The 54,611-nt window shown below is 35.0% G+C and overlaps 3 protein-coding genes across 3 annotated transcripts; 1 reads left to right on the top strand and 2 right to left on the bottom strand.

The window, feature by feature from the left end:
- Nucleotides 1-19,629: 19,629 nt before the first annotated feature.
- On the top strand, nt 19,630-21,931 carry LOC141697388 (transcription factor bHLH115-like). Its single transcript, XM_074501741.1, has 5 exons — nt 19,630-19,930; nt 20,663-20,725; nt 20,991-21,071; nt 21,149-21,311; nt 21,448-21,931. Exons 1-5 carry the CDS (start codon nt 19,776-19,778, stop codon nt 21,712-21,714), a joined length of 729 nt encoding a protein of 242 aa, XP_074357842.1. The 5' UTR covers nt 19,630-19,775; the 3' UTR covers nt 21,715-21,931.
- A 654-nt stretch (nt 21,932-22,585) lies between these two features.
- LOC141697389 (uclacyanin 1-like) lies at nt 22,586-23,563 on the bottom strand. The gene is made up of 2 exons (XM_074501742.1): nt 23,303-23,563; nt 22,586-23,195 (listed from the first exon to the last, which is right to left on the bottom strand). Exons 1-2 carry the CDS (start codon nt 23,469-23,471, stop codon nt 22,705-22,707), a joined length of 660 nt encoding a protein of 219 aa, XP_074357843.1. The 5' UTR covers nt 23,472-23,563; the 3' UTR covers nt 22,586-22,704.
- A 43-nt stretch (nt 23,564-23,606) lies between these two features.
- LOC141697387 (uncharacterized) lies at nt 23,607-27,116 on the bottom strand. Its single transcript, XM_074501740.1, has 3 exons — nt 26,174-27,116; nt 25,399-25,956; nt 23,607-24,773 (listed from the first exon to the last, which is right to left on the bottom strand). Exons 1-3 carry the CDS (start codon nt 26,951-26,953, stop codon nt 24,660-24,662), a joined length of 1,452 nt encoding a protein of 483 aa, XP_074357841.1. The 5' UTR covers nt 26,954-27,116; the 3' UTR covers nt 23,607-24,659.
- Between the last annotated feature and the right edge of the window lie 27,495 nt (nt 27,117-54,611).

The raw sequence follows: 54,611 nt of genomic DNA, 5'->3' as shown, positions 1-54,611 counted from the left end.
GCAGCCCAGCTCCAAGCGCTATCAATGAAGGTTGATTCTCTGGCTACGTATGGAGTTAATCAAATAGCTATGGTTTGTGAGCTTTGTGCAGGTTCTCATGCTACGGATCAGTGTTCTCTTGTCAACGAATCTGTTCAGTATGTGAATAATTATCAGCGACAACAGCAGCCTGTACCAGCGACCTATCATCCTAACAACAGAAATCATCCAAATTTTAGCTGGGAGAATAATTAGAATGCTATTCAGCCACCATATCAGCAAGGAGTGAGTAAACAGTTTAACCCACCTGGATTCCAGCAACCACGGCAGTATGCTACAAGGCAATCATATCCTCAACAGGGAAGTGCAGCTGCACCTACTAGTGCTGATTTTGAGGAACTTAAGCTGTTGTGCAAGAGTCAGACGGTTTCTATCAAGACCTTGGAAAATCAAATCGGTCAATTAGCCAATGCAGTGCTCAATCGTCAACCTGGCACTCTTCCCAGTGACACGGAAGTACCAGGCAGGAAGGAAGCTAAAGAGCAAGTCAAGGCTATTACCTTAAGGTCTGGAAAAGTAGCTGATGCTGAAAAGGCAAAAGAAGTAGAAGCTGAAATTAGAGGTGAAGAATCTAAGCAAAAGGAGAAAGCGGCGGAACCAAGGAAGACTACTGTTGAACACACTCTGCCTGAGGCTAATACAGGGGAGAAACAGCTCTATCCTCCACCACCTTTTCCTAAGAGATTGCAGCAACAAAAGCTGGATAGACAGTTCGGGAAGTTTTTGGAGGTGTTCAAGAAACTTCACATCAATATACCTTTCGCTGAGGCTCTGGAACAAATGCCCAGTTATGCGAAGTTTATGAAGACTATTCTTTTAAGGAAGGTGAAACTGGATGACCTTGAAACTGTTGCTCTCACGGAAGAATGCAGCGCTGTTCTGTAGCAAAAGTTACCACCAAAACTGAAAGATCCAGGAAGCTTCACCATTCCTTGCACCATTGGCAATCTGACTTTTGACAAGTGCCTTTGTGATTTGGGAGCAAGCATTAATCTGATGCCGTTGTCGATCTTTAAAAAGCTGGATCTGCCTGATCCAAAACCCACATACATGTCGCTATAATTGGCTGACCGTTCCATTACTTACCCAAGGGGCATAGTTGAGGATGTGCTCGTCAAGGTGGATAAGCTCTTCTTTCCAGCAGATTTTGTTATTCTGGATTTTGAGGAAGATAAGAAGATCCCCATAATCTTGGGAAGGCCTTTCTTGGCTACTGGCCGTACCTTGATAGACGTGCAAAAAGGGGAACTTACTATGCGGGTCCAAGATCAGGATGTGACATTCAACGTATTCAAGGCAATGAAATTCCCTACAGAAGATGAGGAGTGCTTAAAATTGGATGTGATTGATTCTGCGGTTACTTCGGAACTCGATCACATGCTAATGTCTGATGCATTGGAAAAGGCCTTAGTGGGGGATTTTGACAGCGATGATGAAGATAGCAACGAGCAATTACAATATCTGAACGCTTCTCCCTGGAAGCGAAAGCTGGACATACCATTTGAATCTCTTGGTACTTTTGACCTCAAGAACGCTGAAGGGAAGCTCAAACCATCAATAGAGGAAGCACCTACCTTGGAGCTCAAGCCATTACCTGAGCACTTGAGGTATGCTTTTTTAGGTGATTCATCTACGTTACCTGTTATTATTTCATCTGACCTTTCAGGTAGTGAGGAAGACAAGCTCTTAAGGATTTTGAGAGAATTCAAATCGGCTATAGGATGGACCATAGCAGACATCAAGGGGATAAGTCCTTCATATTGTATGCATAAAATTCTGCTAGAGGAAGGTAGTAAGCCAACTGTGGAACCGCAGCGAAGACTGAATCCCATCATGAAGGAGATGGTGAAGAAAGAAATTCTGAAATGGCTAGATGCAGGCATCATTTATCCTATTTCTGACAGCTCGTGGGTGAGCCCCGTACAATGTGTACCTAAGAAGGGAGGTATCACTGTGGTCGCAAATGAAAAGAATGAGCTCATCCCTACTTGAACAGTTACAGGATGGAGAGTATGCATGGATTATAGAAAATTGAACAAAGCCACAAGGAAGGATCATTTCCCTCTTCCATTTATTGATCAGATGCTTGACAGATTGGCGGGTCATGAGTATTTTTGTCTTCTGGATGGTTATTCCGGGTATAATCAGATTTGTATTGCACCAGAGGATCAGGAAAAGACTACCTTCACTTGTCCTTTTGGCACGTTTGCTTTTCGCAGAGTTTCGTTTGGGTTATGTGGCGCCCCGGCCACCTTTCAGAGATGTATGATGGCTATATTCTCTGACATGATTGGAAATAACGTCGAAATGTTCATGGATGACTTCTCCGTATTTGGACACTCATATGATGAATGTTTGAATAATCTGCGCGCGGTACTCAAAAGATGCGTGGAAACCAATTTGGTGCTCAATTGGGAGAAATGTCATTTTATGGTGCGTGAAGGCATTATCCTTGGGCATAAGGTCTCTAGCAAGGGTCTGGAGGTGGACAAGGCCAAGGTGGGAGTCATTGAAAATCTTCCCCCACCTAATTCTATGAAAGGAATCCGTAGTTTTCTTGGTCATGCGGGTTTTTATCGGCGATTCATCAAGGACTTTTCAAAGATATCTAAGCCGTTGTGCAATTTGCTTGAGAAAGATGTGCCTTTCAAATTTGATGATGAATGTTTGGCAGCATTCGAGACTCTCAAGAAGAGTTTGATCACTGCACCAGTTATTACAGCACCAGATTGGACAGAACCATTTGAGATGATGTGTGATGCAAGTGATTATGCGGTAGGTGCAGTTCTGGGACAGCGCAAGAAAAATCTCTTCCATGTGGTCTACTATACGAGTAAGACTTTAAATGATGCCCAATTGAACTACACCACTACTGAGAAGGAGCTTTTGGCTATAGTCTTTGGTTTTGAGAAATTTCGATCTTATCTGCTTGGTACGAAAGTAAAAGTATTCACTGATCATGCAGCTATTCGCTATCTGGTTTCCAAGAAGGATTCGAAGCCGAGACTCATTCGTTGGGTGCTTTTACTTCAGGAATTTGAGTTAGAGATCAAAGATAGAAAAGGTACTGAGAATCAAGTAGCTGACCATCTCTCTAGGTTGGAGAATCCCGATTCTACTTCACAAGATAGGACGTTAATTAATGAATCTTTTCCGGATGAGCAGTTGTTTGCAATTCAGGAGGAAGAACCATGGTTTGCAGATATTGTAAACTATCTCGTCAGCAATATAATGCCTCCTAATTTGACATCCGCTCAAAAGAAGAAGTTTCTGCATGAGGTGAAGTGGTATATGTGGGATGAACCATATTTGTTTAGACAGGGAGCTGACCAGATCATCAGGAGATGTATCCCGTTCTGTGAGACGGAGGGGATATTACGAGACTGCCATTCCACGGTTTATGGTGGACACTATGGCGGTGATAAGATGGCAGCTCGTATTCTGCAAGCAGGTTTTTTCTGGCCTACTTTGTTCAAGGATGCTCATCAGTTTGTCTTAAGGTGTGATCATTGCCAAAGAGTGGGAAATTTGTCAAGAAAGGATGAGATGCCATTAAATGTGATGCTTGAAGTCGAGGTCTTTGATGTGTGGGGAATCGATTTCATGGGGCCTTTTATCTCGTCTTGCAATAATCAGTACATCTTGCTGGCAGTCGATTATGTCTCAAAATGGGTCGAAGTTAAAGCTTTACCGACAAATGATGCAAAGGCAGTGCTAAATTTTCTTCATAAGAAAATTTTCACAAGGTTTGGCACACCTCGGGTAATCATAAGTGATGAAAGATCGCATTTTTGCAACCGTAAGTTCACTTCTATGATGTAGCGTTATAATGTGAATCATCGAGTAGCTACTGCCTATCATCCGCAAACAAATGGTCAAGCGGAAGTATCTAACAGAGAGATAAAGCGCATTCTAGAGAAGGTTGTTTGTCCGTCAAGGAAGGATTGGTCTTTAAAGCTCGATGAAGCTGTTTGGGCTTACAGAACAGCATACAAAACTCCACTTGGGATGTCACCGTTTCAGTTGGTGTACGGTAAGGGATGTCATCTACCTGCGGAGCTTGAGCATAAGGCCTACTGGGCATTGAAGAAGTTGAACCTGGATTTAGATGCAGCTGGTAAGAAAAGAATGCTTCAGCTTAATGAACTGGATGAATTTCGACTTCAAGCGTACGAAAATAACAAAATGTATAAGGAAAAGGTGAAGAGGTGGCACGATAGGAAGCTACATCCAAAGTTATTTGTGCCAGGACAACAAGTTCTCTTATTCAACTCTCGGCTCCGACTTTTTCCTGGAAAGTTGAAATCAAGGTGGTCTGGACCTTTTATTGTCAAAACTGTGTTTCCACATGGAGCGGGAGAAATTTTTGAGAATGATCCGGACCAAGCATTCAAGGTTAACGGTCAGCGGTTGAAGCACTACTATGGGGACATGGCAAACCGAGAAGTGGTTAGTGCCATTTTGTTGACTACTTGAGAAGGGTACGAAACGTCAAGCTAATGACGAAAAAGAAGCGCTGCGTGGGAGGCAACCCATGAATTGTTGTTACAGGAACCCTTAGAAGTCAATAACCTATCCAAAAACACAAAAAAATCAGAAAACAGGGGCTGAAATTTTTTTTTTCCAGTGACCCCCTGAGCGCCCGCTCAACTTTGCTGAGCGACCGCGCAGCAAGCTGAGCGCCCGCTCAGCTTTGCTGAGCGACCGCTCAGGGGTCGAGTACCAGAATTTTTTTTACAGTTCAGAAAAAAAAACACATAAAAACAGTTTTAGCCCATAAACCCACGATTTGTTCCCACTACCCCATCATTTTACTCCTTAATTCCCAAACCCTAATCTAATCCACACCCTATAAATACATACACCTATCCTACATATCTCCCACAAAACTTCCTACACTTCAACCCTCTCACAAACATCAAAAAAATCAGTTCTTACACACTTTTATTCACGAATCAATGGCACCCAAGAGAGCACGCACTATTGACAGCAGCAGCACAGTTCCTACTGCTGATTCATCGAGGGGTGCTGCTGCAAGGCCTCGGTTAACTGACAGAGCCGCGAAGGAGGAGTACACTAGGCTGTTGGGGAAGCCGATTCTGAAGGAGAGGGGGTTTTTACCATCAGGGAGGGATGGTGAGTTGCTGCCCATGATTGCAGAGAAGGGGTGGATAGCTTTTTGTGAGTCACCCGAAGCGGTACCGATGAGCGTTGTTCGCGAGTTCTACGCGAACGCGAAGGCCGAAAAGAATGGGTTTTCTGTGGTCCGAGGGCTGACGGTTGATTATCATCCTGCGGCGATTCTCCGTGTGATTGGACAGCGAGAGAGGAAGCCCGAGGAGGAGAACTGGAATGAAAAGACTGCTGAGGATTTTGACTTGGATTTGATTTGTGCGACTCTCTGTCGACCGGGCACAGTTTGGACCTGCAGGACCGGCACTAATGAGTATCGTCACTTTCCGGCGATCGCCATGAACAGGTATGCCCGTGCATGGAATGTATTTATTTGTGCTAATATTTTGCCTTCTTCGCATGCACATGAGGTCACAGTTGAGAGAGCACAGTTGTTGTGGGGAATTCTGAATGAGGAATACTATGTGAACCTTGGTGAGTTTATCTACCAAGGAATTCTGAAGTTTTTGAGGGGAGCGAAGCATATGAACATCCCTTATGTATCTACGGTTACGAAGCTATGCCGAGCAGTGGGAGTGAACTGGCCGGCTCATGAGCAGTTGCAGTTGCCAGCAGCTCCGATTGATTCTGGCACTCTGAATGGGATGCAGGAGTGGACCGGTGGTGAGCCTGAGGAGCATGGGTTGGGTTATCGTCTTCCAGGAGGGCATCCAGCACGAGGTGCTACTATGGCTAGGCCAGGGCGTGATGAGGCTGGTTCTTCGAGAGCTCAGGAGGGTGCTAGGATGGTTGATGCCCAGTATAGGAGGCTTTCACGGCGGATGGATGCCAAGTATGAGACGCAGAGCACGTTTGCTCAGGAGCTCACCCTTGCGTTAGGGACTGCTTTTCGAGGCCTTGGAACTGATATCCAATGGCCAGTTTTTGGTGAGGACTCTGCATACCCGCCGCCTGATACTCCACCCACTGAGGGTGATGATGATGATGACTCCGAGTAGGTATACCCTGTGTTCCTTTCTACTACTTTCACTGAGGACAGTGAAGATTTTTAGTTTGGGGGTGGTAGTTAAGGAATATTATGTGTGTGTCATTTAGTTGCATATTCATGATAGTTTAGTTCATATAGTTGCATAATTTATGCCATATAGTTTTTTAGTTTTTTTTTATGAATGTCATGTAGCTCATGCATTTACCATGATCCCTTTTGCAATGATTTATCGACTAAATTGTGATATTGATGCGAGTGTAGTGATAGCATTAAAGTGATATTAAGTTGTGTAGGTTGATATGCATGCTAGAAATAATTGTAAGTCCACTAAGTCTTAGAGAATGCGTAAGGGCTAGATTGTTGTTATGATTTGGTTGTTTTCAAGGTCAATCTACTTATTATGCTTAGAATTCGATTATAGGTTCTTAGTGATAAAGGCATGAAAAAGAAAAAATTTTGGAGAAAAAAATATGGAAGTTGTTGCTAGTTGTGGCTAGGCGTCAAATGGCTAGTAGCCGGCTCGCATATGGTGCGAGTAGTCTAGGGTTGAGCAAGATGGAGCGAAACGCACTTGCTCAGAAGTTAAAAAGAAAAAAAAAATTTGCATAATTGATCAAGAGTGGGCTCTTTGGTATTCGAGTTATTAAGTTCTTAGGGGACTTTGTGCCTAGTGACCTAAGGTTTTTAGAGTCTGGGATCCGCTAACCTAACGCTCGTTACATGGATATCATTGTATAAGTCTTTTGTGGACCTCACTCATTGCACGGTCAAATAAGCATTTGAGTTGTAAATAAAAAGCACGATTCCGTAGTAAGCTCCAGAGTTCTTGTAGTGTTGTATATCACTTTGTGCCTAGATTTTTTTTTTATTCTTTGTATAATCGTAGGATTTCCTTGAGGATAGTCTAGTCATAGTAATTGGTCTAGTTCCGAAGCATATCTGTTAAGCATTTGCACACACCACATTTCTGGCTGTATGTCCGTTTGCATGAGTTTATTGATTTTTAGTTGTCTAACTGCATTCGTTGGGATGTGGCAATTTGGTTGATTAATCGTAGTAAGGGGGATCGCTGCATTTTCATATAGATTGCATTCATGCATGTTTTTATTTGTTTTTGAGTCTGTGACGCTTGAGGACAAGCATCGATTTAAGTTTGGGGGTGTGATAAGTGGCATTTTATACCACTTAGAGCGTCTTAAAATGGCTTAAATTGGTGTCTTGAAATCAAGTATTTTGTGTATTTGATGCGTTTTTCTAGTGTTTATGCATTTCAGGGTTTTAGTTGTATTTCGGGGGAGGAATCATCAAGAATAAGCCTTGGCATGTGTTCACCATTGCTAGAGGAAAGAAACGGGCAGATTACGGCGAAGAAACGGAGCGAAATCAGAATTTTTCCAGTAGAGGTCTGAGCGCCCGCTCAGCATTGCTGAGCGGCCGCGCAGCAAGCTGAGCGCCCGCTCAGCTATGCTGAGCGGCCGCGCAGGGTCGGGAAAAAAAGATAAATTATTTTAGGACTTCTACTTCTGTTTGGTTTTCACTTCTATGTAATCTGAGTTTTATGGGACTATTATATAAGTAGATTTGAGACGTTTTCACAAGTGGTGGAAAAAAGAAGATTGTGTTTTTACGCAAGGAGCGAAGGAGATAAGGAAGAAGACCGATTTAACACACTGCAACGAAGAGGAAGCATATCTTCTTGTGATTCTTGTTTCGTTGTAACATTGGATGCTAGTTTTCTTGCTTTGAACTTATTTACTCTTGTGACGTACTCTGTTTTAATATAATTAGTTTAGTTATTATTTTCTTGTGTTTGTTTATCATGATTTCAGATGAACCCATGACGACGATAAGTGCTATTATGGGCTAATCGTGATCATGGGGTTGCAACGGATTTATTATGGAATTCTTTAGTTAATTGTTTAATACTTTAGTGTGTGATGATTGCATGATATCTAGTATTGGTTGTGCGTATTCGTCTTATGTGCGTCGCGAACATATAAGATAGAGTGTTAATCTCTTGTGAAGCGACGGTGGATCTTGAGATTTAGAACTTGCCATGCTAGCATAGGTTCATGTACATTGTGCATGATTAGTGGGTAACTCTAACAGTTTTATTTGCCCTATGTAATCAAAAGGAATAACTTGTGCTTAAATCGTTGTGTTGTCAATTTTTGTAGACATATGGGAACTCAACATAATTGATGACTATTCAACTTCTATCTTAATTGTGGATGCTTGGTAGAATGGTATTAGTACAATGAAAGTTGGCTTTTATCAGTTTCGTGTTATTCGATTAATATCAACACTGTCACATGCTAAAGGTAATAACAATGGCTATAGAAGGAAGTAATAATGAAGTTGTGATCTCATGAGTGTTTTATTATTGATAAATTGAAGTGTTAGTTAAGTGATTAATTAAGTAGTTAATTATAGTTAATATTTAATCAACAATTTTAAGTGTTATTATCTTAACATTGAGAAGTAATCATACATTGGTGAGTGAGTTTAATTAGACACTAATTTAGTCTGAGTCTCTGAGGGAACGAACTAGAAAGTATTCTATATTACTTGCGAACGTGTATACTTGCGTGAATATTAGTGCGTGTTTTCGCCCTAACATAGACATTGGTGTAGATGCTGGTGAGCTATCCACCATACCAAATTTCTTCAATAAGTCATTCACATATTTGGTTTGGCTGATGAAAATACCATCACTTCTTTGACTAACTTGAAGGCCAAGGAAGTAACTCAATTCTCCCATCATGCTCATTTCATACTCACTCTGCATTAGCCTAGAGAATTTTTGACAAAGCTTTTCATTTGTAGATCCAAAGATGATATCATCCACATAGATTTGAACTAGGATCGTATCTTTACCATGCTTCTTGTAGAAGAGAGTCTTATCAATAGTACCTCTGGTAAAACCATGTTTGAATAGAAATTCTGACAGTGTATCATACCAGGCTCTTGGTGCCTGTTTCAATCCATATAGAGCCTTAAGTAATTTGTAAACAAAATTAGGAAATTCTGGATCTTTAAAGCCAGGTGGATATTGCACATAAACTTCTTCTTCTAGTTCACCATTGAGAAAAGCACTCTTGACATCCATTTGATACACCATAAAATTTGAGTGTGCAGCAAATGCCAGAAAAATTCTTATTGCTTCTAGTCTTGCAACAGGAGAAAAAGTCTCATCATAGTCAATTCCCTTTTCTTGTGAGTAGCCTTTAGCAACCAGCCTTGCTTTGTTTCTAGTAACAATTCCATTTTCATACATTTTGTTCCTATACACCCACTTAGTTCCAATTATGCTTCTGTTCTTTGGTGCAGGGACTAATTTCCAAACTTTATTTCTCTCAAACTGATCCAGCTCCTCCTGCATGGCACATATCCAGTCAGGATCCATTAGGGCTTCTTCAGTTTTCTTAGGCTCTACTTGAGATAGAAAACATGCATGTAGGCATTCATTAGCAGTTGCACTTCTAGTTCTCACACGAGCTGAGGGATCACCAATAATAGCTTCTACTGTATGACTCCTATCCCACTTTCTAGTGTGTGTCTGTTGACTAGTGCCTTCATCATTTTCTTCAGTATTACCATGACTGTCATTTCCATTTTCTCCTTCTCCCCCTGAGTTTGTACCATCAAATTCAGGTGTCTGAAGAGAGCTTTCATTTCCATGATTTTGTTCAGAGGTTTCTTCATTTGTCACTTGTTGTGTCACAACTTCATCTTCCTCATCTGAATCACTATCAATGGTTAGATTTCTAAATGCAAGGGCTTCAGCATCATTTACATCAAGACATTCCAAGCATGGACACTTGTCATCATCAAAAGTCACATATGTGCTTTCCATAATTTTCTTTTGATCAATCACATAAACTTTATAGGTTATTCTTTCCAATGAATATCCCAGGAAAATTGCTTCAAAAACTTTAGAGTCAAATTTTCCCACATATTCAGAGTTATCTTTTAGAATATAACACTTGCTTCCAAACACATGTAGATGCTTCACTGTAGGCTTCCTGTTAGACATGATTGAGTAGGGTGATTTTCCATGAACTTTGTTGATGAGATATCTATTTTGAGTGTAGCATGCAGTATTAACAGTCTCTTCCCAAAAACTAGTTGGAAACTGAGCATCTTGTAGCAAAGTTCTAGCAGCTTCAACCAATGTTCTATTTTTCCTCTCAACTACTCCATTCTGTTGAGGTGTTCTAGCTGCTGAAAATTCTTGAACAATGCCTTTGCTTTTGCAGAATTCACTTAATGTTGAGTTTCTGAATTATGTTCCATTATCACTTCTCAATCATTTCACACTAACCTTTCCTTCAGCTTGCTTCTCAATTTTCTTGATGTGCTCAATTATAATGTTTGGAGTTTCATCTTTAGAGTACATGAACTCAACCCAAGTGTATCTTGAAAAATCATCAACCATGACAAGGGCATATTTGTTCCTTGAAATGGACAAGACATTTACTGGCCCAAACAAGTCCATGTGAATAAGTTGCAGAGGTGTACTTATAGAATTCACAGATTTTGACTTGTGACTTGATCTTTTCATCTTTCCTTTCTGACAAGTTTCATAAACTTCCAGTTGAGTAAATTCCAGACTAGGCATGTCTCTCACAAGCTCCTTCTTGACTAAGGTGTTGATTGCTTTGAAATTCAAGTGAGATAGCTTTTTATGCCACAGTTTGCTTTGCTCTTCTGATGCCTTGGTGTAGAAACAACACACTCCTTCCTTATTTGTTGTGTTTAAATCTGCAATAAACAAGCTTCCCTTTCTTACTCCCTTAAGAGCAATTTCACCAGTCTTTTTGCTAATAAAAGCACAATCTTCTGTGTTGAAAACAACTTGAAAACCTTTGTCTGCAAATTGACTAACACTTAGAAGATTTACTTCTAATCTAGAAACTAGTGCTACATCTTCAATAACAACATTTCCAGAAACAATCTTGCCATATCCCATTGTGAATCCTTTGTTGTTGTCTCCAAAGGTCACCAAAGGGCCAGCCATCTCCTCAAATTGTGATAGCAGGGCCTTATCACCCGTCATATGCCTGGAACATCCACTATCAATGATCCATATGACCTTCTTCCCTTTGCCCTGCACACAATGAGGATCAAGTGTGTTTAGCTACCCAAGCTGTGTTGGGCACTTTCTTCTTATCAACTGATTTTGCAGAAGTAGAATGAGAATTTTGAGATAAAATGGAATTCATAGACCGTTGAGAATTTTCCCTTTCAGATATAGAACCAACTTTTGATTCTATGAGATCAATTCTCAATTTGTAGCAACTCTTCATCACTTTCATGTGGCAGGGAATGCAGTCAAACTTGTCACATAATGAATATGGATCATTTGCCTTAGCTTCATTGTACTTGCAGACTCCTTCAGGTGGATTGCTAACAATCTTTTTACAAAGATGAGTTAGGTGATTCATTGATCCACAGTTCTCACATCTTTTTCTAGGAGCATCTGCAACGTAAGCAAAATTATTGCTTTTTTTATCCCAATTTTTCTATTTCTATTCTTCTTTTTCTTTTTGACCTGTTCAGCTTTAATCTCATTCACAGGCTCCTTAGTTTTTTGATTGGCTTTTGGTGTTTCAACAGAGATGGAAGACTGAGTTGTCTCATCATTTTTCTTTTCCTTGTCCTCATCAGCTATCTCATGTTTGATGATCAACTCTTCTTCACTGAAGTTCACTTCACATGCCTTAAACAAAAGGTGATTCAACTTTCTTCAAAATAATTGGAACATCTTCAGTTTCGGTTGATTTCCCTTTGTCACTGACAGACTTCCTCTTGTTGTTCAAATCCTCATAATCAAGACCAATGGAAATGTTTGCACATGGCTTGTTCTTTTCATGATATTGGCCAATCAAATCAGAAGCATTTCTGAAGGATTTCAGCTTCACTTCATTCTTCTCCAGCTTTTCTCTCAATACTGCTTCAATTTCACTTGCACACTTTAATTTGTTCTTTAAGTATGCATTTTCTTGCTTAGCAGTATCAAGCTCAACCAGCAATAATTCAGTCTCTTATGTTTCACTCTCAAGTTTTTCATTGATCTTTTTCAATCTGCTAACTTCCTCATTTGCAGCAACCATGCTTGTATGAATGTGGAACATTTCTGTGCTCATCTTTTCAACAGTTTCCTTATATTGACTCACATTTAAATCAATTGTGGTAAGAGTTGGTACCAGTGATTTAGATGATGAAGAATCTCCTTGCTCCAAGGCCATGAATGCATAGTTTCCAACTTCTTCATCTTCATCATTATCTGAATCATCCCAGCTCTTGCCCTCAGCAATATAAGCTTTCCCTTGTTGCTTCTTTAGAAGAGCATCATACTTTGCTTCCAATTCAAGATAGACTTTATCTTTCTTTGCCTTCTTGGGTTTCCTACATTCTGTAGCAAAAAGGCCCAACTCATCACAATTAAAGCACCTTATTTTTGATCTATCAACAGATCCAGTTTTGTAGCCAGTTTTGCTATCACGAGTGTACTTCCCTTTTCCTTTCCAGCTGCTGTCTTTGTTGAAGGACTGTCCTTTGCTCTTGAAAAATCTTGGTTTCTTTACTCTAATATTAGAGAATTTTCTAGCCAAGTAAGCCATTAATTCGTCTAGCTCATCAAGCTCATCAAGAGTGTAGAACTCATATTCTTCATCCAATTCCAGTATGACTTGCTCTTCAGTGTCATTGACTCTTTTCTCACTTGTAGAAATTGCTGGAGTTGGGGATCTTTGCTCATCATTAGAAGTCTGGCAATCATTCACAACCAGTGCACTTGAGCCATCCATTACATATCCTTGACCAGCCCTTAATGACTTCTTTTGAATTATTTCAAGTTCATAAGTTTTCAGAACCCCATAGAGCACTTCCAGTGTGATTCTACTCAGGTCCCTTCCTTCTCTAATTGTAGAGATTTTCTGCTCCAAGTGATCAGGGAGAGTAAGCAAGAACTTCAAATTCACTTCTTCGACATCATAAAATTTATCATAAAGCTGCAAGTCATTTATCAGCTTATTAAACCTTTCAAACACATCAGTAATACCCTCCTTTGGTTTAGCCATAAAACCCTCATACTGAGAAATCAATATCCTTCTTTGATTTGACCTAACCTCCTCAGTTCCTTCACAAAGTATTTCAATCTTTTCCCAGATCTGTTTAGCAGTGTCACAGTTGACAATGTTATTAAACATTACATTGTCAAATGACTCAATTAGTATCAGTTGCAAAGCACTGTCTAGGGAAACGTTCTCTCTTTCAGGTTCGGTATACTCAGAAGGATCCTTGGGAGCATAATGAGCTGGAATAACCATATCTCCATTTGTGGTTTCCTCAACTCTAACTACAGGAGTGAAGGGCCCATTCTTGAGGATACCAATGTAAAGATGATTGGCCATTCTTATAAACAACAACATTTTCTTTTTCCATAAAGTGTAATTGGCCTTATCAAAGGGAGGAATCTTGATACTACTGATTTTTTGTGTATTCATTTTTCCAAGATCTAATCTGTTTACTTTCAGATTTTGCTCTGATACCACTTGTTAGGTATGAATACAACACAGAAGGGGGGGGGAGTGAATGTGTTTTGGCTTAAATGTTTGATTTTCGATCGACTTAGGCTTTAGCAGTTGGTAGTTGTTAATGATTTAGTAGAATGGATGTTAAACATAAATAGCTGTGCAAATATGTAAAACAAAGATCTTCAAAACTCACTTAATTTTATATTAAAAATCAAGCAGTGTTTTGCTACAAAATCTCTAAGTTCTTGTTTTAGAACTTAGCTTCTTTCTTGAGAGAGAACACACAATTTTCTATTCTGATTGTTCTACTTAACTAGAGGACCAGTGTTAACTTTATAACTCAGTTAACTGCTGGTTTACACAGTGGATAATAAACATGCTATTAGCTTTTCTAAACTGTTACTTGTCATTTCTATTTATAGAAAAGCAAATCTTCCATTTCTGGCTTAGCATATCTTTAACATCCCGTGATTACTTTAATCTCCTCTGTCAGTTAATCTTTGTCATTGATCTTGCACATCTCTCAAGCTGCTTTTTGTAGACTTGTCAATCCAGCTGTGTGAATTGTTTGTTGATTTGCAACCTTGGATAGTGAACTGTTCTGCAATTCTGTACTTAGAGAAATTTCTTCACTTCGAGATCTCCAATTAAGCTGTAGAGAACTCGATATCTCGATAGGCATGTTGGCTTGTCGATATCTCTGAAACTTCATTGTTAACTTGACTTATCGACAACTCTGAGTTCTCTAGTGAATTTTGGTTTATCGATAACTCAGAGTTCTCTAATGGACTTTGGCTTATCGATAACTCAGAGTTCTCTAATGAATGTATACTTGTCGATATCTATGAGTTCTCGAATGGGTATCTGACTTATCGATATCTCCAATAGCAATTCATGAGTTCTCTACACCCGGTGGATGTTGCTTATCCGTCGGGTAGACATTGCTCATCCGTCGAGTAGATATTGCTCATCCGTCGGGTAGACATTGCTCATCCGTCAGTACTCTCTGGAGTTTAAATGACTTCTCGATAAGTCATTTTGGAGTTCTCGAATGATTTTTCTATAACACTAATTCTGTGACTTGTAGAGATCTTGACTTAGAATGTTTTACACCAAACAGATTTATTCAACTCCAAGCTTCTTCATAATTCTTCTGAGGCATGATCTTCTTGATCTTCTTCCAAATAGAATTCTTAGGCTTGACACTGTTTAGAGAAAAATGCTCCAGTCTGCTCCATTTACATTTTACAGACATTAAGTGTTACAAGTATGAATTACAGATTAAGGTTACAATATAACTAATCTTAGGGTTGTCAGTATGACTTAGTCTTGTTATAATACAGGCATGTCTTGTACAACAATTTTTTATCAGGAACGTTGTGGCCACTTCCATCTCCTGTAATGAGCATTTTTGAAATCACTGAGTTGGTCGAGTATTCGATCCGAATACTGGATCGAGTACTCGTTTTTAACCACTCATCTTATCCGGTTTTCGAGTAATCAAGTTCAAAATTGATTTTATTAAGAATCGCTCAAGAAAGACTCTATACAACATATCGGTACTTGATAATTGATTATGACGCTTGCATAAAGATAAATTTACTTAGAATAGAAGTCTGGTAGGGTTGCTAGAGAGCGCGACTACTAACTACTTGCAGGAAGCATCCATTTCTTTGACAACTGAGCCATTAGGTTCCTTTTTAGACTATGTCGTTGTCAAATAGACGAAATTTTCGTAAATTTTGCTTTTGTTTTGTCATTACACCGCGTCCACTCATAGAATGCCTCTATTCATCGTGTTTGGCCATAATCCCTAAGAGTTGGGTTTTCCAACGAACCTAAGCACCCTTTTACTTGATCAAAACTTGATTTTGACTCCGAATACTCGAGGTCAAACCCGAATTTGACTTTATCAATTTATTCAAGAAAATTATCCCACAACAGACCAAACGTGAAATTATATATTATTATTTTTTATAAAATTATTGACATTTATATGAATGATAAATGACCTCTTATTAAAACTTAAGTTTGATTATTTTGTCAAAAATTATCAAATAAGTAACCTCAACTTAAACTCTATTATTTATATTGTGATATTAAATTATTCATATAGTTACATAATTTTATTTTTTATTAGTACTTTGTATCACTATATATTATCTAACAAATAATATATATAAGTTTTATACACGTAAACAAAAATAAAATAAAATAAATATAAATGATACCCGATTAATAACCCGAGTCCTTATTCCGAGTACTTTCCGAGTTCTGAGTACTCATTTTTCTGGAACAAAATCGAGTTGAACCGATTTTCGATTTTTCAAAACCTTGCCTCCAATTAAGGGTTTAATTTCTCTCTCCAACAATTTCGATATCTCTTCCACAATAAAATTGTTGGGAGACGATTATAGTGTCACCCTTTGGTGATTTTATGAATAGATTATGAATGTTCGTATTCGGTCGTACTAGTTTATACTGTTCTTGTTAATTTAATAATTGACCTGTGACATTTATGCAGCAAAGCGGAAGAAAGGGAAACACCCTCTCATATAAAAGAAAATTAAATTATGACAATTTTATTGGACTAGATTGTATTCATACATAAATTTGGTATGTGGCCCTTGTACGATGACGCGAGAGTTATATTGTTTAAGTTTATTTTTGTAAAATCAATACGGTGGTTACACCGTCTTATGTAAAAATATTTAAATTTATGATAATTTATCGGCATATTTAGCCATGAATTACAACTAATTTTCTCCTGACCAGTTGGGTAAGAGGTTTGCGCCGCTAATTTTAATCTGGCGGATTAAATTTAATCCCGTTAATTATTGTACTCCTTTAAAAATAATAACAAAGGCACACAGATACATCATTTTTTTAGCTAATTAAAACATCATTGTATTTTTCCTGTAGAACATAATAATAAAACTAACATAATAACCCGTGCGAGGCACGGACCATCTCTGGTAGCCATTAAAATACTCTTCGTCTGTCATTTGAATGTGAGATGTTAAATCAAAAAAATTTCGTTTTGTAATGAGATTTCTATATTTTTAATCATGCAATCTGAACGTGGAAGAAGTAGGATAAAACCGGAAACTCAAAGTTGCAATTATCCATGACATATAATTACATTTATATATATTTTACGAAAAGAAAAACAACTTATAAAAATTCAAAGTTCTAAAGTATGAATGTAGAATACATAATATTTTTTATGTTAAAAGGAAAAAAACATCTTTGTGGGCGATTCAGGATCCTTTTGTTTTTTCAACTTCGTACCGGAATCATTATTGTCGTCAACTTTTGAAAGTGATAAACGGTACAAAACACATGTGACAGTGTATGTCTCAAAGTGTTGGATAACGAAATATATTTATATTTTTAACTTGCAATGCACAGAGATTCTGAATGATATTCTTGATAAAATATCAAGTATTTTACGATATTTTCAGTATGTTAAATATTAAACCAATCACTGAAATGGAGCCCATATATCATTTTGTTTAAGGATCTCAACAAGTTATCATTTGTAGTCACTTAAAGTGGTTTAATTATCAATTTTTTAGCTTTCAATTTTAAAAATAGGTGTATATATATTTAAAATTTAAAAAATAAGAAAAAAAATATGGCCATTAAAACTATATACAAAGTTTTGTTCTTATATTTTATTATGAAAAAGGACAAAAAAGTGACTTATTTTTTTAAAAACTTTAGTACGAGTTTTGTTAGAAAATAAAATGACTTATTTTTTTAAAAACTTTAGTACTATAGTACCTCATAATTTATTTTAATTGTAGTAAAAATATCACTCGAAATAACTTCTACCCAATGATTGTTTAGACTTTTTAGTGATGAAATATTTTGTAGGTTTCAGTCTTTAATGATTCTGGTTATGATTGATATTTTGGGTAAATGTAATCTTTGAGTTAAAAATTTGTCGATACTAATTGTAGTTTTTATGAGTCCAATATTTATGGGTGTACGGTAATTGAAACTTGTTGTATTTGGAATCGAAAATAACTCCGTCCAACTTCATTGATATCGTATTAAAGTGTCCATACAAGATTGTTATATTCACGTCGACGACGTGAAATTAACAATATATGTATGTCATATGATATATGTATTTGAGAATATATTTTAGTGATGATAGTGTTGATATAGCATACATGTATTGTTTTCTAGTATATGGATTAATATAGCGTTATTTTAATCATTGCCGACTTTTTTCGTGAATGATTTCAACCTTTCTCCATTACTAATTCAATAATATTAATTTATTTTTAAAAATTATTTTTATAAATTCGACTCAATTGTCTTAACTATTTGTTTAAATTTTTAAATCCTTTTAAAACTTTATGAAGTAATTCTATGTCATTTTTGGGATAATATAACTATATTTCTATAAATATTATAGAATAGATCCTATCAAATAATAAAATTTAGTGTATTTATATTAATTAATTAATTTAAATTAAATATATGTTGTCAGTAATGAATTAGGATAAAACACATCTATTGAACTATTGTATATATTCCATCGTAAATGTATAATACTTGATTTCAATTTGATTAACTCTTGTATTTAAAAAAATATTACATATATGTTAATTAAATAATATTATATAAAAATATGATACAAAATAGCAAATATAAAAAACATGATTATAAGTTATTAGTAAATTTAAATAATTAAAATAACAAATATTTATTTGTTTAAAGATACACAAACATATTTAATATATGTATGATTAAGAAATACATATGATTTAAGTAGTAGAGTAGTTAGACTCTTGCAAATTTTATCACCATTTTCTCATATTATTATATATAGAAGAGATAATGAAAATGGACTATATTCAACAATTAAATTTAAAATCACACAAAATATATTGTAAATAAAATTAATATGTGCGCAGATGTTAAATATTATAATAGTATTTAATATAATAATATAATGATATTTTCCATGATATAATGGTATCATTAATGTAGTAATTTTTTAAAATATTAAAGTTGTGAAAACGGGAAACCAAGATGAGTTGTCATTTCTGATCGGGAACGCTATGACCACTTCATCTCCAGTAATGAAGGGTTTAATTCCTCACTCCAATATCTTCGATATCTCGTCAACAATAAAATTATTGCTCTTTGGTCATTTTATAAATTGATTATAATTGTCTGTGTTCACTCGTACTAGTTCATGTTGTTCTTATTAATTTAGTAATTAACAGTGATGTTTGTGCGATGCAGCGGGAGATATAACAACACCCTCTCATGTAAAATTATTAGACTAGATCATATTCATAAATAAACCTGGTTTGTGAAGCTTGTAAGATGATGCGGGAGTTAAATTATTTAAGTTTATTGTTGTAAAATCAATATCGCGATTACACCATTTTATATAAAAATAAGTATATTTATGATAATTTATCGGCTTAGTTAGCCATTAAAAATTTGTACAACTAATTTTTTCATTATCAATTGGGCAAGAGACTTGTGCTGCTGATTTTAACCTTGCCGATTAAATTTGATACCGTTAATTATTATATTTGTTAAAAAATTATAACAAAGGCACATAGATACATCATTTTTTAACCAAGTAATACATCATTGTATTCTGCCCGTAGAACATAATAACAAAATAATGGAAACAAACTATATTCAACAACTAAATTTAAATCACACAAAATATATTGTAAATAAAATTAACGTGTGGGCAGATCTTAAATATTCAGACAATATTAAAAAAAATATAGTAGAAGATTCCCGGTAGTTAGAGCCAAAACAGAAGAAAATGAAAAGAAAAGAAAGAGTTTAGAGTATGCCAATCCCAAAAAAGGAGATTGTGTTATCCAAACGGATCTTTTAATTTTTTTTTAAAAAAATAAGTAAAATAAATAAATAAACGGAGGAGGTCGTTTACTTTGATGACAAAATGCATCACTGTTGGATTCTCAACGCTGCAATGTCATCATTATTACACACATAATACAAAGTGTTGTGTTGGTTATTATTTGTTATTGTTCAGACATTTGTTCTAGAGCAGCAACTATAACTTTATGAACACTGCATCTACTATGGATATTGACCCCACAGATACTTGCTCTAACTGGCTCTTCGATTATGGAATAGTTGAAGATATCTCCACCGTTCATTTTTCGCCATCCCCGACGATTGCTTTTAGCTGGCCGATCAATTCTTCCTCTAATGCAAGGTCTGTTTGTTACTATACTCCTTTTTTACATTAACCTAGCTTCATATGCATGTAATTCTGGTTCTCTGTGCATTGCGACCAGATTTGTAATTTCGAGCATTTTTAAGGAAAATTGTAACTGTGTATCATAGTTGTTTTGGTTTTGGACATATGTTGAGTTTTCAGTACTTGATCATTAAGTCATTCCTCCACTCCACTGAGACTTGAACTATCGACCTCTTGTTTGATGATGGGTATCCGTTATGCTAAACCTTGCATACGATAAATTGTAACTATGAGCTCGCAGTTTGTAAAATAGTTTTCATTAATTCATTAGGATGAACATTTGGTGGTTTAGGAAGGCTTAATTTATTTATGTAATTGTGTTGAGTTTGACATTTACAGATAAGATCTGTTAGGTTAATGGCTACACCTTGAATCCTCCACGAGCCTGAAATTGAAGAATTTTTAACAGGTCCACGGCTTTCTGCAGAAACTATTGTCATCTGGAAGTAAATTTATTATGTAAAATTTATTAATTTATGTTTGTTGGATTAACACCGGTAGTTCTGTTTAAATAGCTGTTGAAATTAGGAAAAAGGCATCTAAATTATAGATATAGCAACGGTATAGAAGCAGTAAATTGTGATTTTTTTCATTATAAACGCATATAAAGATATTAATTTATGCATACTAGATTACTAGGAAGGGCAGTTTATTAAGCAACTAACTCCTGGTACCATCTTTTGTCAGTGCTGAGATTGACTGCTTGCCTGTGGACTTTGAAGAAGTCAAGGAAACAGCTTCACGAAAGCGGTACTAATCTTGTTTCTTCTGTTCTTCTGTTATAGCATAAAATAATTATGATTATCGAAATTTTATTTTTGTGAATAAATAAACAATTTTGTAAGATAATTAGTTAGGTATCTGTTTCTGTTGTCACAGGAGAAATATCTTTATTTTCAATCATGTACTTGCTCGCAATCTGCTCTTGTCTCTGTTATACTTGATACTTCCAAAAATAAATTTCTCTCTGTTATTAAACAACTAAAGCATAACACTTTTAGCTGTCTATATTCAGGGTGAGGCCAGATTGTCCCAGTGCTGCATCTGGCTCCAAAGCATGTCGAGAGAAATTGCGAAGAGATAGACTGAACGAGAGGCATGAAATTTATCCTTTTTTCCATTTATTGTATCTCCCTTTTATTAGTTTTACTGATATTTCAGCTTTATTTAAAGGTTCATGGAATTGGGTTCCATCCTGGAGCCTGGAAGGGCACCTAAAACTGACAAGACTGCTATCCTAAGCGATGCTGTTCGGATGGTGAGACAGCTACAAAATGAAGCCAGGAAGCTCAAAGAATCAAATGAAGAATTGCAAGAGAAGATCAAAGAATTAAAGGCACGTCTCTTATAATACTATAACTTTCAAAATATTCTAATCTTGTTTAGAGAAGTGATTTTTGTAGGTTCTGCATCTCACATTTTACTTCTTTTTTTTAATCAAGATTTGTTTTTGCACTTTTTAATGATTACAGGCTGAAAAGAATGAGCTCCGTGATGAGAAGCAGAGGATAAAGATGGAAAAGGAGAAGCTGGAGCAGCACGTCAAATCCTTCAGTACACAACCAGGCTTTTTGCCCCATCCCTCGACATTGGGGGCTGCATTCTCTGCTCAAGGACAAGCTGCTGAGAACAAGTTGATGCCTTTTGTTGGATACCCTGGTCTTTCTATGTGGCAATTTATGCCTCCTGCAGTAGTTGACACATCACAGGATCATGTACTCCGTCCACCAGTTGCCTAAGTGGAATGCTTTTTGATGGTTTGTTGTTCCTCACTCGATGGATTGTTGTCTTCTATTTTATGTTTCTGAACCTTATATGTTGGATCTGAAGTTAAACTTTACTGTTTGAATAATTTAATAATTAGTGGCTTCATCAGTGATTGCTTGTGCTATATAAATAAGACCTGACTTCGTTTTCTGTGTGACGAAGTTTTTGAATAGGAAATGTGTTTCTGTATTTTGTCATGTGTGATCTCCTAATTTTTAGTTGTCCATTAGGCTTTCTGTGGAAACATACATAGTACAGATGTTCCAGGAAGTATTATGTGTGCATAGCCTTGTATCCTTTCCCATTAGTTTTGTATTGTGGTCAATTTTCGGGTTTTAATTAGTTTCAAACTGGCAACTTTTTCAGGGAATATTCACTCAGAAATAGATATCAACCCCTAAAGATTACGATAGATAATCGGAACTGGATAAGATAGTTTGCATTGCTCTATGTCAGGTTCTCTGAAGCCTGTCAGATTTTTCTGAAGTTCAACTTATATGATCAAGATAGGACTGTGTATTAGTTACTTTATCTCCCCTCCAGAGTACAGAACTGATCTAACCACTACATTCATGCAATGCTAGTTTTAAATATTGTGTAGAACTAAATTTATAAGAAAGATAACATTAACTAAAAGTCCGGTTTTGTACTAGTGTTTGTCGAATTTCAATTATGTAAGGAGAAGGAAGGTTTCCTTGAAACCTAGAACATAATAACCGTCTTCAAATCATTAAACTCTAGTTATGAGTTTAAAGGTTGTGCATTTAGGTTCCAATTGAAAGTTTGACACGGATATAGTTAGACAAATTAAAAAATATATTAACGCGCCACACACAGTAAATTTAATTATGTATTAAATGTAGCTGCCTGCAAATGGAAATTAATCATAGCACATCGACAGAGAATGTGGTAAAAAATACAAGTGATATTACAATCTGAAGAAGGAATGTAGTGGTAAATTCTTAAACAAACAACGGCACCAACATGAGCATAGAAAACACAATAGATGAGGTAGCCCTCTCATTAGCAGCTGAAAAAGTGGTAGGCTCGGTAGACAGTGTGTTGGCTGAATCAAAGCTCTGTGGAGACCCACTTAGAGGAAAACTAGGCACTGATCTAGGACTCATGCTAGCTGATTGTTGAGATGTTGGCGTTGTCTCTGTAGGCGAAGGGAAGAAAGCAGCAGGGGAGGTTGAGGGATCAGAAGGTTGAGTGGTGATGTCGGGTGATAAAGCAGGTAATGGGGCTGAAGCTGCAAGTGTCACAACCTCAATTTTCATGCCCAAGCTGCAGTGTGCAGGTGCTCCACATATGAAGTATCGGCTCCCATGAGAAGTAAGAGAGATTGGTGTGGCGCCACTTGGATACACCTTTATTGGGTTACTATTCTGGCAGGCATCATAGTCCTCCTTTGAAACTTCAAGAACGTTGTGATTTGGTGTGTACTGAAAAACTGAAGTGAATATAGCTTGTTAATGGATTATATCAGTTCACTAGATCACATTCGTGACAGTGTTGTCTGCTTAATAAATTGGAAATGGATACAGTAAATATACTTACTTAGATTGTCTCCAACTGAAAATGCCTGGGATGATGACCACGCTTGTAAATCGGTGGCTGTATCCCATCCTCCAGTCGGACCTCCTACTGTGAAAGTAGTAGTTGCTATGACTGAGTTGACGATCATTGCTGCTGCAGCCAGGCACAATAGAATTCTCGCCATTGACATTGCTGATCAAAAGGCAGCTCTAACGATGAAAATATGATTTTGTTTTAGACGAGAGAAAGAGAGGAAGAGATAATATGGTATGGGTGAGTTTTAGTTTGAACAAAGCTCAACTATTTATATACAGCCATAAAATAGAATAATACATTTTAGTTAGTACAAATGACTGGTTTAGGTATGTATTACTTTAGATTGCTGGCATTATATGTTGTTAAGTTGAAAAGCTAAAGGACTCAATATTGTGATATAGATATTGAAGCCGGGTTGGACTGCTGGAGTGGTTAGTTACTTAATTATGTGATGGTTATGAGACTGGAAAAATACTGACCTTTCCATAGAGGGTGAGTTGACCTAAAGCTAAAGATCATTATTAGATTGGTTCCTCACCTTGCAGGTAGCTTAAATTTAGTTAAACTCAACTAATATCAAGCTAATACCTCTTCTCCTTTGTACTTTACAGCAAAAAAAAAAAAAAAAAACTTCTAGTGCATTCCAAATGACTGTGCCCTTAGATATATTATTGAACATTTTCGCTTTTAAGTACTGCAGAATCGGAGATTTTAAGGAGTTTTCAGGCTAAATCGATTCTCTACTCAATCCGACTCCTTTGATTTACATACCTCTGTTGAAAAATAATAGCAACCCTTAAACTAGAACCAAAAGAAATTCTGTGTTTCGCGAAAACCACCTCCTTCATATATGCTAAATTTTGTTTGCGCTATCAATTCTCTTTAGACCGTACTTAAAAATCTGAACATAGAGCTGTAACATTTGTACTTATACATATGATTACCCATGTATACTGAAATTTAAACCTTCCGCCCTTAACATTAGGCAGAGGAGAGAAGAATGGAGTTCATGATACAGTAAAGGCAACGTATTAGACCAAAATCACATATTAGGCTTCTCTGTTTAACTGCAGTATTTAGTTCATGACTCTCTGTCAGATTCCTCTCCCTTGTTCTCAGTTTATACCTAATATATTCTTGCGTATTTAATTGCTAAGTAATGTATATTTCTACTATAGTTTGGAACTGGACAACTGGTCTATGCCTGTGGTGACTTCAATACTAAACTCACATTGTCCTTGTATACTCTGAGACCCATTTAACATAACCGTCAACCAATCAATCCAGCAATCACCAAGCCTTCTGATAATATAGCTAATAGCTCTAGTCCAGGGAAAAATTGTTAAGGATGCAAGTAAGTCAGTTCTTCTTCTCCGCATTCTCTAATGCCAATTTCCATCAGTTTACTGCCTGTGGAAGGCAATACGTCACAGCATTGCCGTCTTGGTGCTACCAGCTGGATAAGCCAAACATCAATAAACAGTAGTTGTTACCACAACATAACAGTGCTCGAATAAAACTAAAGTTTCGGAGTAATACCCTTAATTGAGAACCACAAAGATCTAGTTTCAGTAGATTATCATGCAGTGGCTTAGAAAATTAGGCTTTTGAGTTGAATATACATATTGAGCAAATATGTCAATAACAATAAGAGATAGCATGTTAGATATAGTACAAGTTACCATATAAGTTCTAACACAACACAAGGACATCATAAAAGCTTGTAACACAGTTTTATTGGTTCAATAGCCTTCATCAAAGATCAGACCTACCGCCTTAAACTCAACTTTTTCAATTACTAGAACAAAGCCATTAATTATAAGCAAAGGGATATAGTAATGTATTAAGAGTTACTAGAACTCAAGACATCTTGATAGTTACCCTTGTTAAGAGTTACCTTGTTGTTATCCTGGCTATTTGAAAAATTGCAATATTTTAAAAAATTAAGGTTCATGCATTCGCCATATATTGAATACTCGATAAGTTGATTATGAGGAACCCTGCTTGTATCCGTTCTTTATCATTATGCTCCTAAAGGTATAATCATAAGTTGATACATGTAAAAATAACTTAACAGTTACCTGTTTAAGGCCGGGATTATACTTTTCGGAGTAAACTCTAATCTCTTCCAGTTTGTGGGGTGAACCAAGGTCTCGAGTGCAATTATCAGGTCTCAGTTTCCTGTAAATACTCTGTATTCCAGTACTGTTTTCACTCTGCATTTTACCCCCTTCAGAAAACACCTGATCCATGAAGAAAACAGCTGGTCTTCGACATCGATTTTCCTCATAATCTCTTACATCAAGATTAAAATAATAGTTCAAATGATTTCCCTTCTTAAATGGCTTGAACGTCTTCTCTGCACGAAGCATGTAAGGTAAAGGTACATGCTTTCCGTAGACTTGAACTGCATAACCCCAAGACACCGAAACTGTCCATGAAAACCATCTGTCATAACACACTGTTTGCTGCACGATCCTCTGGGGATCATGATTTGCAGCTTCATATAGATGTTTTAGTGCCCTTTTTGATGTCATGTTTGGAAATATTGGATCCAAGATATCCAAATGATGGAGCGATAACAAGGGTGCTAATGGATGTGCAGCTAACAAGCCAAATATATCTCCCCTCATGTCCAACTAATCCAAATTTCATATAACACAATAACGAAAAACTTTATGAGATTGACGAAAAGTGATCACATTTGCAATTTATTAGCTCGAAAAAGAGATTAATTAGGAGAATGCTAGAGGTCCCAAAACATTTACCACTAAATGATGATGGGGCGGTAGACTATGTTATGGTACACTGCTCCCTTAAATGTTTTGGGATCGCTAGCATTACTCGATTATTTACCTGATGAAAACCTGGCTCCTTTGTCAAGGAGACTCCAAGCTCCGCTAGACACGAAGAGATCCTCCCGTCGCTACCATAAAGATAAGGATATCTGTCAATACATGAATCAAATGTTTTTGCCAATACTTTTGCTAGGGGATAGCTGATAGCGAATCCACCTCCTCCATAAGCCATTTCGAAAGAGAAGAACTTGTTCTGTGTATAGCTCTCAGAATTACTCCCAATATAGTACCATAAATTATGATCATACTTAGACAGAACTTTCACCAAATTCTCAGGAAAAAACACAGTGTCATCGTCTCCAAACACAAACCACCTAACATTTGTATAATTGAGAGCAACTGTCTCTGACACAACACGTGCCACGCGTATTGCTGATCGGAGTCCACCTCTGTACGTGTACCTAAATTTACTAGTGTCACCGGAAGTGCACATAGGAGGGAGAGAATTATCACCATCTTCTTGATCTGATGAAGTTGTGTTGGAATTGAGGAAGACACAGCCTCGCATTCTCTTTGGTTTCCACCAAAGTCTAACGTAATCTTTTCTCTGCGACCATGACATGTTATTGGATGCAATTCCGAAAACGACATGATCAAGAGTGGTTGGTGAAGAAATGTCCTGCAAAGAAACAGAGAAATGTAGGAGCTTGGAATTTGAGTTCGGGACTAATACTGATGAAACTATAAAATATATTATCGATATTGAGGCTGAGGTTAAGATTAAACTCTTAAGGCCTTTAGATTTATAGGACTTGGGTGAATCCAGAAGAAACTGCATTTTTGTATTAGGAGAAACTTGAGCTAGAGAGAACAAGAAAACTAGACTTAAAAGAACTGTTACAAATATTTAGTACTAAGAAGATTGGTGTAGGACTCCGCAACACACGGCGTGGTCGATGTTTGAAAACCAAGTTGATATTTTTCAACTTGGTTAGATACGTTTCATGATAGATTGGAAAATTAACATTGTTATTTACAGTTTCTTATGGAAATTTATTTAAGAGCTGACAAGTGTTAGTGTTTGGACTTTGAACTCTCAAAACATTTGATACCAACGATGTGAAAAGCTTTTCATGTTTTCTGTTTTGGGCTTGGGCTGACTCTTAAGTCTTTTGAAAACCATGTGATTTGTTTGGTAAATGGTTTATTGTTCACCTCCAATCATACACATAATTGTTGTTATATTTTGAAACTAAAATAGAAATTGATATTAAAGTTAGAATCTAATTTGTGCTATATTAATTTTTAAATAAATGTCAAACATATTCAACTATGTCTTAACTACATAATATTTGAATACACATTTATCACATTAAGTTGATAATAACATACATTCATTTTGGATCATGTTTAGCAATTTATTTGATGTTACATTATAAGGACATTGGTAACATTTCTACGTCTCTTTCAAATATCCCAACTACTTGAGTATTTAACAGTACTACTCCTTTTGTTTCATTTTAACTGTCTCTCGACTTTTGTGCACGTATTTCAAGATGCTTTGACCGCATAGTAAAAAATATTATTTTTAAAATTTTCTTTTTGTATATAAAAATTTAAGTTATATTTTTTTATTCAAAAAATAAAATTTTAAAAAATATTATTTTAACTACACGGTCAAAACACTTCGAAATGAGTGCAAAAAGTCAAACGAATATTAAAATGAAACAGAGGGAGTAATAAACATAATTGGCACATTTAGCATTGTAAATGAAGTTTCAGTAACATAAAAGTTGGCATTTATTAATTATTAATGTCACTCTCTCTTTGTTTTAAATTTTTGGCTCATGTTTTTTTATAATGAGTTTTCATCAAATAATTAAGTTATTAATTCAAATTTTTATTCACAAATAATTAAAATATAATAATTTATAATTATATAGTCAAACATATATTTGTCAAAAATTTATAAGTAGGAGAAATATAATAATTCTCATCTATATTTTGTTTTGAGAAACTCATAAAATACCATTCTTTTAGAGTTGCTACGTCATAGTTATCGTTTTACCCGAAATATTAGTGAAACAGAGTTTACATTTTGTTAAATTTTGTTATTTTATTTCATTATATTTTCAAAATAATGTTTTTAACTTCTCGAACAGAGATTACGATTTTACAAAGAATTGGAACTAGGTGCAACCAAATTCATCTTGATTATAAGATAACTTCAATTATTACTAAGAAAAACGTAAAAATAAGTTTAATTTGGTTCATCTAGATTGCAAAGTCTATTTTTTGTAAATATTTTTAATACAATTAGAAAATTATTAAGTATTTAAAAAGTAAGGAGATCTCTCGAAATATATTTAATGCGATAATAACAAGAAAGAATTGGTAGTAACTTTCCCATATACCTTTAGATACTCACGCAATTGAGTCTATCCCCGTAAATCTTACGAGATACTGGAACTGCTACTTAGCAAAGAGTTTAATAAACTCTAATGGTAACAATTTTAGATCAAAGTTTGCCAAACTTTGAGGGAATAAATATCGTGTCATAATTTATTAACTCTGATGAACTAAATATTGTGCCAGAATTTACTAACTCTGAATGAGGTTAAGTCGTAAGACGAGATGTAGGCGGTACATATTTGAGGATACCCAGCTAAACGAATGTAATTGTGAGGTCGCAATTAAAGGAAATGGTTATTTCTTGAAGCATTCGACAAACAGGATCGAGGCACGACCATAACGTCTCAAAACCGTAGATCTGCACCATTGCCTTGTGACTTGTCATCGTATATGAAATGTGCTTACATTAAACAATTAAGATTCAAGGTGAAACACGAAAGCTTCAAACCCATACGGGTGTCAATTTGATAAAATATGATATGCGTTTTTATATGAATTTGTGGGGAATTGTTAAAAAATGGTAAATTCAAGTCATATTTTAGATATGTTCTTGATAGAATTACCGGAAACTAATTGTTGGAAGTTATTCCTTATAATGAGCACTTAAACTTTCATGTTTGAATCTAAGTCATTTTTTTAGTATAATGCATATACAAATTGAGGTAAAGTTAGTAGTTTGAAATGAGTTGTGTAGGTTTGTCTCACATTGATAAGGTAAATAGAAGTCGTATACTTTTATATTGTACCAGGTGCAAGACTAGTATACAACTATCATGACATGTGGGTGTGCACGATATGAGTGTGGGTCTCGCGCGCCGCCGACGCCTCGCCATGCACGCCACGCCACATCACGACTCGGGTCAGATTGAAGGACAATTTAGGTGAATGTTGTTAGGTATGAAGTACAACACAGAGGAGGGGGGTGAATGTGTTTTCTTATTTTCTTGATTAACTTTGATTGTTTGTGACTCTTTGAACTTAACAGTTAGATGAATTTGAAGTGATAAAAGACTAAATGTAAAGACACAAGTAATTTATCAAAAACTCGCTTGATTTTGTATTAAAACAAATTTGTTTGTGCTACAAATCCGTGTTCTTGAAAATAAGAACTCCGCTACTTCTCTTGAGAGAATATAAGATTTTCTAGATATGTTTGTTACTTCTAAACAAAGAACCCGTGACATGTTTTATAGATCAACATGCACGGTTTTACAAAACTTACACTAAAATAGACTAACATATTTTCTAAAACTCATTTGTCTGTTTCTATTTCTAGTACAACATATCTGTGTAGAATCTACTAGGTCTGTGACCCTTCTTTGTCCAGTTCATATTGGCCCTTGATCTTGCATTATTCAAGCTGCATTTGTAGGTTTTTCTATTCAATGATAGAATTGTTTGTTGATTGATAATCTTGGATCTTCAGGTTGTATATTTTGAATTATGAACCTGTTTGTTGAGATCTCTTTTATTGTGTAGAGATGTCATATATCGATAAGTAAAATTACTTATCGATATCTCCACTTCTTGATAAATATTATGACTTGTCGAGTTCTCCAGTTCTCTACAAGTAGAATGACTTGTCGATATCTTCAATTCTCTACATAAGCTTTTGACTTTTCGATATCTCCAGTTCTCTACAAGTAGAATGACTTGTCGATATCTCTAGTTTTCTACAAATAGACTTTGACTTATCGATATCTTCAGTTCTCTATATGAACTTTTTGACTTGTCGATATATTTAGTTCTCTACATGGAGATTGACTTGTCGATATCTCTTGAGATTTCTCTACAAGCCATGTTTGACTTCTTGACATAGATCTCTATATTTCTTGATCTGTGACTTGTCGATATCTAAGTTGGAACATTTTTCCGAGAACAACATTATTCAACTCCAAACTTCTACAATTCTCTCTGAGTCATGATCACGATTGATCTTTTTCTAGAGTTTATACCTTAACTTGATGGTTGTTCATAAAAAATCAGTATTTGTTGTTAAATACTGATATGCCTGGTATCAATTTTTGCTGATAAAACTGTGATGGCTTTTACAATTCTGGTTCTGATATTATTTTATTAAATGTAATTTAAGTCAAAAAAAATTATTTTAATTAATGTAATATCTTCGGTTACGTTTTAGTTTTGTATTATATACAGAACTTAACGTTTGAGAAAGATACACGCAATTCACAGATTTTGTGAAAATCCTAGATGCTTCTTCGCTCTATTTTCTTCTCCATACAGACAGATTATTGCATGAGTTTTCTGGGCGAACTGAAGAATATGTCGCTCCTGAGTACTACGTATCTGTGGATGAAGTGCTCCGTATTTTTTATCGTATAAGTGATATTGTTGTAACCCAATACAACGCAAGTGGGAAAATAATATTTTTAAGAACAGTCTAGTTTTCTCGAATATTAGGCGACTCAGTTGTGATTTCTTCTTTCAGAGTTTGATAAAATCATCTGTTAAAACTAAATGTCCTCTCATTTCTTCTGTTGGTTTTGATTATATCTTATTTGTATTTTTGTGTTTGTTTCATTTATTGGTTGCTTGCATGTTCCATATTCTATTCCAAATTATAAAATTGTCACATTGTTGTGCTTATAGTTAAATATTCTCCAACAAATAGATAACTATATGTTTATACTCAGGAAAAAAATTAAACTGATTAATAATAATATCATATTTTTTAACTCTCCAAAACGGTCCTCGATCTATCGAAATTGTGCCATATTAATTGTCAAAGGGAGAAAAAATGAAGAAAAATATGTCCCATACATAACGCCACTCAGTCTTTTTGCACCAATGGTAAACGGCATTTCACATGGTGTTCGTGGGTGGAAGAAAAAAACTTAGCTAATCCAATTTTGTTAGCTCCAACATTCCTAGCCCATTTTTGTTATTTATGTTCAATTCTATATCAAAACAAAAACGGAGCCGACGTAAGTGGATGCGTTTAAATTTTAATTAATAAATTTTTTAATATTTTTGGAATGTTATATAATAAAAAGCGACGTCGCGAAAAAGAAAATAAATTGTAAAGAATTGAATGAAAGATAAGAAGTAGTAATTAGCTACTTGTTTGTTTTGGGAATTTTTAAAATAAGTAACTTAATATTTAAAATAAATAAGTGACTTATAAATATCCGTTTAAGAAATTTTAAAATAAACAACTTATTACTTAAAATGAATAAATGACTTAAAAATCATAAGTAGATTAATACTTATAAGTTATATAAGTGTTTGGATAATTTTTTTTATAAGTCAGAACATATTTTACTTAAATAAAATAAAATAAATAAATTTTAAATATAAATTTTAAATTAAATTAACATTTAAAAACACGTGTTTTAAAATTAAAGTTAAAGAAAGAAGAAGAAATATCAAAATAAATTGCAAAAAAGCACGTCGTTACTAATATTCAACTTATCAGCTTATAAGTTAAAATTTTAATTTATAAGTTGGGTCGACAAATACTAATCGATAAGTTATTACGGTTTTATAAATGATAAGCATGTAATAAGTAAGATGTCAAACATCTAAGTGATAAATAGATGAATGTTTAAAACTTATATAAATGTCTGAATAATCTTATTTGTAAGTCAGAATTTTTTTTACTTAAATGAACTAGAATAAATCATTTTTAATAGTTATCTTAATTTGTAAATTTTAAAATATATTAATATTTAAAAACATATATATAAAAAAATTAATTAAAATACGAAAAATCAAAATAAGTTTGAAAAATGTACGTCATCCCCAACATAATTATCATCTTATAAATTGGGTTAAAAAATAATGATGATAAACTATTACGAGCTTATAAATGATAAGTAACTTATAAGCAGTTAAATAAGAGAGTCTTTGAGAGCAGGCTCTTAACAACCATAACAAAAATCTAGACAAGCCGTGCCACTTGCCAGGTGCTGCGTGCACAAGGAGTTGGTGGCCTATCATGTCGGTTCAGTCTAAAGTCCGCGCACTTGGCAACTTAAGGCACGCACAACACAATTTTGGCTAGCTTGGCCTTGGAGGCGGGAGCAGTTTACATTGACTTTACTATAAGGCTTATTGTCACTCGCTCACACTCACACCCAGCTCTAGTGAATCGACAGCTGGATTTTTGGTCGGCATGACTCTTCCAAATTATAATGCTCAGATTGTGCGACTATCTTCTTATTCATTCATAATTTCATATCACGGTAAAAGATTATGTAATATTTTTTTTGGTCGGAGGTAAAAGATTATAATTGGAAACGTGATGGGCCTAGTTTGAGATTATCTTTTGGGCCTTTGTACAGTTATTTTGTTACGGTTATGTATTTGATTGAAATTTTTAATATAAATATTTTAGAGAATTTATTAAAAATTATTTTTTTTAGTTTTTTTACAATTTTACTCTCTTTTGAAAATATTTGCAAAAATAATCAATCAAGTATTTAACTAGTTGTATCGAGTTTTTTTATTGCATGAGATTATATAAAGTTTCAGAAACTTGTCGAGCCTGCATTTAGTTGCTAAAAATCGAATTTTTGTAAAATAAAAATTAAAAATAGTTTTTTTTTGTAAATGAAAAATACTTTTGCAATTTTTTTTAAAAAATTGACAGTACATTTGCAATAATATTTTTGAATTTGGGTATTTTTCAAATAGCACTATAATTTAGTCAAACAATTTTTATCATGAAAATTAGATATAAACCCATGGAATAAAAGTAAAACAATGAAGGGATAAAACTTGAACTCAGAAAAAAATTATGAACTATGTATAGTTCTTAGAAAAAAAAAGATAGAAAATATTACACGCATAATAGTAGCATTTATCAGTAAAGTATCATAACAAAGTTTTATAATGCTAGAATCTAGCATTGAAATGCAGATGATAGAAATATTATACGCATAAAATAATAGTTCAATGGAAATATATTTGTTCTCTTTAACATTTGTTTTTTTACTATTTTGATGAAGTCTCAGAATTTTATGCTTGTATTAGAAGTTGTGTACAATTTTGTAAATTATTAAATATTTTGAGTAAGTTTTATTATAAAATATTCAAAAAATGGGGGATTAAACATTAAAATTTGTAAATATGCAGTAGAAAACTATTTTGGGGGCGGCAAGCCGGCAAGCCGTGCCCCTCTAATTCCGTCCATATTGACACCGGCGATAGCTGATTTTTATGTTACATAAATTGTTAGAATTTGACGTTATTTTTATTTTTAGCAAGCTTTTTATAACTCGGGATTGGTGATCAAAGTTTAACGGGAGACCTATTCGTTGTACAATTTCAAAGATTAATTATTATTGTAATGTTTTTGTGTAAAATGTGGTAGCTTCACATTGTCAGTCAATTTAAGTCATAATTTGAGTGGACGAATATTGCGTGCGCCTAACAAGTGATACTTGCAATGCGTTATCCTACGAAAGCGTTTTCCGAAATATTTTAAATCACTCAAAATGACTAAAAATGGATAAAATATGATCATCCAAAATTAGTCTCTTGGAGCATCTCCAAGGTAAGTAGTTATATCTGTTAGCTATATAAGTAGAAGATATATATTATGTAAAATTTGTTGAACCTGTAATGAATTGTGCTTCAGTGGTATCAAATATAATGATTAGCTATCTTTAACAAATAGTTTTTATTGTTAATTTTAAATTTCAACAATTATACAGTCATTTTTTAGCAAAAAGGGTTGATAAGAAGTTATTAATAAAAATAAATTATCTTTACTTGATATAAGTGGAATATATATATATATATATAACATATTTAATGATGTTGTTAAAATATTTAAATCATGATAAACATTAATTAACAAATATTACTTTTATATATTATAAAACATTTAACTAATTCTTTTTTTCCAAATAATTTGTTAATAGTTTTTTATATAAAAATGTACAGTAAAATTATTATATATGTAATTAATAAATTTGGTTAACAGTGAGTTTTTTTTACAGCTTTTTGATAATAAATTTTTACAGTTAATATTACTTAAAATTAAAATATAAAATTAAATTATTAATTATATATATTCAAATTTAAAGATACAAAGGATCTCTCCATTTTTTGTAAAACTCCATTCAATTCTAAAAATCCAAACCTTAATTATATATATTTGATGAATCCAAATGTTGTGGGGGAAGGTGTACAATAGTTGGAAAATAAGTAGCTGGAGAATTAATTTAGAGGGAAATGACGTGGCCTTTATATAGATGATGGCCACTCATTCAACATATCTAGCGTGCTTCTTTCTCGGCATCTAAAATTTTACCTAACAAGTGTCTCCCTTGTAATACTATTTTTTTTACATATCATGTATATCTTTAAAATTAGGGTTGCCACATAGACATTATTGCTAACAGGTGCTTGCCCTTGGAGATACTCTTAGTAGTGAAAATTTGTGAAAGAAATGAAAGTCTCACATTGATTTTGCAAATGAGCATACATAACTTATATAGAAAATACTTATGTAGTGTTCAAATGTGTTACTTATGTATTGCTCCAACACCTATGCGCACGCAGGGGTGCAAATTTTAGGCTTTCGAGGGACAATTCGAGATTTGCAAAACCATCGAGCTTGCCCGTGTGTGCGACGTGCGGACACGAATTTAGCAGAAAAATGGCCCGAATAATCACGGATTAGTTTTACTAAATTTAATTTCCACTTGGCTTGGGCTTTTAAAATTTTAATTCATTTTGAATGCGAATTATTATAATTGATTTGACGTAATAATAATCCGATTCAATTACGGATTTGATTTATTAATCGATTTTAATTAAAGTGTTTTAATTAATTACGCGTAGAGTAGCACACACGTTTCCTCGAGCCTATATAATATTGTATCAAGCTTAGGGTTCTTAATTTATTCGATATACAAAACACAACCGCCTCTTGAACACAAACCCTACCCCCTCTCTGTTCTGGTGATAGTTTCTTGTTCCGTTCTAGTTCGCCGAAGGTGTTGTTCGCGTAACATCGTCGTCTTCTCATTTTATCCTGGGAGGCTAATAACTCACACATACGGTGAGGCTGTAATAGCTTTAAGGAGACAGTTATAGGACTAGACTCGAGAACTTCTCCTTCATATCCTTTTGTTGGTTTTTGTTATTCGCAGTTTATTACACATCTTTTATTCGCATGCACACACTTATATTACATGTATTAATCGGAGATTGTGATTACAATCTTAAAACTATTATTATTTATTATCTGGGACTAATTTTGTCTCTGCCTGTTTCTTGAGTAACAGATCTATGAATAATAACACTGTGAAAATGCGATGAACACGACGGTTGATCCCAACGCGCAGATCGTTAAATTTGATGGGGTTCACTAGCAGACGTTTAACCCTGACACACAGATCGCAGTATCTGACGGGGTCAGACACATATTGGACATGTGCCTTCGGGACATGTGCTTGTGGTTCACACTGTCATTTAACAATTTAGTGTGCCTTTTGGACATACATTGGCATGATTCGTTCCTCTGATTGTACCTGCGATGCCTACTAGTGGACATATACCCGTAGTACTGAAATTTATGCTAAGGGAATGGTCATTAGTAAATCTTTCCAAGTTAATACTGTGATTGAAAAGCTGACACCTACATAGAAAATGTTGAAGAATTACCTTAAGCACAAGCGAAATGAGATGACCATAGAGAATATGATTCTCAAACTTCGTTTTGAAGAAGACAATTGTGGCACCCCAAAATCCGGGGTCAGGGATCTAGAAGGCCACGCCATCTAGAATCTTGTATAACAATTATCTCGCACCACAATATATAAATACTCACACCTTTACGACCCCACACTTATCAACACATACACACACACTTACAGGTTATTATCTTGGAAACGAACCATTCATTACTAGAGTATATCAATTCACAAGGTGATGATTATTACAATCCCCAAAAGTGATTCAGTCTTACTGTGGAAATAACCTTTAAGTAAGATTATTCAGTCGGCCAAATATACATTTCTTATTTATTATCTTACATAAGTCATACTTGTAAATAAGCCGGACTAAAAATAACTGAAAACCAATCCAGCTTATTCGGTCTACCTGAGGTACAACACCGAACATCTTATGGAACAGCTGACCATTTCCTACCCATTTTCTGGCTGTGAATTTCATGATAGGCATCTTGATTCACTGTTGTGTTGTGTCAATTTAAGAAAACAAGTGTGAGCTATAATGCCCAGCATAATAATGTACAGTATGGAAAGACTGTATGATAAATTCATGTATAATTCCATATACGATAAATATGTTTATTCAAAAATAGTTTTCCTCGGTGATATACACCTTCTTTCAAAAAATAATTCTTTTGTGGACTTATTATCCTGCGAATACCTTAATCGTAAACCTAACACCTAGGCTTGGGTTACGATATTGCATCACAATTCCAATTGGAAGAATTTAGGACATTCACTGGAGCCACCGCATACGATGATCAGTCGTACTACGGAAATAGTAACATTTTCTACTAGTAGAATGACAATTCCCTTTTGTTATCGGTTATCACCCTGGCCGCATTCGGGCCTTTTTTGTGCCCATCCCTCTCAAGTACACACTTCGTGTCTATCCCTCTCAAGACACAGTTTTATGTCCATCCTTCTCAGGTACGCATACTCCACATGTTCATCGGTATATAAGATACCTTCTCATGTGGTAGTAAATTGGTAGTCTCCCCAGTCCATGAAGTACTGGAGTCTACCCCTCCTTGTCCTTGTAAGAATCTCATCATATATCTGGAACTTATATTGTTCCCCAAACATATTTCTTGTTGATAGGTACACTTTGATTTGTATGCATATATATGTAGTTCCGAGAATTTTCGGAGGAAGTACCAAGATAATGTGAGTTGACCGTTGTCAACAGATAAATATATAAGGGGGTTTCTTTTAAAACTATAGTCAAAATATTTAAAGTAAGTCGATATAATATTTTTTGACGATTTGAAAGTATTCGAATGACTTTCTGAAATTCAAAAAGTATTTTAAAAGTAGGTCTTATGATTTTTAAATCATTTTCAATTACTAAATAAATATTTAATGATTAGATAATAATTATTAAATAATTAAACCTCAAATAATTATATATTTTAAAAGAATATTTGAAATAATATTCCTCAACTAATTTATGTTGAAATAATTAAAGTAATCCTTAATAATATACTTAATCAGGTTTGAAATAAATAATCGTTGGAAAATACTTATCCTATATTGAATGAATAACTTGAAATAATATTTGTTGCTCAAGTAATTAAATGTAGTTGAGGGAATACAATTTTGGAAATCGTTTTAAACATATTCGAGGTATTTAAAACTTCACAAGTGGACACCGAGTCCCTTGGGATAAAACACGTACGGACTTTTGATCGTCAAAAACATCCCCAGAATGATTCCCAGGTTTTCATTTTAAAACTCTGACCAACTCTCGGTCTTATAATCATACATCACGCTCATGGTGGCGTTAAATATTCTACGACATATATACATCGTAACACAATCGATATTTATGCGAAAACTCAAATACTTAGTATCATGGAAAGCATGGCATTTATGCAAAAGATAGTAAAACAATCCTTTCATAACATAACAGTATCTGGAGTTGGGTTCGTAAACTTGCCTGGGTACTTTGAGGTGGAGGATGCTCTAGGGTCCGCTCGGAAATCTATAATCATAAACATATATCGTTTCGTTAGATCCCGTTCTTATTTATGACGACTCGTACATACGCGCTACTTATTAATCGTTATCGCAACTCATTTTACTCTTATTATTCCTTTAAGTACTCATTCATGTCATGGTCGCTTTCTTTTCGAAATCCTTTATGTCCGTTTACATTTCCATCGTCGGCTCCGCTTATGATTTCTAATGGTTTTCTAATCGCGCGGTCTTGGTTCCGATATATTTATAAAATTGAAAAACCCTTATTTTCATTTGAAATTTTCATATCAGTTAATGAACTCTATTAATTACTCTCTGTAAAAATTTCATGATCTTTGAATATTTTTAAGTCGATCATTTCTATTCCCAAAGTTCATAATTCGTAACAGTTTTTGTCGCGTAAATTACTTTTACTAAAACGGTCATAACTTTTGATCCGTAAGTTGGAATCGAGCGATTCAAGCGCCCAAAAGATTCTTATAACATTGTATATCATAATCAAGTGCTACTTTTCAAGAAACTATAGTTAATATGTAACACCCCCAAATCCGGGGTCGGGGATCCGGGTTGTCACGAGTTCCATTTCTCTTAATAACACCCAATCTTAATACACAATCAACTACTATGTACTGTGACCCCACAATAAACACACACACCACAAGTTATAGTCTCAGACATGAATATCCAAAAATAATCACAAGTCGTTTTATTCCACAATTATATGTCAATACACCTTAAAAAGGTTTCTGAATAAATTTACATTTCTTTGCCATTATTACAATTCATAATTATACATAAGTCTGGTACATCAAAAGTTGAAGCCTAGTCTATTGGTAGTTCCCACCTCAGCTACAGCGACTTCAATGCCTATAGGAAGCTGCGGAACGTTTCCTAATCGCTTGCGAATCGGGAGCTTGGTCCTGTTCATCTTTTCTATCTGTTGTTGTGTGATGAAAGAAGAAAGCAAGGGTGAGCAGCAAGCCCACCAAAATAATATGTATAATGATTAACAATATATGAGCCTTCTCATAGTACTCATGAAAGTCTTGGTCAAAAGAAATGAACCAAGTTTGATATCTTAATGCGATGAAGTCACAAAATATTCAGTATATATACATATATACTTTTCAAAATATGGGAAGTCCTCTTCCATGCATAATACATACAGAGTTCCAGTGTATAACTGTATAAAAAATATCGTTGCAAGGTGATCTCATATATCTAACCTTGTCTCAACATTTTTCTGAAAATCTTTGTCATGCATAAGATAATCATTAACCAGATATAAGTTTAAAAGATGAAGTTACAAGATACTCCAATATACTTATATCGTTTCCAAATACTACTTGAACTACCACCGTTCAAGTTATAATTAGTTTCAAAAGTTCATCACACTGATGAGACTACAAGATAAGACTTGAATAGATTCAATCTTTGAAATACTTTGAAGGAAATGAAGTTATGATATACTTCATTAAGTCCCGATATATATATACACCTATATATATACATACGTTTCCTGAAAACCTCTGTCATGTAAAGTATGAACAGAATGACAATATCCAATAAATTTGGAAAGGAAAGAATTTTGGCATAAACCTGATATCTTGCTGATCAGGCAAAGATACCAATAAGTAACCTTTTCTACTAGTAGATGGACGAATTCCCCACTGGTCATCACCCTGGTCGCAATAGGAACTTATGCTGGACTGCCACTCAGCCACTTATGCATTTGATGGACTCCCACTGAGCCACTTACACTATCATGGACGCCCACTGAGCCCATGTTGCTTATGCCGACTCGATAGATGGACTTACTTCCCGAACGTTGGGTAAGTAATCAATTTATTTACCAAAACTGCAACCTTGTTGCGAATATAAAATACACCATAGAGCCGGACCCCTCAGGTTTTGAGCGAGTATTTAAATCCCCTTTTTAAAAGGAAGATCTTAAATATAAAAATGAGTTTTGGGATCCGCTCTAACTTTTAAAAATAATGTTGAAGACTCGAAAACACTTTAAAGAGTGTTTGGAGTAATGCTGATTTAATGAAGTAAATCAGTCCCAATATATTTAGAAAATGTCTGAATATTATTATTTAAATAATATTCCCATAAAGAATAATCTTTATACAAATAATTGAAGTAGAAGTTGTAAGACTTATACTTGAAATGAGTATTAAATAACCAAATATATACTTATACGAAAGTACTATCTTTATTTGAATAATCGAAAATAAGTTTGATTATCGAAGCATTATTCTTTAATAAAATAAAGAATATTATTAAATAATAAGCGGAGTCATAATACCTCGAATGAATATTATAAATAATATTCATTAAATAAAATAACGGAGTCATACATCCTCAAATGAATATTCAATTAATAATCATTAATAATATAACTGAGTCATAAGCCCTCGAATGAATATTCGAAATAATATTCAATAATAAAATAAAGGAGTCATAAGTCCTCGGATGAATATTCGAAATAATATTCAATAATAAAATAAAGGAGTCATAAGTCCTCGGATGAATATTCGAAATAATATTAAATAATAAAATAAAGGAGTCATAAGTCCTCAGATGAATATTCGAAATAATATTCAATAATAAAATAAAGGAGTCATAAGTCCTCGGATGAATATTCGAAATAATATTCAATAATAAAATAAAGTTAAAGTTATCGAATAAACCTTATTCGATTAATAGTTTTGAAACTATAACCATATATATATATAAATATATATATTATACTCGGGAACATCGACTCCCGGTTTAGAAATATGTTCACCTTTTGATCCCCTATACTAAGGGTAAACTCAATACCGTTTATCTCTAGCATAGGTATTATGCAACTGTAAGTATTTTAACCAACAAATATATAATCCAAGAATATGAAACAGGCATGCATATATACCGTATCACATGCTACAATATATCGCAAGAACTTGCTAATAACAAATATGCATTTATCGCAAGATCATGCATCTACACATATACATCACAACAATAGTATAACGGGTAGAAAACTTGCCTGAGCGACTGGGGGTTACGAATGGCTCGGGACGAGTCTGGTAACCTATAAACAACAAGTAAGTTGGAATTAAACCAAAGTCACTTGTAAATCTATACATTAACCAACTTAGACTCTAACGCTCGCTTTGCGCTTACTAATTCTCTTAAGTCACTCGAGTACCCTCGGCTCCACCATTTTTAATAACTTAACCATTACGAGTTTTAAGGCGATTCCTTCGCGGGTGTCTTACCAACTGCCTATTACACCTTACATAAATGTTTCATACTTCAATTAGTCAATTAAGGTCTTCAACCTATGTTTCAAAGTAAGGTGAGGGGTAATGTTTCGTTCGCAAAACGTCGTTACTTAAAACGGCCGTTTCTCCTAAACCGTTCATCGGAATCAAACGAACCACATATCAAAACGAAGCTCGTAACATGAACTATCTAAACATGGCAATGGTCAAAACCTAGCAGGGAGTTCTCGGGTCCTAATGTTATGAACAAAAGCAGTCTAAAGTAAATCGGACATTACGACGACTATGTTTACGCGATTTCCCAATTTTATACCATTCCAATTCAACACCAAACCATCACCAATCAACCCACAATCACAACCCAATCAAAAATCCATCCATACTTTATCATAACAGCCCCAACAACTCAACATTAACAATTTATACTATTCTTTATCATGAATTTAAACTACACTGAAGTTCATTAATCAACAACCAAGATTTACAACTCCAAAAACATCCCAAAACCAACTAATCTCTACATACACAACCATCAAGCCTCTCATGAACTATAACACTCATATTATGCTCTTAACATTCAATAACAAATCTTGGTTAAGAGATTATACCTTCCTTGAAGCTTCTTAACACAACACAAGAGCTTTGAATGCCTAAAGAACCTTGATCCTTGCTTGTATAACCTTAAACTTTCATAAAAATTCAAGAAAACTAAAGTTATTTTTTTGAAAGTTACTATTCACCATCTTCTTTCTTGAATTAATGGAAGAGATTGTGAAGGAATTAGAAGCTTAAACTTATAGGACATCCATATCTATGTACAAGGAACCTTAGATAATTATCTTGTGATTTAACAATGCTTGGAACTTGATTTTTGATTTTTCTTCCTTTGAAAAGAAGAAAAAGCTGAGAGCAATGTTGAAGAAATGAAAAATTTTGTGTTTGCTTTGATTTGTTTTGGCTAGCTAGGTTGTTTTGGTTTTGTTTTTGGTTAATTACCTTTCTAACCTTGAACTTTGTGTGGTTTACAATCATCCAACAATTCCTTCCCTTTTGTCATGCTTATGTCACCTTGCACATGTCATAATGCTTCCACTTGTCCACACCTTGTGATTTGATGATGTCACAATCCTTGGCTTCTTGTACAAGCTTGTCTCTTGGTCACTTATTTATTTTACGGTTCGCTTATCTTTCGTTCTCGTTTATCGTTTGAGAGATCATATCCGGGATCTTATTACTTGGGTTCCCTTAACCTTTCTCAATACATTATATTCCTTTTATGATCCTCTCTTATAATCCTTTAATTTAAATCCTTTTTATCCTGTTACCTTATATTCAATTCTTTCCGTATCTAGTGGATTTCCGGGAAAAATCAAAGTGTTTGGAATTGGATTCTGACCATCTTTACATACACTTATATACCATATAGAGTACTAATAAAATCCCAGAAGATCAATAACAGAACCCCTACATAGTGTGGCATGAAAAGTTTTCTCATTCAGCATAATCTGCAAAATCACTATTCATAAGGGTTTCAAAAATTTCCAAAAAAATTGGGGTTATTACAGTCTCCCCTCCTTAAAAGGATTCCGTCCCGGAATCAGATAGAAAATGAATAGGGATACTCTCTTAGCATTGCACTTTCTAACTCTCGAGTAAATTTTCCCACATTGTGGTTCTTCCATCAAACTCTGAATAGTTTGATAACCCTTCTCCTAAGCACTTGTTCCTTTTCACTCTAGAACCCTTCCTGGTTGCTCCATATAGGTTACGTCGGGTTGCATGTCTATGCACTCATATGCCCCTATTTATCTGGCATCCGAATTACTCTTCCTTAACATTGATACGTGGAACACGTTATGAACTTGCTACAGGTTCGGGGGTAGGGCTAGCTCGTATGCTAGCTTCCCAATACATCTTACTATATCCAAGGGTCCAACAATTCATGGGCCTAGCTTTCCTTTCTTTCCGAACCTCATCCATCTTTTCCAAGGGAATACCTATAACAGCACTAGGTTCCCTACTTCCTATTCCTTGTCCTTTCGTGTCAAATCAACATACTTTTTATGTCCATCTTGGGCTACTACCAGCCGTCCTCTGATTAGATCTATTATATCCTTGGTCCTTTGGACCACTACTGGTCTGAGCATCTTGCGCTCTACAACTTCATCCTAACATAAGGGACATCGACATTATCTTCCCTCAAGGATCTCATAAGGCGACATCTCAATACTGACATATGATCTATTGTCATAAGAAAACTCAATCCGTGTTAAGTGATCATTCCAAATTCTTTCAAGTCTATTGCACAGACTCTTATTATAGCTTTTAGCATTAGAGCTTTTGCTTCTCAATACCCATTCTTTTCCAGTTCGTAATCGCTACTACCTTCCGTTCCTAATATTATACTGGTTATACTTTTGCTCGTTAGCGTTCTATAACCTTTTAATAACCACGTCAACCTTAGTATCACGAATGTGTTTCCATTCCGAATACCACCATAACCTTACTACTCCTTTTTCAGCTGTTTCTATTTTCCAAAGTTTGATCAATCATATAGAAGTAAAGGAATTTGTTGAGAGATCACTATGATCATGAACACTTGTTCTATTGCATAGTTAGTATAGAAGGTGGCCAGCCTTTAGTACTTGACAAGCAATTAAACAACATGTGGTATCCTACTAGGCTTCTATTACAAAGATAGATAGTCATTCAACAATACCTCCCCTTCTGGAAGGGTTGTTCTTATCAGCTTACATGAAATGAAAAGAAGAGAAAAGAACGAACTGAAGAGAATTGTATATATGTAAAAATATTGCCATAAAATATCTGGCTTGGAATCGACCTTTGAACTATAGAGGTTTGTCATAGGAGAACAAAACATATATGTATTTATATCAACATCAAGTATTATAGCATCGTATTTCACATGCCTAAATATTTTCGCTATCCCGTCCATCATTCTATGGACCCATGCTCTTCCTCGAGCTTATACACAATCACCTTTGAAACTCCCTCGACATCGAAAATCGAATCTGGGATCTCATTCTACATATCACCGTTACTAGGATTCTATGCTCGCACCGCAACCTTCCTCATATAGTAATACGACTCTCTATTGATAAGAAGGAATAAATATTCAATAGGTAGATACTCTACTTAATTAGTCTATCAATGATAACTTATACACTACCATGACCCGATTAGTGGTACTTAATCTCAACATCCATTCCAATACAACTCTCATGGTTGTAATCAGCTCATTACTCGAAGAATCATTGCTGCCTTACTATGGTCCACCACTGACCTACTGTCATCATTCACTTTCCATGAAATCTTAATATCTAACCATACGGAGTCCATATATGTCGTATAAAATTCTTCTAAGGAGGTAACCTAATCACCATTCATGATTCATGAAGAACACTCCTGATCCTGACATACATACATGACATGAAGTAGATAAAATTGCAGAAGAGTTTCAGTCAAAGCAACGATAGCAGGTGAATACCATTCTTAATCGTATGCCTTAAATAGAAGACTTAACTCAAGGTTCGTTTAGTCCCTTTTTTTTTGAAATATGGTCCTGGATTATTCTCAAGATAGTACCTTCTGAGATAGATAGCCCGCTCATGGCGATTACACGAATTAACCTTTACCAACCACTATTACGGTTGGGTATTGCACAGTCATCAGAAGGAATGTCAATCCTCCAAACCATAATACAACCTGCACAGCTTTAACCATCATCACTGTATTCCTTTGGAACAAGCGCCTATAATTATCCTCTTACCTTTAAAGTGTCGGCCACCTCTTTGGCCTTTCCTGATAGTAAAATTTCCTTACAGTCAATGTCATTTTAACCACCTCCAAATAAATTTTCTACCTTATTTCAATCACAGCTTATGTGAAGATGTTTTCCTTAAAATCTGATGAGAGAAAAAAAAATTACCATTTTTCCATAAGTTATTGCCTCAGTCTTTAGAGGTTAATCACTGTCATGACTGACTCTCAATCATAATTAGAACATCTTTTATCTTAAGTCCTAATTGCCCTGAACAATTTCGACCATTACTGGTTCGATCCATACCTTCTCGTGGTTTAACACGTGCCTCACTTGGCATCAATATAATTACGTCATATTTCCTTTATCAACATTTCTATTCTTGAAAATTTTGAATTTTACCTTTCTCCTTGTAAAACCTCTAAGGTTATCCTTGAATCGTTCCTCCTGTATTCCCTAGATACAGGGCATATCAAAATACCATTTACTAATACTAAAACCATTGTCTATATACTTCTGAAAAATTTCTCCACTGATTCTTAAAGGTTGTTGTTACCTTAACCCTTTCCAAATCATACTGTCAAAACTCATACTGTCCCTATTAAGGGTGAAATGCCAACCTTTATGCATTCCCCTAGGATTCAGTTTAAGTTACCGATGTTCTATCCTTAATTCCACCTTTAAAAGGTACCTGCATCCTTCCATGGATAAATCAAGTCATATATCCCTGATAAGGGTGTCTTATTCAATCATTCCCACCTCGATAGTATATGCCTAATTTCACAATAACATCTGTATACAAAATGAGGTTAATCAAAATGGCCTCCAAAAGATAACAACGGTTATCCGCTTTTCTTGCCTAATCTGGTAACGATAACAAGGATGTTCTGGAAGATATTGGTCGTGTTCAACGTGAACTTCTTCTTAATAATTCCTTATTTACTTTTGTTGTTTATCTCAACAGTCATCTCAATGTTGGGATATCTTTCATACCTAGCGTCTCCCTTTCTGGGTATCAAGCCACCGGTCTTACACTTCACATTCTTGAAGGTCACTTCCTTCATCCAATTTTCCTAATTTCTTACTTCCTTGTCTCCTCAGTCTATCCGCATCTCATTATTTATCCTTCGAACTATCTCAAGGTTTCCTCGAATCCTCCCAACTTACAGGGGATAAAATATATGTATCTCTTGTTCCTTCAATCATCAACTTTAACTCATGGTGAATCACCCTCATCCTGACGATTACATACTTTTCTATTTCTATTGCTACGAGTCTTTAGGGTTTCCTCATACCCAACTCCCTTATCCTACCTCAAACTCTATTGCCTTTATATTCATTTCCACTTCAGTTTCTTTTTATTTTCCTTTCTCTTATCATTATTTCACGAACCAACACCACATAAGCATTGATTTCAAACATCCCGTCATTCTGGATTCGTGTCCTCAGAACGAATCTTGACAACTTTTACAACTTAGATTCATAATTCATCATACTCGTCTGCCTTTGTTCTGGCTCTAAAGCTTTTACACTATCTCCATAACCTTGGGAAGTACTTTCCTGAAAATAATGGACTGAACTTAAATCAGTTTATTATAATCTCTTGCTCCGTGCCTTCCTTGGCCTTTCACCAGCGGGTGGTCTCTCTCTTAGGAGGGTAAGTGACAAAAACACTCTTTTGTGATTCGTCAATCATTTAGAATCTCAAATGATTCCTATATTTCCTTTAGCCAGACTCTTGTCTCGGCTGGGTCAGCTGGTTCCTTAGAACTCGGAGAGCTTAGCGACTTAAAGGTCCTGAAAGAATTTCTCACCGCATTGTTTCCTCAGGGTGGTGGTTGGGGATAATAGTCCAAGTTCTGTCTAGACAGGTCCATAAATTGCCGTATAGGAGTACCGTCTCGGGTCTCCTTTCCTTACTCGACTTTCGGTTTCCTTAGTATGAAATGTTTCATCCTTCTCCCATACTTGGGGTTATTTTATACATTTTAAATCCTCATTTTCCACTTCATTATGTTATGGGTTCATTCTATCTTGATGGCGACCTCCCTGACTATCACGTTCAGGTTTTGCTCTAAATCTTATTCCTCAAACTAGCTTTCATCTAGGATCTCATCTTTAAGCTCTTGAACATTTGGAACCCAAATCCTGTAGGAATACCTCATTATTCCCTTATCATCTTTCTCGGTATTAATCTTTTATCTAATTGTTGGCTCTCTGCCTTCATTCATCACTTTTTCTTGGCACGATAATAAATTTTCCAATAATTCAGACCGCATAGCGATCTCAAATAGCTTTTCGGTACCGGCTCCGGTTACCATCACTTCTATTTCCATTTTCTCAAAACCTCTTATAAACTCTCTCAAAGACATTAACATCTTGAGTCTCTTCTTTTTACTAAGGGCATCAGCCACCATATTGGCTTTCCCCGAATGATAAAAAATCTCTCAATCATAATTCTTGATTAGCTCTAACTGCCTCCTCTGGCGTATGTTGAGCTCTTTCTACGTGAAAATGCACTAGAGCACTTATGGCTTAGGTAAATCTCGCACTTCTCTCCATACAAGCAATGCCTCCAATCTTTAGGGCAAAACTATTGCCACGAGCCCAAGCTCATGGGTGAGGATATCGAATTTTATATTACCTCAATTGTCTTGACGTGTACGCGAGTACCTTGTTGTGCTGTATAAGAGCACCCTAATTCTTTATACGAAGTGTCAATACAAATCACAAAATCTTCTTTTCCATCCGGCAATGCCATCATAGGGGCCATCACCAATCTTTGCTTCAGTTCTTGAAAGCTGTTCTCGCATTTCTCTGTCCATTCAAACTTCTCAGTCTTACGAGTAAGTCGCGTTAAAGGGGGCTACTATCTTTACAAACTTGAACGAACCTCCGGTAGTGACCGACCAATCCTACCTCTAGTAGTCGACCTAACCATGGTCATCAATTCATCAGTGGTCCTTTATTCATTCTTGTCAGGATCCTCCATGGGATCCTCCTCAGCAACTATCCCTTCTAGGACAACATCCTCAATCGCTACATCATCCGGTCCTGCGTTAGGACGCTCTATCGGATCCACAATCCGATCTCCAATTAGTAATAAAACATCATCGCGTTGTTACTCCTCAACCTCAGGGTTCGGTGTCCCGCTACCATATACGATAACGAACTACGCTTCTATCACGATATTTATAAGGGTTCCCATAAGGGTTTTAACTGTCAGTACTACATTAGGTAGTCCGACTATGAACTTGGCAAGAGTTCTTATTATCTTAGTGAACTTATTATCTTAACGTCACATCATCTCTGAGGTTTATAACGCTTGGTTTGGATACCATTTCTGTAACACCCCCAAATCCGGGGTCGGGGATCCGGGTTGTCACGAGTTCCATTTCCCTTAATAACACCCAATCTTAATACACAATCAACTACTATGTACTGTGACCCCACAATAAACACACACACCACAAGTTATAGTCTCAGAGATGAATATCCAAAAATAATCACAAGTCGTTTTATTCCACAATTATATGTCAATACACCTTAAAAAGGTTTCTGAATAAATTTACATTTCTTTGCCATTATTACAATTCATAATTATACATAAGTCTGGTACATCAAAAGTTGAAGCCTAATCTATTGGTAGTTCCCACCTCAGCTACAGCGACTTCAATGCCTATAGGAAGCTGCGGAACGTTTCCTAATCGCTTGCGAATCGGGAGCTTGGTCCTGTTCATCTTTTCTATCTGTTGTTGTGTGATGAAAGAAGAAAGCAAGGTTGAGCAGCAAGCCCACCAAAATAATATGTATAATGATTAACAATATATGAGCCTTCTCATAGTACTCATGAAAGTCTTGGTCATAAGAAATGAACCAAGTTTGATATCTTAATGCGATGAAGTCGCAAAATATTCAGTATATATACATATATACTTTTCAAAATATGGGAAGTCCTCTTCCATGCATAATACATATAGAGTTCCAGTGTATAACTGTATAAAAAATATCGTTGCAAGGTGATCTCATATATCTAACCTTGTCTCAACGTTTTTCTGAAAATCTTTGTCATGCATAAGATAATCATTAACCAGATATAAGTTTAAAAGATGAAGTTACAAGATACTCCAATATACTTATATCGTTTCCAAATACTACTTGAACTACCACCGTTCAAGTTATAATTAGTTTCAAAAGTTCATCACACTGATGAGACTACAAGATAAGACTTGAATAGATTCAATCTTTGAAATACTTTGAAGGAAATGAAGTTATGATATACTTCATTAAGTCCCGATATATATATACACCTATATATATACATACGTTTCCTGAAAACCTCTGTCATGTAAAGTATGAACAGAATGGTAATATCCAATAAATTTGGAAAGGAAAGAATTTTGGCATAAACCTGATATCTTGCTGATCAGGCAAAGATACCAATAAGTAACCTTTTCTACTAGTAGATGGACGAATTCCCCACTGGTCATCACCCTGGTCGCAATAGGACCTTATGCTGGACTGCCACTCAGCCACTTATGCATTTGATGGACTCCCACTGAGCCACTTACACTATCATAGACGCCCACTGAGCCCATGTTGCTTATGCCGACTCGATAGATGGACTTACTTCCCGAACGTTGGGTAAGTAATCAATTCATTTACCAAAACTGCAACCTTGTTGCGAATATAAAATACACCATAGAGCCGGACCCCTCAGGTTTTGAGCGAGTATTTAAATCCCCTTTTTAAAAGGAAGATCTTAAATATAAAAATGAGTTTTGGGATCCGCTCTAACTTTTAAAAATAATGTTGAAGACTCGAAAACACTTTAAAGAGTGTTTGGAGTAATGCTGATTTAATGAAGTAAATCAGTCCCAATATATTTAGAAAATGTCTGAATATTATTATTTAAATAATATTCCCATAAAGAATAATCTTTATACAAATAATTGAAATAGAAGTTGTAAGACTTATACTTGAAATGAGTATTAAATAATCAAAGATATACTTATACGAAAGTACTATCTTTATTTGAATAATCGAAAATAAGTTTGATTATCGAAGCATTATTCTTTAATAAAATAAAGAATATTATTAAATAATAAGCGGAGTCATAATACCTCGAATGAATATTATAAATAATATTCATTAAATAAAATAACGGAGTCATACATCCTCAAATGAATATTCAATTAATAATCATTAATAATATAACTGAGTCATAAACCCTCGAATGAATATTCGAAATAATATTCAATAATAAAATAAAGGAGTCATAAGTCCTCGGATGAATATTCGAAATAATATTCAATAATAAAATAAAGGAGTCATAAGTCCTCGGATGAATATTCGAAATAATATTCAATAATAAAATAAAGGAGTCATAAGTCCTCGGATGAATATTCGAAATAATATTCAATAATAAAATAAAGTTAAAGTTATCGAATAAACCTTATTCGATTAATAGTTTTGAAACTATAACCATATATATATAAAAATATATATATTATACTCGGGAACATCGACTCCCGGTTTAGAAATATGTTCACCTTTTGATCCCCTATACTAAGGGTAAACTCAATACCGTTTATCTCTAGCATAGGTATTATGCAACTGTAAGCATTTTAACCAACAAATATATGATCCAAGAATATGAAACAGGCATGCATATATACCGTATCACATGCTACAATATATCGCAAGAACTTGCTAATAACAAATATGCATTTATCGCAAGATCATGCATATACACATATACATCACAACAATAGTATAACGGGTAGAAAACTTGCCTGAGCGACTGGGGGTTACGAATGGCTCGGGACGAGTCTGGTAACCTATAAACAACAAGTAAGTTGGAATTAAACCAAAGTCACTTGTAAATCTATACATTAACCAACTTAGACTCTAACGCTCGCTTTGCGCTTACTAATTCTCTTAAGTCACTCGAGTACCCTCGGCTCCACCATTTTTAATAATTTAACCATTACGAGTTTTAAGGCGATTCTTTCGCGGGTGTCTTACCAACTGCCTATTACACCTTACATAAATGTTTCATACTTCAATTAGTCCTTTAAGGTCTTTAACCTATGTTTCAAAGTAAGGCGAGGGGTAATGTTTCGTTCGCGAAACGTCGTTACTTAAAACGGCCGTTTCTCCTAAACCGTTCATCGGAATCAAACGAACCACATATCAAAACGAAGCTCGTAACATGAACTATCTAAACATGGCAATGGTCAAAACCTAGCAGGGAGTTCTCGGGTCCTAATGTTATGAACAAAAGCAGTCTAAAGTAAATCGGACATTATGACGGCTATGTTTACGCGATTTCCCAATTTTATACCATTCCAATTCAACACCAAACCATCACCAATCAACCCACAATCACAACCCAATCAAAACTCCATCCATATTTTATCATAACAGCCCCAACAACTCAACATTAACAATTTATACTATTCTTTATCATGAATTTAAACTACACTTAAGTTCATTAATCAACAACCAAGATTTACAACTCCAAAAACATCCCAAAACCAACTAATCTCTACATACACAACCATCAAGCCTCTCATGAACTATAACACTCATATTATGCTCTTAACATTCAATAACAAAGCTTGGTTAAGAGATTATACCTTCCTTGAAGCTTCTTAACACAACACAAGAGCTTTGAATGCCTAAAGAACCTTGATCCTTGCTTGTATAACCTTAAACTTTCATAAAAATTCAAGAAAACTAAAGTTATTTTTTTGAAAGTTACTATTCACCATCTTCTTCCTTGAATTAATGGAAGAGATTGTGAAGGAATTAGAAGCTTAAACTTATAGGACATCCATATCTATGTACAAGGAACCTTAGATAATTACCTTGTGATTTAACAATGCTTGGAACTTGATTTTTGATTTTTCTTCCTTTAAAAAGAAGAAAAAGCCGAGAGCAATGTTGAAGAAATGAAAAATTTTGTGTTTGCTTTGATTTGTTTTGGCTAGCTAGGTTGTTTTGGTTTTGTTTTTGGTTAATTACCTTTCTAACCTTGAACTTTGTGTGGTTTACAATCATCCAACAATTCCTTCCCTTTTGTCATGCTTATGTCACCTTGCACATGTCATAATGCTTCCACTTGTCCACACCTTGTGATTTGATGATGTCACAATCCTTGGCTTCTTGTACAAGCTTGTCTCTTGGTCACTTATTTATTTTACGGTTCGCTTATCTTTCGTTCTCGTTTATCGTTTGAGAGATCATATCCGGGATCTTATTACTTGGGTTCCCTTAACCTTTCTCAATACATTATATTCCTTTTATGATCCTCTCTTATAATCCTTTAATTTAAATCCTTTTTATCCTGTTACCTTATACTCAATTCTTTCCGTATCTAGTGGATTTCCGGGAAAAATCAAAGTGTTTGGAATTGGATTCTGACGATCTTTACATACACTTATATACCATATAGAGTACTAATAAAATCCCAGAAGATCAATAACAGAACCCCTACATAGTGTGGCATGAAAAGTTTTCTCATTCAGCATAATCTGCAAAATCACTATTCATAAGGGTTTCAAAAATTTCCAAAAAAATTGGGGTTATTACATAATACATTTGGGAACTTCTGCAGAAACTTTATGTTGAGTTTTGTTTGTTTTAACGAGGTTACGATTACGATCCGAGTTTCGTTTACGTCTTTAATCATTATACCTCCATCAACAACCATCAAATCATCATCCCATAACTAACTCCTCTAAAGAACATCATGTTCTTGAGGAAACAATCATCAACCTTAAAACTAATTAACTAAACATCAAGATTACAATAAATCAACCACTAAAATTAAGTTTATAACTAGGTATTCAAAGATTCTTGAAACTTAAACCTTAAATAAAGATTGGTCAAAGATTTATACCTTCTCGAAATCTTGAGATTTGTTATTGATGATGGTGGAGTCTTGGGGATGCTTGGTTGGGTTTATGGAGCCTAAATAAACCATTAAAATCAAGAAACCAAAGAAAAGTTATTATTCATACTATTCATTATCACTTTTTTTGAATTTATTTCATCCATCAAACCTTAATAAAATGAGCTCAAAAATTTATCTTACCTTATTTTAGGATGTATGAAGCTTGGGAATTAATGGTAGAATTTTTCCATGGCTAGAAGTGGGGGGTTTGAAATTGATTTCTTGCTTTTCTTTGATGAAGCCGAATGGATGAAATGGGGGGAGAGAGAGAGAGAGAGATTTTGTTGCTCCTTGGAATGCTTCTCTTAGAAGATTTTGAGATATGATTTTGTATATAACCTAGTACTACTAAATCTATGCATATCTTGGCTAGCTTCCTAGGTTTGCAAGCTAATCTACCTAGTTTAGATTCTAATTTTACTATTACTAGCTTGTAGATCATCATGCTATCTAGTTTAGGTTACTATTTGGTAACTTAACCATTATTAGTTTTTTACCATAGTTAGCTAGTTTAGTTAGCTTGGTTCGATACTTTTATTTATTTGTTTAGGCGTTTTCTCAGTCGCTTATTCATTTTTGTAATAAATTCTCGTAAACGGTTCATGGTGTAAATCCTTTCTTATGCGTTCCTTATGTTTTGAAGTATCGTTCTTGGATTTGAATTTGTAGGATTTTAAATTTGTAATTATATTATGAACCCCGTAATCCTTGATGGTTCGGCACTTCGTAGATACGGTCATTTTTCAAATTTCGTTTTCTTCAAAAACTAATAGCATTTACATACACTCATTTGGTACGTATAATCATGTTATCGACTCCAAAACTCAATTTCTCATGCACAACATAGTGTGGGCAAAAACGTTTTTCCCGTTTGTCAGGGTTACTATTCATTAAGCATTTTACAAAGTCTCAAAAATTCGAGTTATTACAACAATAGAGGATCTGAGAAGAAAATGAATGTTTCTCCTGAGAAGGCAAACATGGTGGAGCATGTTGAAAGCTCCAAGCCCAAGAAGACAACTTCTGGTAAAGGGGCAAAACTGGCACCCAAAAGAGAGATTTCGAAGTCGAAATTTCAAGGTAAGTGGTACAACTGTGATAAAGTGGGTTATACGTCTTTTGATTGCAAGAAGCTCAAAAAGGCTAACAAGGAGAAAGAAGCAAACATGGTCGATCATATCTCCAAGGAGATGGGTGAAATAGAATTCTGTGCTACGATCTTTGAAGTGAACCTGGTCGGCTCTAATCCGCGTTAGTGGTGGATTGATACGGGTGCTACTAGGCATGTTTGCTTAGACAAGGTGATTTTCTCTAGCCTCAAAACTTCCGATGCTGGTGAGAAGCTTTTCATGGGGAATTCAGCGACTTCTACAATTGAAGGT

Source organism: Apium graveolens, chromosome 11, assembly GCF_009905375.1.
Source record: "Apium graveolens cultivar Ventura chromosome 11, ASM990537v1, whole genome shotgun sequence".
NCBI lineage: Eukaryota > Viridiplantae > Streptophyta > Magnoliopsida > Apiales > Apiaceae > Apium > Apium graveolens.
The sequence above is the reverse complement of the archived record's forward strand: the minus strand, read 5'-3'. Positions and strand labels throughout refer to the sequence as shown.

Excerpts from the sequence above, each read along its gene's own strand:
- LOC141697389 (XM_074501742.1), bottom strand. The coding sequence starts at position 23,471 with ATGTCAATGGCGAGAATTCTATTGTGCCTGGCTGCAGCAGCAATGATC. Across the intron at positions 23,196-23,302 it reads TTCAGTTGGAGACAATCTAA|TTTTTCAGTACACACCAAAT; the intron begins GTAAGTATATTT and ends TATTCACTTCAG.
- LOC141697388 (XM_074501741.1), top strand. The coding sequence starts at position 19,776 with ATGAACACTGCATCTACTATGGATATTGACCCCACAGATACTTGCTCT. Across the intron at positions 19,931-20,662 it reads AATTCTTCCTCTAATGCAAG|TGCTGAGATTGACTGCTTGC; the intron begins GTCTGTTTGTTA and ends ATCTTTTGTCAG. Across the intron at positions 20,726-20,990 it reads GAAACAGCTTCACGAAAGCG|GGTGAGGCCAGATTGTCCCA; the intron begins GTACTAATCTTG and ends GTCTATATTCAG.
- LOC141697387 (XM_074501740.1), bottom strand. The coding sequence starts at position 26,953 with ATGCAGTTTCTTCTGGATTCACCCAAGTCCTATAAATCTAAAGGCCTT. Across the intron at positions 25,957-26,173 it reads AGGAGCCAGGTTTTCATCAG|TTGGACATGAGGGGAGATAT; the intron begins GTAAATAATCGA and ends AATTTGGATTAG. Across the intron at positions 24,774-25,398 it reads ATAATCCCGGCCTTAAACAG|CTGGTAGCACCAAGACGGCA; the intron begins GTAACTGTTAAG and ends TGGCTTATCCAG.